Source organism: Melospiza georgiana, chromosome 1, assembly GCF_028018845.1.
Source record: "Melospiza georgiana isolate bMelGeo1 chromosome 1, bMelGeo1.pri, whole genome shotgun sequence".
Taxonomy (NCBI): Eukaryota; Metazoa; Chordata; class Aves; order Passeriformes; family Passerellidae; genus Melospiza; species Melospiza georgiana.
Genome location: NC_080430.1, coordinates 120,015,441 through 120,078,323, shown reverse-complemented (window position 1 = coordinate 120,078,323; position 62,883 = coordinate 120,015,441). Strand labels below are relative to the sequence as shown.

At 44.2% G+C, this 62,883-nt stretch overlaps 1 protein-coding gene and 15 non-coding genes across 16 annotated transcripts; 13 read left to right on the top strand and 3 right to left on the bottom strand.

The window, feature by feature from the left end:
• Positions 1-12,341: 12,341 nt before the first annotated feature.
• TRNAR-ACG (transfer RNA arginine (anticodon ACG)) lies at positions 12,342-12,414 on the top strand. Its single transcript has one exon. It is a non-coding gene; the product is annotated as a tRNA-Arg (tRNA).
• Positions 12,415-15,962: 3,548 nt separating this feature from the next.
• Positions 15,963-16,053, bottom strand: TRNAY-GUA (transfer RNA tyrosine (anticodon GUA)). Its single transcript is given in 2 exon segments — positions 15,963-15,998; positions 16,017-16,053. It is a non-coding gene; the product is annotated as a tRNA-Tyr (tRNA).
• A 1,788-nt stretch (positions 16,054-17,841) lies between these two features.
• TRNAR-ACG (transfer RNA arginine (anticodon ACG)) lies at positions 17,842-17,914 on the bottom strand. The gene has a single exon. It is a non-coding gene; the product is annotated as a tRNA-Arg (tRNA).
• Positions 17,915-18,160: 246 nt separating this feature from the next.
• TRNAY-GUA (transfer RNA tyrosine (anticodon GUA)) lies at positions 18,161-18,251 on the top strand. Its single transcript is given in 2 exon segments — positions 18,161-18,197; positions 18,216-18,251. It is a non-coding gene; the product is annotated as a tRNA-Tyr (tRNA).
• A 4,872-nt stretch (positions 18,252-23,123) lies between these two features.
• DNAJC5B (DnaJ heat shock protein family (Hsp40) member C5 beta) lies at positions 23,124-55,084 on the bottom strand. Its single transcript, XM_058034954.1, has 4 exons — positions 54,978-55,084; positions 33,227-33,440; positions 28,790-28,964; positions 23,124-23,218 (listed from the first exon to the last, which is right to left on the bottom strand). Exons 1-4 carry the CDS (start codon positions 55,082-55,084, stop codon positions 23,124-23,126), a joined length of 591 nt encoding a protein of 196 aa, XP_057890937.1.
• On the top strand, positions 38,574-38,662 carry TRNAY-GUA (transfer RNA tyrosine (anticodon GUA)). The gene is given in 2 exon segments: positions 38,574-38,610; positions 38,627-38,662. It is a non-coding gene; the product is annotated as a tRNA-Tyr (tRNA).
• On the top strand, positions 39,378-39,450 carry TRNAA-AGC (transfer RNA alanine (anticodon AGC)). Its single transcript has one exon. It is a non-coding gene; the product is annotated as a tRNA-Ala (tRNA).
• On the top strand, positions 40,133-40,221 carry TRNAY-GUA (transfer RNA tyrosine (anticodon GUA)). Its single transcript is given in 2 exon segments — positions 40,133-40,169; positions 40,186-40,221. It is a non-coding gene; the product is annotated as a tRNA-Tyr (tRNA).
• Positions 40,558-40,630, top strand: TRNAA-AGC (transfer RNA alanine (anticodon AGC)). Its single transcript has one exon. It is a non-coding gene; the product is annotated as a tRNA-Ala (tRNA).
• On the top strand, positions 43,823-43,911 carry TRNAY-GUA (transfer RNA tyrosine (anticodon GUA)). The gene is given in 2 exon segments: positions 43,823-43,859; positions 43,876-43,911. It is a non-coding gene; the product is annotated as a tRNA-Tyr (tRNA).
• Positions 48,344-48,432, top strand: TRNAY-GUA (transfer RNA tyrosine (anticodon GUA)). Its single transcript is given in 2 exon segments — positions 48,344-48,380; positions 48,397-48,432. It is a non-coding gene; the product is annotated as a tRNA-Tyr (tRNA).
• TRNAA-AGC (transfer RNA alanine (anticodon AGC)) lies at positions 48,748-48,820 on the top strand. Its single transcript has one exon. It is a non-coding gene; the product is annotated as a tRNA-Ala (tRNA).
• TRNAY-GUA (transfer RNA tyrosine (anticodon GUA)) lies at positions 50,574-50,662 on the top strand. Its single transcript is given in 2 exon segments — positions 50,574-50,610; positions 50,627-50,662. It is a non-coding gene; the product is annotated as a tRNA-Tyr (tRNA).
• On the top strand, positions 50,992-51,064 carry TRNAA-AGC (transfer RNA alanine (anticodon AGC)). The gene has a single exon. It is a non-coding gene; the product is annotated as a tRNA-Ala (tRNA).
• Positions 51,752-51,840, top strand: TRNAY-GUA (transfer RNA tyrosine (anticodon GUA)). The gene is given in 2 exon segments: positions 51,752-51,788; positions 51,805-51,840. It is a non-coding gene; the product is annotated as a tRNA-Tyr (tRNA).
• TRNAA-UGC (transfer RNA alanine (anticodon UGC)) lies at positions 52,156-52,228 on the top strand. Its single transcript has one exon. It is a non-coding gene; the product is annotated as a tRNA-Ala (tRNA).
• Positions 55,085-62,883: the final 7,799 nt, after the last annotated feature.

Below are 62,883 nucleotides of genomic sequence, written 5' to 3'. Positions count from 1 at the left end.
TTTATGCACAAAAATGAATATTATCCTCTGCATGCAATTGTAATAAATAACATTCAATTAAATGTATTATTGACTATTTTATTTTCAGTGCCTCACATGCTTCTTAAGTGTTTGAGTGAACACCTGTATTCATTTGCAGCTCACCAAGCTGAAAATTCCCCTGTGTAAACTTACACACATTTGTCAGCAGTCCCAGAGAAACAAATCGATTTTTCGAAGTCTTGCATTCATGGGAAATTAGTCACAGCTTAGTTAAACCCACCTGAAATCACACCCTTGCTTCGACTGCCTGGTGTGGACAAGAGCCTGGAGTCCAGTGGGAGAAGCTGCTCTGGCAGCTGAGCTGTGGACAGCTGGGGCTTTTGGCAGGGCTGGCAGGGAGCCCTCCCTGGCAGCAGCAAGAATATATTTCTCTTCTTTCCCCGCCCTCATAGCTGGGTCAGAGGTGACTTTTGCATCTGGAGGAATCTGAATGCCTCATTCTTGCCCTCCTCCTCTGAGTCAGCTGCCCCTTGCACAGCAAAACCTGCTTCAATAAGGGGCTCTGAATTAGATGAGGAAAGCCATCCTCATCTGGCAGGGCAGGAACTTCCACCTTACTGCACAGGCAGAAACAGAGAAATTCTGGAGGGAAAAGCTAAAGGCTAGAAATGTCAGCACACAAAAACACCTGCATATGCTGATGTAGGGAAGGGGGTGTTCATGGCATGCAAAAAAAGCCATGCTGGCCCTCTGGAGAATGAACTGAGGCACCTCTCAGGGTGTAACATGCCTCTGGGATGTGATTCTGGTGATTTTATACCTACCCATGGTAACCCCCAGAAGCCTTCTGTTGTGTGGCTGAGCAGGACGTCTGATGCATCTGCAGAGGACATCTGGTGACAACAAGGTGAGGGACAGAGTGCTGCTGGTTTTCCCCTTTCTGTGTGCTGAAGCATGCTGACATGGAACAGGTAACAAACAGCACAACCAAAAGGAGCAGTCAATAAAACAAAGATAAACCCATCTTTTGCAACCAGGCCCGAGCTGAAATATTTTTCTGGCAGGAACATGTAGTACAGACATGTGAAAAATTAGTACAGGCTTTTCCAACAAGGTATTGTGAACCACAGCAATAAATTACAGGTAAAGAAATGCAGAGGTTTGACCACACTAGCAAAGGCAGGAGGAGAAGTGCCAGGAAAGCCACATATTGTATGACCACTCTGCAAGAAGGAGGAAGAGAAGAGCCAAGTCCAAGACACTGAGGAGAAACAGGAAGATCCTGCAGCTGGTCTTCAGCAGGGACCACTTAGGATAAGCTTCAAAGAACTCGCACTGAGGAAGAGCCTGGCACTCTCCTGGCTCCCCCTGGCATCCTTGGCCCCCTCCTCTTCCTCTCCTCCCACTTCTGCAGGGGAAGGCCACCAGTACACACTGTTGTCCACCTCTGAAGAGCCATCAAGTCAAGCCATCTCTCAAGGGACAAACAAAGGGCAAGAGGAATTGCTTTAACACTCCTCCTGGACAGAAAATGTGGATGTCTGCCAGCCATCACCAAGAAGAAATAATTTTTTTTTTCAATATTGCTTTTCTGGGAGTGTTACCTGACTTTGTTGACATGACCAGAACACTAATTCCTAAATATAGGCTTGCTTTTACAGACATTCCTTCTAATTCCTCTATTTTGCAGCCAAATAACATCTTGTGGTCTGTGGACTAATGGTTGGAACCTGGAAAGCTGGCTGCAAAGCAGTGGGCTTAGGAGAGGGATTTGGAGGAGGAAAGAGAGGTTGAGTGATGTCCAGGTTCAGGTTTCAATGCCATAATGACATCTCTGGGTTTTGCATTCACAGAATTCCCCTCTGCAACCTCTTATCTTGCACCAGAGTTGTGAAGCTCTTGTGTGTCACTCAGAAAATCAGCCCTGTGGCTCTCTCGCATGACTGGAAAACAAAGAGAAAAATCATATTTTGGCCAGAGGATGCTGTCAAAAACATGCTCCCACATGAGTTGTTTCTCCAAGGAGCCTGCAGAGACAAGGTGCTCTCTGCAAGGAGCAGACTCCTTGTCCAGGCATCCTGTCCTGGACATGGTGGGTGGTGAGAAGCATCCTGGTCCCTGTGGTGACAGTTCCTTGGCCTGCTGCCACCCCACCTTCTGCCTGTCCTGGGGCATGAGCGAGCACCCTGCCACCCAGCCCAGGAGCTGGCACACCTCTACACTGGCAGCTGCCTAAAACAGCTGGGAGCTGCCCATCATTCTCTGGGCATGGATCAACACCCACCCCCACCCCAGCAGCTGCCTCCAGCAGCTCCCCACACTGCTGAGGCTGGTGGGACTCACCTGCAGGCTTCCCACAACAGCCCAGCTGCTGGAAGAGGACAGAGCTGGTGGGTGCCTGAGCATTACAACATCCTAACAAAAATCAGGTGGCCGTCTCCAATTCTGCCTACCTAAATGTGAATCTTAAGGCAAAATTATGATGCATCCTTCCCCTCTTGCCATACTGCTACATCTGCTTGTTGTTCTGGCTGAAAAGATTTGCATTTTTAGCCAAGCATGCCTCGGGGAGGCTAGGGGAGGTTCTCCATCAACCTCACCTTTTGTCTGTGCCCATTTACCCTGCCTGAACAGTCCCAAGCACCGGCATTCCCACCTACAAGCGAGCATGCTGCAGAGGCTCAGATTTCACTTACATTGGCAACAACTTCATGAGCCGACAAGGCAGCTATAAGATGAAGCCCTCCTACCTGTACAAGTGCAAACTGCAAATTCTATTTTGCATTTCATGATTTTATTGTGATCGATATACACGCCATGATAAATACCAAGACTACCCTTGTGTGTGACTCAATTTATGCAGCCAAAGAAAGCCCCTGCAACAGAGACAAGTGCTTTCAAAAACACTTGCCTTTGAGACTGACATTTTTTCCATTCAACACACACACACACATATATATACATATATATATATATTTATATATATCTGTCTTTGTGTACCTCATATGTGATGACAGGCCATATGCGGTCAGTATTTGGAGACCTTCTAAAAACAGTCTGAGGGCTGTTTGCAGATCTCCTGGAAAACAAAGACCAGCACAGGAGATAATGACATCTTTAGAAAGTTTCTTTTGCACATATGAAATCACAGCAGAAGAGGAAAGCTCAAAGCATTTCCAAGGGTGAGTCACTGGGAACACATCAAATGTATGGGGCATGAGGCTTCAGGAACCAGCTACAAAGACCAGACAGAGGGAGGATGTCTGCTCTTTTCTTTTTAATAGAGGATGGACACTGCCCTGAGCTGAACTGTGCTCAAAAGCAGCCCTCTCTGGGTATATCCATGCTCAAGAATCTTCTATAGGTTGTAGCAAACCAGGAGAAACATGGGATAAAAGGGTGTATGAATTAGATAATAACTTCTGTTCCAAATGAATCAGTGGTACCAACATCAATTATAGCAGATAAACCTCAGAGATTTGGATTAAAAGACCCTGAAACAGTGAGAATCTGTGGACAAACTGCATCAAGGACTCTTTTCTGCATGCTGCCATTGTTGTGACACCAAGACATGAGGTCACTGCCCCACCTGTCTGCCTGGGAGAAGGAAGATCCTTTGGCTTCCTTCTGCCCTCCAGCAGTGCCAGCAAGCCAGAATGAACTTGCCACCCAGCTTTAGGGGACACAGGGAAACAAAGCCCTCCTGAAAGAAAGTCCTGGTTTCCTCAGAATCCTCAATATCAGGATGAGAAATGGTGCTCAGGCCATACCCTTCAGACAGGCAGGGTGACCCTGTGAGGTGATTAACATGAGGCATTTACCATGTTCCTTGCAGTTATCAGCATTGTTTAAATTCTCAAAATCAGTGAGCCTGGAAAGACCAGATGTAGGATAACAAACATGAGATGAACAGTTCAGCACCTCCCCAAACCACATGCAACTTTACAAACCTGGAGGTTCCCAAACTCTTTTCCCCTCCACACATCACTGCAAGAAAGAGATCCATATTTCACAGCCAAGGGATAAAAGTATGTCTAAAGGACTGGGGGAAGTATTGCATGTGGGAAATGATAGCACTGCACTACTGCCTACCTAAAAATAGGTCCTTTCCAGGACTAGGGACAAGTTTCACAGATAACAGGAACAGGCTTGCTTTTCCACACCCCCAAACCTACCCTGCAGTGAAAATGAGACGTGAAGAAAGAAAGGGTATAAGTAAAACAAAAGCAGTTAGAAAAAGGGGAGAGCATACCAGTTAGAAAAGTGGGAAAATCCCATTTCCTTTTGAAGAGCAAGGAAGCAAGTACTTTACTGTTTTAACACAACCCTCTGCTTTTCAAATGCACCCCTGACCCTTTCCCTGCTACTTTGTCATTGCAGCATCCCTCGGGAGCCTGTTTGTAAATCATGGCTCGATGTCTCCCCTACTAGCAGAGAAGTGGGAATGGTGAATCCTCCCCAGGTACCTGCATTTTGTGGAATAACAGGGATGTTTGATTCTGGAATGCAGGAGGTGGCACAGCAGGGGCAGTGCTAGGGGGCCTCCTAAGCATACCAGAATTTAAGGAAAAGGGAATTGCAGAGCTTTAACAACAGGAATTTTGACTGGATGACAGATTTGTGTTCTGCTCTGGACTTCACAGGCCATAGCACTCCAAAGCCCACTGCTGCAGCCCCAGCTCTGTTAGTAGGAAAGGAGAGTGATGTTCAGTAGAGAGGGATTTGTGTTTCACGGCACAGATCCAGCTCAGGCTTCCCAGCTGGCACCAGCTCATCACTTCACAGGGATACAGCCCTGTCCCAGTGTCAGGTTTCTCCCTAGCCTTGGCCTGCTTGACATAAGCCACTCTTGATGCTATTTCAGTATGCTCTCCATTGCTCAGCTGGCAGAGAAGAGGACTGCAGACATTTTTTTTCCAGGACAATGCTCAGGTCCATAGTTCAAAGGAGAGACTGATTTTAAGTTTGTACTCAGAACAAACTTTATACCACATCAGAGACCTGCTGAGACTCTGTCCCAGTTCCCCAGGATGGTCTAGGTTATGTTCTCATCCAACCCCATCTTGAGGGTCATTCTTTCAGGACAGAATAAATATGCAGTGCTTGAAGATAAAGGGTCAAATATTTCCATATTACAGCTAAAGAAAAATATTGTGTGGGGGGGCAGAAAAGTTTTCACACAGCAAGTTGCTACCAGAACCAGGAAAGTGTCTGTTTATCAGGTGGCTGGTGTTAGAGGTAACAAATATTCTTAGGGTATTTGGGGCTTTCTAAAATTCTTTTGTTTTCCTTTTATTTCCTTTTGCTATATTCCCTGCAAATGTTTTCAAGGCATATAGCAAAACCAGCATGACTCTTCATTCCTGAGAACCAATGCCTTTTTTTCCCTTTTGAAAGTCAGATAAGAAGAGAAAGTTTTCATTTTGGCCATTTTCCAGTCAAGTTCTTTCACCCACTCCTTTACATGAGATTTTTGTGAGCATAGGGGAGCACAGCAGTTGAGAGAGAGATGCAGGCATTTGCAAGGAAAACAACAGGAAAAGCCTTCAAGCCAGGCACTTTTAGCTATGATCAGAAATGCCATCCACTGTGACATTGTGTTCATTGTACCAAGCAGCAGTTTATTGCATTAATGTCCTTTTGAATTATCACTTCAGAAAGCATCTCAAGCACGCCGGCCCATGTGCACACACGTGGCATTGCATCACCCTCTCCCCACTCCAGGCTGTTCCCTGGGAGTCAGCCCTTCTGATTCTGGCAGAGTTTAGGGAATGCAAGGGAAGAAAGGGTGCATAGCAAATCCTTTCACCATAGCATAACTCAGATTTTGTGTGTCTTCTAAAAGGCCTTGACAGAGGTGGCAGCTTTGCAGTAAGATTTGTGTTTTGCCTGCTGACTGAGGATGCACATCTCTCACTGCACAGTTCTACCCTCTGCAGTCAGGATTGGGCAATATGAACTAATAGTTCATGGCAACAGACAGCACCATAATTGTCTGATACGATGATCTGGGTGGAAGACAAAGAGCTGGGGCTGGCTGTCTTCCTCTCCTTCCGAAATTCCCCCCCTGATGCAGCCAACAGAGCTTGTCATCAGCCTGGAGGGTGACCCCCCTGTGACCTCAGCCATCAGCACTGGGGGAGGCTGCCCCAGCACTGAATGTAAGGGAAGGTGTGCTGCTGGGAGCTGAACGTGCTCCTTTGTCCCACCACTGTGGTCACAAAGCTGGGAAAACAGGGCCCACCCCACATTCCCTGTCACTGCACCCTTTGGATCAGGAAAAGACAAGTGGGGGAGAGAACAGGCATATGCAGGACACAGGGAGGGCTGGGATGTGGTGGCAAAGCAGAGCACAGGATGAGTGCCAGAGCTGCTGTGCATTTCCACTGTCACAGCATTTAGAGCTGCACTGCTAATGGAGCCTGCAAACAAGGAGAGGTAGTGTAAAGACAGAGCCTCTGATGGATCTGCTTATTGCAAGTTTTGCTTCCTCATATCACTTGTGTTGTTTTTTTTATAATGCTGTGGGGTCAGCTCCCTTCATCTCTATCCTGTTGTAGATGTGCAGAAAATCTTACTTCAGATAATCCTCAGGTAAGAGGTGACAAGCTGGAGCAGTACCTGGCCTTGTTCTGATGCTTCTGATAATTCCAAAACCTGTAATGCAAACATGAGAGTGGTGATAATAGATTTATGTAAGAGTAGACTACAAATCACATCTCTTCCAGTTACCCACGTAGTATGGCCTTGGTGCTATTTCCATCCCTAATCAGTGCTATGAAGCACTTCACAACAAGCTGACAGCTTTGCAGCAGCACTGTTTTGTGCACAAAATTTGTATTCAAGGCGCCTTCTGGGCCTTGGTTCCCCATATCCCACAGTGATACAGCTGCTACTTGCCATCATGCTGCTGGGACTGGGGCTGCTGTGAGATCCTGCTGGGAGTTTCTCTCTGGACTGCATCTCTCATCTTTTGATAGCTCAGCTCCCGGGTAGAGGGCTGCACTGTTTTCAGAGGAAGCCTTAAGTCACTAGCTCTAATTACAGCTCAAAGGAGAGGGGATCTGGACAGGGGAGGAAGATTTCTACTCATCACTGAACTTCTTGTTGTACCCCTGACAGACACATTGAGGAACATCAGGAGTTATACCCAGAGCCTTTGTCCCATTCCACCCCAGCGTCCACAGCTGCCTTTGCCAGCCGAGGATGCCTCTGCCATCCCTGACCTTCATCAGAGATATTCACCAGGGACCTCATTTCTGCAGCCAAAATGGGGCAGGCATGGCTGTTGCTAACCTTTAGCATTCCAGAGAACATGGCAAGGAGCCTGACATGTGCTAGGGGGTCACAGAGTAACAGTTCACTGTCCCCTTCAGCTAGCAATGTCAGCAGGCAATCAGTAACACTGAAATCCCACTTAATCCAGAAGAGATTAATTAAGAATGGAAATAAAATAATTCACCCATGACAAAACTATTAATATCCATCCAAAATAGATTATATTAATGGAATACTTAAAAAACTATATAGGCTCTTATCCTTGTTTATCTTAATTGGCAAGACCTCTCACCCATCATCAGATGTTCAGGTGATATTCCTGAGAAGAGGCGATGCTTCCTCAGAAGCCTTCTCTGCATGTAACATCTCAGGTTGCATTCAGTGGGGTACTCCTGGTATGTCAGGTCTCACAACTAGTCCCTTGGGCTCCTGAATGTGTCCAGACAAGATGCTTATTCCCAGAACTGAAGCCATGCATTGTTCCCTTTCAGGGAAGTATTTCTCTTTAACAAGCCAGGTGTCATCCAGTCAGGCAGGAAAAAGGTGCCAACTCTCTCATCCTTTCTCTGGTGACTTGTTTACATGTTTCCATGTGAAATGTTTTTTATACCTGACCTCACAAGGTACATGGAGATGGAAATTGAAAAACAGAGCTTCTCAAGGAGCCAATGGGGAGAGCAGGAAACTCCACTTTTCTTCATCTTGGTGTTCTCAATTTTAGCCCTTCCCTCACTTTACAGCTTTCTTAGGGAAGCATGTCCAGCATGTGGGAGGCAGAAAGAGCCTCTGACCCAAGCCTGGTGTTTTCCCCACTCCTCCCTCCACCCCAAATGCTGTAGGAGCCATGCAGGAGGGCAGAAAAATGCTGAACCTTTTCTTTCCAGTTTAGGGAGCAAACTGTGCTGCCAGCTGGCTAATGGGTATCTCTGCAAGGTCTCTGTGTGAGGCCACTTTGTAAGACTGGCAAGAGAATGTTTGAGGGAAGTGGAAGATGCAAAGGGAAAAAGACACAAGGGGATAGGAAGGAGACTGTGTGCATGCACAGCTGTAAGTCCTAGGCTCTTGTCTGCATTGAACAGGTCCTTTAAAGGTGATTTCTCATGCCTAGCACAATGCCTCCACCTCCTCTGCTACTTTGCAGCACCACAGCATCCTGCTTCTCATCCTTGCCACATCAACCTTCATCTCCTTTATCCTCTCCCATGAAGGGGTGAACTGTCTGACCCTGTCCCTGAAAAGACGAGTCCCATCAACCAGGGAGCAGCCTCTGCTTGAGCAGGCAAGGACTGCTCCCCTTGCTTCTGTTCCCAGCACTAGCTTGAAGCAACACATCCCCTCCAAACCAAGGCTCACTAGGCTCATACACTTTGCTGTATTCTGGTTTTGCCCACCAGAATAATGACAGCAGGCAGGGCAGAGAAGACATGTTTACATTATTCCAGAAGAAAAAAAAAAAAGAGAGAGAAAGAAAATAGTGGCATTGAGATATCAAACCAGTGCTTTTCCCATGACAGCACTCAGGCTTAGCATTGGAGCCAAGGTATTGTTAGCTGGCCAGGTAATGCTAAAGGAATGAAATCATTCTTGTTTTTGCCAAGAAGAAAGACCATCCTGTCTCTTGAATAGGGAAGAAGTAGGAAGAATTCTATACCAAATTAGTGAAATTCTCAGGACTAGAAGAATTTGGGGTTTTAGCACAAAAATTTTTAGAATGTGAGAAGTGCTTTGTTCCCCCACAAGGAAAAGTTTCTTGGTCAACACAGCCTGAGGTGTGAGGTGTGGAGGAAAGTAGGTTGTCTGCTCCTTACTGTGTCAGGAGGGCCTGCAGCAAAATGCCTGGATATGAGGGAATAGCCACGCTGATTTAATCTTCAAAGCCAGTAAATGGAGCCTGGTTTTCTCTCATTTCCCCACCTACCTCTTTTATAAGTTTATCTCTCTTGGCAACTGAGTATATGTTTTTATTTTCTTTTTGTCTTAACCTGTCTTGCATTAAGTATGATTTCAGTGTAATTGGAGACTAATGACTTGTTCCTTGCCAAAGGATGTGGTAAAACTCCACGTAGACCTTGGGGCACCTTACCAGCACTCTGAGTTGCCAGCTTGTTCTCCATGATATCCAGAGCATTGTGAAGCAGATATCACAGCATTGTGTGCAAACATCCACAGCAATGTCCCGTCCTTCAGCTGCAGCCCCCATGCTCTCCCCTGGACAAGAGTCAGGCAAGGAGAAGTACGGAAGCATTTTAGAAATGTATTGCCCCTTCTCATTTCTAGCTCTTACATGTATTCACTCCCTTATTGGTCCACCAGCCTGATTTCCCAGCTCTGATTTCCAGCTTTCTTTAGGCATTTGGAGTGTTTGTTATGACCAAGGCTTTGTCTCAAACCATTCGTTTCGGCTGCAGCCCTCTCTATGGCTCAAGCAGGGCCCATCTCACTGGGTCCTGCTTTCAGAATTGCCAGACACCAATTGCAGCTGTTTTGGAATGCAGGACATGCTGCATTAGGCAAAATGGAGCAGCCTTGTTTGCTCAGAGAAATTCTGTTGGAACGACATGGAAATCCATGAGACTGCCCTTCTCTAACATCATTCTCCATCCCATCACTGCAGGAGGGGTAGCATCCCTGGGATCTCTGAGCTCATGGAAGCCCTCTATCCTGCCTGGCCTGGGCGTGCAGTGGATCATCTCTCTGGCTGCCAACTGCAGGAATAGGTGTGAGTCCAAGATGCCCGAGTAGAAAAAGGCAACACCTCCACCCCTGCAAACTCTTGTTTGCAATTACACCCTTCCTGTTGTTATACACCCACCACCCATTTGTACACACTCACCCCCATTCATTCACTTTGTGGTTTTCCTGGTTAATTCAGGGGAAAATAAAACACATTTGCAAGAGAGAAACTATTTGCAAGTCTTTTCTTATGAAGGATATGCTCCTTCCAGTTTATCACCCTAGCACTAGTCTGCACTAGCCTGAGGCAGTCTGGAAGAATTTGACCTCATCTTCACTACCCACCTTACTTGCACCTCCCAAAGTAAAGTGAGAAAGGACAAAAATGAAGAGAGATGGGACTGAATAACAGGTCTGAAGTGAGCTGTCTGTGGACATAGACAGTGGCTCTACCTCTCACCTACTGAATACACTCCCCACTTCACTCCTTGCTCCCACTCCATGCTTTTTTCTTCATTAGCTCAGCACAACCCTCCTCCTCCAGGCTGCAGTTTGGCAAACTTCTGCAAGAGGCTGAGCTGCCCTGGCCAGCAGGATAGAGCAGTCTGGGCTTCTCACACAAGGTCTGGTCCCCTCATTAGCACCATCTGAGCTGATTCATTTCACTGACCATTGGAAAATTACCCACTTTGTTGGATTGTCATGGTGACTCAGGTGCCTGGAGTGCCCACACACAACTATAGCTAGATCAAAGCAAGCTCTATACTTCAGAGCAGTGGAGAACAGGGGAGCAGAAGTGGGACCTCTTTACTTTGGACTAAAGAGCTGCCAGACTGGCTCATCCTCCTTTAAAACTTCATCCTCAACTTCCTTATTGTTATCCAGAACATAATTAATACCTTCAGTATCCCAGAAGACAATCCATTACTTGAAGGAGCACTCACAAGCAAGTTAAGCCAAAAGCCATCACTTATCACAGTAGTCAGGCAAAATCACTGCTGCCAGGAAGGTACAGTAGCAGTGCATGTTCAAATAGGGTTGTGGTAATTAACATCTGACTCCAACAGCTCCCAGCATTTTCTGTGGCAGCAGGTTGCATGAATCCCATCATGCTTCTAAGGAATGGGAAAAAATGCCATTCATGTTCTTTCCCAAGCTCCCTAACGTACAACACTGGTTAACTGTTTTGGTTTGGTTTTCATTGGCCTAATAAAACTAAGGCTGAATATGCAGAGCTTTTTTTCCAGTATCCTGGCTCTCTCTGGTACAAACCTGTTCATAAAAGCCTGAATGGACAACTGTCATGCCAGAACTCAAACATCAAACAAAGGCTACCATGGGAAAGAAGCTGGCAGCTCACTGACATCAAGTTATTATCAGTAGTGGATCAACACATTTGACTGCCACAAGGTAAGCAAAGGGCTCAGAAAAGCAGGCAGCAAGAGTCAACCAGAGGTCCTGAAGCTGAATCCAAAATGTCATAAATCGCCGTCTCTTCTTGGAAAAGCAAAATCTATTTTGCATGTGATTGATGAGTAAAAGCTGGAAAACAAGTTCTGTGACCTCGTGGCCTTTGTGGAGCATATCAAGTGACCAAGACCACACAGCCACCTCTGTGAAGGTGTGTGAAGCACCAATGTGATGCTCTGTAGGAATTCAGAGGCAAAGCCTGTTCAGACAGTTCAAAGAGCATCACCTCTGGCAGCTGAGCTGCAGGAAAAATTTATGGGGTAGAGACCAAGAGTACAGGGCAGGAACCAACGTGTGGACGTGAGTCAGGTGTGTTGTAACAGGAGAGGTACTGATGTGACAGTGGCGTGAGGGCTGCCTGGAAGATGGGGTGCTGGTGCTGGCTGCCGGCTGCCTTCAGAGATGCCCTTATCCCTCGGGGCAGATCAGCTCTGTGTCAGTCCCAGCCCTCTAGGCTCTGTCTGTCTGACCTGGGCTCCTTTCCGGAGGCAGGACCATGGGTGGAGTGAAGGCTGGTCTGCTACACAGCTATGGAGGCAGCAGATTCCTGCTCCTCCCACCAGCTGGGATTCCTCCTCCAGACACCAGGGGAACAGGCAGGCTCTGCTGGCCCAAATGGCTGCTGGGGGCAGGCAGACAACAAGGGCATGACACAATTGCCAGAATTTGGGAATTGGATGACATTATGATGTTTTTCCTGCTTTCCTTTGAGCATAGATATTGCAGCAGGTGACGCAATGGGACTTATTCTCAGCTTGCACTTTCAAAGTTTCTCCTCACAGTGAATCAATATCAGGTATGGAGCTTGGACACGGCTATTGGGATTTCCACTGTGCAACCTCTGCATTTTGATGGTGCTGGGCATCAGAAAGGGCGTCCCCCCTGTGTCCCTTTGGGAGATTATAGCACCACCCTCATGTGAGACCAGGAACAGCTGGGGGCCAGTGGCGCAATGGATAACGCGTCTGACTACGGATCAGAAGATTGTAGGTTCGACTCCTACCTGGCTCGTTCTTTTCAGTTTTACATTCTTTGTCGCCCTCCTAACCCCGGTCTTACCCTAGCTTCCCACACATCGCCTCTGTGCATAAGTGCAGGGAAAACGGCAAAACTTGAGTAATTAAAAACAAACCAAAACAATCTCAACAACCAAGCAGTTCGAAAGCTAGAGATGTGATTTTGTGTTCATTTACTTTGATACCCACACATCCTGCTCATTCTGCTTGGGAATTTTTGATTGGGTCAACTCCACCTCCAAACAGATTTATTTTTGAAAAGATAATTTATTACATGGAACTTTCCCAACCCCAATGGGAACTTTCAATATTTACATCTATTCCCAGCATCTTCCAGTTTTCCACTGTCACACTCCAGCCTGGCTGACCCTGGCAGATGCTCATTTATCCAACTCCTCCTGCTGAAACAGGGCAGAGGAATGTGCCAAGGAGATAAAAATAATGTCTAAGTGCCCAGGATGTGAGCTGGGAGAGCTGCTGATAGCTGGGTAACCCTGAAATCCCACTTAGATCAGGCGAAGACTACCTGAGGGAGTGTTCTTGTACTTAAGGTACAAAACAAAGTATGTGTTTACAATATTCAAAATACATACACTGACAAAGAGCTCCTCAATAAAGGAATAATAAAGTTTCAAGTACTAACAAAATCAGGAAAGTGCTCTCTTATTTCCAGTGCTTTCCTACCTTTGCAATCAGCAGAACATCTTCTCTATGCGTGTGCCACATATCTCAAACTGCATCCATCAGGAAGCACCTTGTTACGGAGGAACATTTTCACCAACTCTCCTTTGAAGTCCTTCAGGCAGACTGAAACTTTTTACCCTCATACTCCTATGAGATTTATTATGTTTTCCCTTTCTCCAGTAAAAGTGACAACTTTTGTTTGAAATACAAACAAACCTTTTCCTACAAGACAGGTCCTGAAAATTTCCTTTCTGTAGCAGCAGGTGTCCCCCCTGTACCCATCAGGCTATTTAAAATCCCCTCATCCCTTGACTGCCTGAAGTGCCCTACTCTGGTAACCAACCCAGTGTATCAGAGTGAAATGTTGTATGATTGGGGTTCTTATAATCTCTGGCATCTTCCATTATTAAGTGATAGAAATAATTGAATAGACTGTACACACAGAGCTCATTATAGGCCCTTGCTGGAGGCCAGATACAAAAATATTTATACACTTGCAGGTGACTGTCAGTATTAACTTGCACCTAAATAAGTATTTCACAAGTTACACTATTAAGCAAGCACTGAATAGTTTGCTACTGTAGTGAAAAGCATTTAGTACCTTTAGATCCATGAGCGTGTCCTAGAAGAATGGAAAGCTGAGCCAAACAGTCTCATGAATGTAACAGGCTGTAGCTCAAGAGACAGAATAGGTGCTTAGCATAAAGGAAGTTCTGAGACCAGGACATTTTGTCAGGATTTTTGGTTTTGTTCTTTTTCTTTCCTGGCTTTCATTATCCCTCAGGAGTATTACACTCTTACACAGAAATGCATGTCAATACTTTCTGAGTGGGTGGGAGAGAAAAAAATATCTTAGAGGTGGAGACAGAGGGAGAAAGGAGATGATCCCTTTTCTTGAAGAAAGTATGTGTGTGCTTTTATTTTGGAAGCGATCCTTTAGAAGTGAAAAGAGTTGCCACTGAATCAGTGAAAAGGAACAAAGGAGTTTAGAGATGTATATACAGGAAGGGGTGAAACTTGGGAAGAAAATAAATCTCTGGCCCTAAATAGAGTCTGTCCCACACCAGGGAACTGCACAGGGATGTGCTTTTGGACTGTGGATTCAGATTTGACTGCTAGTGAGTATGAAGTTGTGGGGATAACAGACAGCTAAGGAAATAGACGTGTTTCCTCAATTTGTGCTCACTGAGATGCCTCTGCTCCCTTAAAGGCAAGTTTTCATGCCTGGGTTCCTCATGGGACAGCTCCTGAGAGGGATACACTGCACCATGCTGGAGAAGAAGGGAAGAAAAGGTTGTTGTTGGTGTCTGTGTGCATGTCCACACACATGCACAAAAGCACACTAATTAATGAAGGGGTATCTGGGGCCAGGGATGTAAAGCACAAAGAGAAGCAGCGTGCAGGTCTGACTCTTCCTGAGCTTCACAAATCTGTTTCCCTGCTGATAATCTTGCTGGTACTATATTCCCACAGAGAGTGGGTCCTCCTTGCTCTCATATCTGAAATCTACCCCAGAGAAACACTCCCACTCAGAGAGAAGACTCACCCAGGCTTCTGTTGAAGGAGAAAACTTCACTTCCATTCTCCCCCTGCTATGCAGACAGATTTGGACACTTTCAGACACGTTTACTCTCTCCAAGCCAGGAGCTGCTGCCAAGCATGTTTTTCTGCACCCCACGTAGCACCTGCAATGGAAAAGAAGACTTGAAGGAAAAGGAACAATAGAATACAGGAGAGAAAAAAGCAGAGTATGAGTGCTGGCTTTCTTATTAACTATGTCCAAAGCAAGCCCATGTCTGTCTGCATTAACCCCCTTCTGTGTAAGGACCTCTATGACTCCTCTCCCTCTGCTCCACATTCTGCTGGAACATCTCATGTCACCCTTTTTGGCACATCCAAAGGACCAAACATCACATCTGTCACCCTAAGTCAAGAGACAGTGGAGGACTTTCACCCACTCCTATCAGCTGGGGTGCTCACAGCCCTGCTTTGTAAGGATTATCTGGCACCACAGAAAGCCCAATCAGGACAGATTGTTTGGCATCACATAAAGCAACATGCAACATGAGGAGAGACTGTCCAGAGTGGAACACAAAGGATCACCAGGGGAAAGAAGACCTAACAAAACTAGCTAAGACTGAACTAAGTTATTTTATTAATTATTTTTTGCTTCATATACAAGCATCCTAAATAGATATTATTAAACTGAGATGGAATCTCATTAAGTCATTCATATAAGTATCTCAGAGGTGGGTGCCATGACTCTTTTCAGCCAGACTCTTTTCAGCAGTGCCCAGCGACAGGACAAGGAGCAATGTCCATAAACTAAAATTCCAGCTCCATAAAGAGAAATTCCAGCTCAACATGAGGGAGAACTTCCTTACACTGAGGGTGGCAGAGCACTGGAACAGGCTATTGAGGGAGGTAATGGACTCTCCTTCTCTGGAGACATTCCTGTGGATGCATTCCTGTGTAAACTGCTCTAAGGTGACTCTACTTCAGCAAGGGGGGGGGTCTCCAGAGGTCCGTCCAATCCTAACAATTCTGTGGTTATGATAATATATTATTTATTAAATCTCATTAAATAATAATTAATAATAGTTTTAGCAAACATAATAATAACTAATATTTTTATGGAAAACAACAAAGCACTTCCAAAAGCATCGCAGCAAGACGTATATCAGTATTTACTGCAGGGCTGCTATGTCTTTGGAGTGTTTTCTCTTTTTTGCTTCCCCTCAGGAGAGAATAAAAAAAGGTGAATTGCTTGAATCACACGTGTTTGTAAACGGCTCTAGGAGCGCCTTCCTGAGCGGGAGTGAAGCCGTGCTCCGGTCTCAGAAAAGAAAATTTGCTGTCTCCTTCGAGCCGGAATCGAACCAGCGACCTAAGGATTCCCGTGGGGCGCGGCCTCTACAGTCCTCCGCTCTACCAGCTGAGCTATCGAAGGGACACGGCTGCAGCCCCCCAGCGGCCGCACAAGGCACCGCCCAGCCCCGCCCCGCGCACAGTTCTGCGCATGCTCCCGGCAGCCTCGGCCCTCACGGGGGCGAGAGGCGGGAAGGGCGTTCGGTGACTGGGCCGCGGCCGGAGCTGGGTGTAGGGGTCAGCTAGTGGCGTAATGGCGCCACGAACTCTCCACTTCTAACTGCGAATGTGGAGAGTGGAGGTTGGACTCTGCCTGGGCCGTGTGGTTTTTTGCATAGCCGTGCGTCGAGAAGCAAAAGCAGGGCCCTTCACAGAAACACACACACATCACTTCCAGGTGTTGGCAGCACTCATGAGCTACCACAGTTATTTATTCATATTCCTGTGAACCACTTCTTCTGGGACATGTGAATCCACACGCTGCTTTGTCCAGTTCTGTGGGATTCAGCACAGGACAGACATGGAGCGAGTCCAGAGGAGGGACACCCAAGTGATCAGAGGGTAGAAGCAACTCTCCTGCAAAGTCAGGCTGAGAGAATTTTGGTCGTTCAGCCTGGAGATGGCACCCAGGAGACCTCAGACCACCTTCCAGTACCTAAAGGGGTTCCAGCAGAGCTGGAAAGGACTTTTTCCATGGGCATGTAGTAACAGGACAAGGAGTAATGGCTTTGAACTGCAAGAGGGTGGGCTCAGAGTGGATAGAAGGAAAAATTTTTTTACAGCGGGTTTCATGAAAACACTGGAAGAGGTTGCCTGGAAAGGTGGCGAATGTCCCCTCCCTGAAAACATCCAAGGTCTGGGGCTCTCAGCAACCTGATTGAGCTGAAGATAGCTAGTGCCCCTGCTCATTGTGGAAGCAGGTAACCTTTAAAGGTCCCTTGCAACCCAAACCATTCCGTGATTTGATAACTGGCTACTCTGAAGCTATGGTGTGCTCTTCAGTCTAAACATTGGGAATGCCTTCTTTGCCTCTCGTGCTTGCAAGCTCTTCTTCATACACTGCATAGCCTTTATGTAAATGAAAAATGTTTGGGTTTTGTTGCAAAATCACACACTTTTCATGCAACTGCGCAACACGGATCTTCTTGCACTTCTGAAGACTAAGGGATAATTAGAATGTAAACAGCATTCCTGATCACAGCAGGGTTGCTTGCTGCCTCCAGAGACCTCCTGGTTGTTTTCTTTGATGTCACCTGTGGCAGTAACCGCAGAATGTCAGGCCAATGTGGAGTATACTGCTCTGCTCCTCTCCCAGGGCCAGGTTTCTCCCCCATGTAATGTAATGGTGTGTTAATTGGGGTAATTTGAAAAAAAAAAGAGAAAAATTTAAGCCTACAGTAGTGTTTTGCTTTGGAAAACACAGCACTACCAGGCAGACAAATGGGGTTAAATCACAGAATTTTAAGGGTTGGAAGGGACCTTACAGATCATTTGGTCCTTACCTGCCTGTCAGGGACAGGGACGCCTCTCACCAAGACACACTTGCCTTGTTCAGGCTTTATCAGGCGTTGCTCAAGGCCTGATCCTGATCCTGAACACTACCAGAGCTGGGAGCCCCACAGCCTCCCTGGGAAACCTACTGCAGTGCCTCACCAGCCTGACAGCAGAGAATTTCTTCCTGATCTCTAATCTAAATTTCCCCTCTCATTTTGTACCTGTTGCTTGTCCTGTCACTTCCGTTCCTGACGAAGTCAGGATGATGAGATCAGATAGAGAAAGAAAAGAGAACTCTAAGAAGCCACGATGATGAGATCAGAATGAAAACCATAGCCCCCTCAACGCGCGATCACGGCTAGGAAAAAAAACAATGCGAGCCAGGCAGGAGTCGAACCTACAATCTTCTGATCCGTAGTCAGACGCGTTATCCATTGCGCCACTGGCCCCACACGGACATGGGCTTTCCGCGCCGTTATCTAGAGTCGAGAGCAGGGGCGCCGGGCGTCCCCCGCACCTCCGGGCACCCCTCACGGCCCGGGGCCCGCCCCGCCCTTGTGGCAGGGGGAGCTCCCGGCGTTCCCGCCCTGCCCCGCGACCGGCCATCGGGCCCGCCCGAAGGCGCTGCGTGCTGCGCATGCGCGGGGCGGGCCGGCTGCGGTCTTGGTGCGCGGCGGCGGCGTGACTGGCAGGTCCCTTCGATAGCTCAGCTGGTAGAGCGGAGGACTGTAGCGGCTACGCCCCACGGGAATCCTTAGGTCGCTGGTTCGATTCCGGCTCGAAGGAGACGCAAAATTTTTTGTTTTCCCCCTTCCATCCTAAGATCCATCCTTAGCAATTGGCACTTTAGTCTTTTGCAGATACAGCTGCTTTTCTAGAAGAGTTCCAGCCGCATCGTAAACCGAGCCTGTGCGCTGTGTCTCACTCTCAGGAGCGACTGTTCCTGCGGAAGCAGAGAATGCTGGGCCTAATGCAGGACTGCCAACACTCCTGAATTTCCAAAGGAAAACGACATGTGTGCTCATACTCCAACGTGCCACAAAGCAAGTCAGTGCAGGAGGATACCGGCTGAGATCCCTTTGTCTCATCGCAGTTAATTAGGATGTTGAAATTCTGAAGGTCATTTTTCCAAGTCTCCTCTCTTCCAAATGTCTAGACACTGTTTTTACAGCATAAGGCTGTATCTGTACATGCTGCCACAAAATGAACACATTTTCTTATCCAGCCAAATGAAGTGTTCAAGTCTAGGCTGGACAGGACACATCCCTGCCCATGGCTGGGGGTTGGAACTGAATGATATTTAAGGCCCTTTCCTACCCAACCCATTCTAAGATTAGCATGTACTGACTCTCTCCTTTAGCTGAAAATTGTGTGTCATTACTGGGTCTATCTATTATAGGAGTCAGCTACCACACCTACAAGTTGTCTTGTCTTACTGCCTTCCCAACCTGGGATGGGTGAAACCGGCACAAAGGACTGAGCCCTCTTGTACAAAACCCTCTACCTATTCATCTCTCCAAATGAAAGGAGAAGCCAGATGTGATGAGGGAGCTGACTTCAGTTTGTGGAGGGAAGGAAGGGGGTTATGGTCATCTGCGGTCTTTCTCCCTGGTTCATAACAGCACACTCTTTTCTACAGGAAATTCTAACATAGGAAAAAATCAATAATTTTAACTGCACTCAGTTTAGCGTTCTTCTTCAATTCTTTTTAGTGATTTTATTCTACAAAGACTCAGAGATACAATTCTTTTTGACTGAAATCATATCGGTATTCATTCTTATACAAGGTAGGCAATCAAACTAAGTGACATGCAATTATGTTTGAAGTTTTTTGTATTAAGCATTGTGGCTTATCCCACAAACTTGTTGTGGACAGTAAAAGTGCACAATCTGCCTAAATGACTAGTTACATGGTGGTGCACCTAAATTGTCTATGCTGCCTCTTCTGTTTGGTGTTTTGAGTGAATCTGGGTATGTGATAATATCTAAGCACACAAAGGAACAGATCTCTGGGGATACATACAGCCAAAACAGCGGCCCCTTGTCCATTTTTCAAATGCTTGGGCTTTTGTGGTCACGGAGGCTGGATACCAACCTAGTGACAAATATTCCTGTCTTGTACCATGCCCAGATATTCTGGCACTCTGTGCTGGCTCTTGAACAGATGCAGAGTGTGCTGCTGGATGTCTCAGGGTGTCTGCTGCTGTCCTCAGCAGCACCATGGTTCCCCCCTCTGCACACACCTTTTGCTGGGGGAAATTGTTCCATATGGGCACTGATTCCAGTGAAACTACTGTGTTACATCAGTTTGTCGCACTGATGATTTCTTTTACAAGCATTCTGCATTAAGTAAAGAATTTAAAATGTGAGGCCATGGGTCTGTCTGCTTTGCATGGGTGGGCACATCTGCTGCAATCCAAGAGCTAGTTCCTCTTTGGGGAAAGCCTGAGCTGCCATTTGACACTTGCCAAGGAGCAAAGCCATAACTTGGGCCAGCTGTCTCAACAGCTTCTCTAGCTCTTACTGGAATGAAGTTGTTGGTGGTGTGGCAAGGTAAAGGGAGTGCTACAATTCATACATACAACTTTTATTAGTCAGAATGATTGACAGCCAAGGTAGATTTGAATACATGGGAAGTTTATATATAAATAAATGTTGCAAAACAGAGGAAAAAAATTGAGAATCTGTACATTTTGAGAAGATTTCTGGGTGTGCAACTGAACTGTACACAAAAGCAGATAATGCTAGCATGTGTTCATGTTAGGAACTTTTCTGAAAAGCAAACAAAGGAGTAAAATCACATTGAAGAGGTAAGTCCTGAAATCCTTTATCATTCTATCTTCACATGTCCTCAGAATACTGATCTTCACATCAATGAGAGACACAAATGCTCTGTTACTTTAAAAACTAAGTTACCCATTTGAAATTAAACCATGAGTTCAGACACTCAGATCTTTAAGCTGCAGGTCCTGGACAACTCCCTCAGAGGCTTGGTCACTGGTTTCTTCTAAGATTTTTTGCTAACTGACATGCTAACAAATGTGTTGTGGCTCTTCTGTACAGAACCCTGTGTCTGTAAAACATGCAGCAGCTTGTCCATCTTTGCTTCACACTGTGAGATCCAGCCATAAATCTTTCCCAAGAAAAGACTCTTATTTAGAAAGTGTAAATAAGAACCACATAACTTGTGGTACATCTCAAGACCATGGAGAAAATTTCCTTGGTTTTGGTGAACTTTGGGTCTGGCCCTATAGACCCATCAGAGATGTTGCATGTGAAAAAATTCCCCAATTTCTTTTGCTATTATGGGATTTACTTCTTCCTCCCTGGCTTTAGGCCTGCTCTGTAGCTGTTGTTGAAATCAAGGGTGCAATTCCCAATGACTTCCATGGGAAAAGTAGGATGGATTTCACATGGGAAAGGATTCCACGTATAAAACATAGCTTTACACCAGACTTTTCTCCCAGTGTCTCTTTCAGCTCTCTGCTGGAAATAGTCACTAGGTAACATTTAGACATTTTCACACTAAATTTCTCTACCAGACAGTGAAACTTAGCAAATTACTTCACCTGCAGATTTGTTATGTACTATGTGCTCTCCCTACTCCTTCATTGGGGATAACAATGTCCCCAGAGTGTTTGTCCTATGCTAGAACAAACACTCTGGAAAGGGGAGAAAGGCAAAAGAGGAGCGCCAGTCTCTGGGCTCTGCCCATCTCACAGCACCCCAGTGCTGTCTGATCCATCCCCCTGACGGAAGATGTACAGCACTCGGCTGCCACTGGAAAGACAAGCCTCTGGGGTCATGTCTCCTCAGTGGCAGGATGGTGGCATCTGCCCCCTCCCCTGGCACCGATGGGTTGGATGGGCACATCCTCAGTGGGCAGGTAGGATGGTGGTCTGGAATTACGTACACACGAGTGGTTTCCAAAACCATTGCAACTGAGGGCAAAGAGGAGCCTGTGGGTAGGAGGGAAATGAGTGCCTGTGCACTCTGGTCATGTCAGCATCTTCCCTCTTTTCTGAAGCAGAAAAACAGGGCCATTTGTGAAGGCAATGTGCATGTTGGCTGTCCCCAGTGCCTGCATCCAGAGAACAGATATGTAACTTGAACAGGAAGTAATGGTCTTGAAAATATCCTTGTGTTATGGAACTTTTAAAGAAACACTGAAAGTAGTATGTCTTGACTTTGGACTTACAGCTGGTTCTATAAAACACATTCTTTTCCCAATATATTTAGCTGAATGACATTTGATGTCAAAGGCGAGAATAGAAGGAAGATAATAATGTTTCACAACTGCAGGATCCACTTTCAAGCAAGGGAACAACAGTTTCAGCTTGTTATATATTCACATCTGTATAATTCAGTGGAACACTGTGACCCCCCTTTAGACCACAGCATGCAAAAATAGCAAATACACAAAACTGACAATGATTAATGTAAAATGATCAATAAGAAGAAATTCTACTGCCTCAGGCTTAAACTACTATGTCAAATCAGTGAAGTGCTAAGCTTAAGATTTAAGAGGTATTCCTTTAGCTCTTACAAATTAGTGGCCTAAGTTCTTCATGCTCCCTTTAGCCATGGCCACATGTATGTCCGCTCATTTGTGCAGTGGTGCACCTGAACACACACCTTATTCCTGCCTCTTTATTTAAAATCATGCCATGTGCTCTTAAAGCCCCTGTGCCTGGTGCAGAAGGGAGGTTTCAGTCTTACCCCAATGAGCTGCTGAGGAGGACGGTCACTCCTTTGCTGCTTGTTTCCCTGCCAAGTCCTTGGTGCTCCCACAGCCCCAGTGCCTGTGCTGGCGTGGTGGCTCCCAGCCCAGTGCCAGCAGGGCAGCAGGGCCCCGAGCCAAGGGCACGGCGCAGGGAGCCAGCTGGCAGAACGCTGTTGGCTGGGAACCAAAAGGAGGAGCTTTGCCACAGGCCCCTGGGAGGAGGAAAGAGGCTCTGGGACAGCCCAGGGTTTGTCTCATGGGTTCGCAGCTTTTGCTGGGGAAGACAACAGAGCCTATGTGTGCTTCTGGATGAGGCTCCTGGATTTGGAGTGACCTGCACTGTAACAACCATCAGAAAAATCTCCTAGCACTTTGTCTTGGTTCAGGATTTATAATTACCAGAGCTGGGTCCCAGCAAGCCACTCGCTGCCCTCAAAGAGCACTTCTTCTCTGGGAAGGACAGCGCCATCTGTCTTGCTAACAACTTTCTCTCTGAGACCTGCTACAGAGCACTTCTGGGGCTCCCTCACCGGAATGTTTCCCATCCAGCAAAACTGCTGCGTCCAGGGAAGGTTCCTGGGGCAGGGAGGTACAGCCAGGGTGTCCATAAAGGGACTCAGGACTGTGGCTGGGAGGTGAAACTACCGATGCAGGCAGGGAGAAGACCAGCTATCTCAAAGGGAATATTATTAGAGGGAAAGACAATTTGAAGCTGTGAGAGACCAGCATGCTCTGTACAGGCCATGGGTATCTCCATACACCGTGCAGGTATCGACCTGTTGGAAGTAGCATAGAGCAAGATTCTGCCTTGGTAGGAAATTACTCTCATGTTACTTTTTATTAGCTTAAAAACTATGAACACAGGCTGCAGGACTTATCTCATGTTTTTCTCACTGTGAGACTCAGTGAGAAGTCCAGCAGGTCCCTGGCCTGCCCTAGGACTCAGTGTGGTAGCTCCGGTGGCTGTCCCCAATCAGTTGTGTCTTCTCAGTGACGTTAGTCGGCTGAAGCGTAATAGGAGTTTCTCCATCTAAATTGGAGAGGAATACAAAGATTACTTTAAGAACCCTTCACTTGCTACCAAAGTCAGATTTCTTGTTAGCACCACAACATTTCATTTGCTTTTCTGGTTACGGCTTAATTTGGTTTCACAGACGGCTGTGTGGGTACCAACAAGGTGACATTGCTCACACCAAGCCTACAAATGTTCTTCCTCCTAGTCCTCATACAATGGCAGGTTTCTGGGTGTTGCTGCTGCTGTTAGACTGGACATTTGCTCTGCCTGGTGCTTTGCAGAGCTTGCAGGCTAAAGGTTCCTGCCTGTTCTAATAGCAAGTGCTTGTTCCTACAAATGGCAGAATATAATCAGAGCTGCTGTGAGTCAGCGAGCACTAACCTTGATAGTGTTTGTGAAAATGGGACAGAAATGAGTCTTGAAGAAGGCAGAGTTAACAGTAAAGAAGGAGGAGGGTTAAAAGGAAAAAATATGTGAGCAGTAATAATAATACACTTGAGAGGAGAGAAATCATATCTATCCTGAAAGCCAGCTAGTTAAATAAAAATGTTAAATTGAATTTGAAGTCTTATGTAATGTATATGCAATAGGACTCTAGGAATTACTATTTTAATGAATTTGGAACTGCCAAAACTTCATATTATCACTCTATAAATCCCTACTGCTGTGTACTTTCTCACTCCGTGCAATTTTGTGTTTGCTTTTCCAATATATCTATAAAATTCATTTGTTGTAGAGTGGAGGAAAGTAGAAGTGAAGTCTTTACAGAGTTCCTTGATGGCTACTGTGTTCCATCTGATAAAGAACAAGGTTTAGTAAGTGCAGTAAGCCAGCTTCTTCTGGGCCTTTTTCCAACCCACATGTTTTTTGGAGGGAGGGAAGTACTCAAGTCTCAGAGACTGACTTTTACAAGTTCAGCCATCTTAGTGAAATGTTTCATGTATGAAAACTTTGGACTGTCTATATCCTGATACTAACAGAGTCTTCACAGTAATCGAATACAAATTATTACTTTTTTTGCCAAATGACCAACTGTTCAGGGAAAAAAATCTCGTCTGACATTTCCTTCTGTTTACATGACAGTTGATGGGATGAATCATGGGCAAAAGATGTAATGTACAGGAGTAACTTAACCCAGAGCAGGAATCTAATTGCATGCCATACGGCTTCCACTCAGTGGGGGTAGAACAACTTTGACTCTGTCAAGGTGAGAGGCAAGAATGATTAAATGCCAAGCAGCTTCTCTGTATGGGCAATTCCATATTTAGACACAAGGTCAAAGACAGACGTGTTTCATAACTTCTAAAAGTATATGAGTAATTAATGCTTTGAGCTCAGCTCAGGCTCATATTAGTTTGGCAGTTCCAATCCATTTTTAAGCTGCTGTGTGTTTTCTAGATTTCTGAGCAGCATTCTCTCCCGCCCACTTCTGCCTCCAAGTTGTTCATTTTCGGGAAGATTGTTGATGGAGGGCAGAGATTAGCAGTTCATTTTGCTGTGATACCCAGGTGTGCAACAGGAGAGCAGGACCCACTGCAAATCTGTCGCGTTGCCTCCAGCCGATCTGCAGACAGCTCTTAGCTGACACCCTCACCAAGCATTTTGCTGCTTGCACCCTTCTAAGACTTATTATAGGGTTTTTTAGCAGAACAGGGACCCATAGAATAATAAACTGTACAAATATAGTCTGCTAATGGCAAGCTGCAGAATGGAGGTGAGGCAGAATTCACAGTTTAAACTGCCTTCTATAGATAGCTCCTGCTCACTGTTCGCCTACATTTGTATCATATGGAGTGTGGAGGAGACAATGAAGTGATAAAAACTTTTTGCTTCTGAGTTGGGAAAGTATTTTTTCTACTCAGGTTCTTTTATTCTTGTCCTTTTTTTTCTCTCCCAGAATTCATTTTCTGTAAAATAAAAGTTGGTCTAGAAATGCCTTGCTTTGTTCTTACAACGATAACCGAACAGGGGAGAACAGACCTGCCAAACTGCTTTGAGTGCATCATTACAGCCTGAAGTACAAAGGCAATCCAAATTCCAATGTCACCTCCTCCGGGAACACAAAAGTTAACAAAAATTTTACCATCAACTTCAGTGGAAGCAAAATCTGTCAACCTGCCCCATGTGTGTGGGAAAGTGTTGAAGTGTTGCACGTGTCTGTGCTGCAGGCAAGCGAGTGATACTTCCCTCTGCCAGTGCATTTTGACAGGTTACCTGTAACATCATGGCAGGATACCACAGATTACCTTATTTTGCACCTTTCTAATGTCATGTTTGATCTGAAACACCAAAAAATGTCATCTTTAAAATGTAATAGCCCAAACATAACATTTAAGTTTTGGTTTTCTGCTCTGTATTAGGTCAGAGTCTTCTGGTTCAAATCAATAATTATGAGGAGAAATCCTTGTAAGCTAAGTATGTGCCAGAGCTTGCAAGCCCCTAATTTCCTTTAGTTCTGATGGTCATCTTACCCCTGGAAATACATGCTGTAATACATGCTCTCAAGGGAGACCTTGAACTATCTGAGCACTAGATCTAGTGACATTTATTTGACTTAACCCTTCTTCTAGGGGAATATAAATGCCCCTAGAAATTCTCTTTTTCTGGAGAAATAGCAAATCAACAGAATTGAAGCCTTTGGCATGATTATGTTGATTTCAGTGGCAACTCACTTTGCTCTTACATTTTAGGGAATGGATCGCTGAACCTTTGGCCTCACACCTCTTTCTTTTTCAATAATAATTATGTTTTATGCTATGTTCGTTTGATGAATGAAATCAACCATGTAAAACCTTAATTTTGTTATTGAGAGTTGTGAGGAACTGAAAAATTATTATAGTCATGCCAGTTTGACATGGCAGTTTGACATTTTAGTTGAGGTCTAAATCTCAACTCCTTTGGGCAGTGCAGCCAGCAGCAGGGAGTTAGTTCCCACTGAGCACAACTGCTAAGGGCTCAGTCTCAGAGCTGTGTAGCATCAGGAATTTTGATGCTTTATCAATGATGCATTCCTCAGAAAACAATGGCTGATTAAAAAATATTTGGATAGTTTTAGTGGAGCCTTAGCTTGAAAACTCTACGTTTGACCTCAGTGAGAAGTTCTGGTTAGCAATACTGTAGATGCTGGGGACAGCAGGAAGCAGAGAAATTAATTACTGGCTGGAATGCTCATTCTGTGCTCAGAGGGCATGCAAAGAACTTGGATCCTAATAGAATCTCCTCTTCCAAAATTAAATCTGCTGCACAAGTGATTCTGAATTACACAGTTTGTTTCTGAATTACATGCAGGAACATTTCTATTATTTACCTAAAGGAAGGCATGAGTATTAATTTCTATGTCTTAACATTCAAAAAAGCACAGTCTTTGCTATTCTAAAAGTCAGCTGTGTCTTTCTGGCCAGTATTCCTGAAGTTGGGATGACAAAGGAAGAAGGAAGAGAGGAAGCACACTTTGATCTGGTTGTCATTCTTTTTATTTCCTAAATGCATAACCTGTTTTCCTTTCAGCTGCAGGAAAGATGCTCATGTTACTCTTTGTCATAAAGCTTTTATTTTATTCCTTATATGTTGATCTCTTTTAAAATAAAGAGAATTCTGCTTTACTGAGACTTGCTGGTTTTGATTAGGAGGAAAATGTAGCCAGACTGAAGAGGAGGGTAGGAAAGGTATAAAAATCTAGTTTCCTTCAGACCCTACCTATGTATTTAATACTGTCTTCCAAATACTTAAAACATGAAATTCCATATTATGTTATTTTTTCAGACTAGTACTTTGCTAAGCATTTAAAATTAATTTTTAATTTGGTCTCAGTGGGACTTGGTGGGAGTAAAGGGATGTCAAGGGGGCCTAAAATTAAAGCACACCAATATGTTCTGGTACCTGTGCCAGAAGGAAAGAGCACTGGGGAATTTTGTTCCGGATTTTTAGGGAGAATTAAAATGAATATAAACCAAATTAAAAATAAACAAATTAAGAAAACAGGCAGAAAATAAGCATTCTGATTCTTCAAAAGTCCATCCTTCTACTTTAGACTTGGCTTTGGTATCAGAGACTCATGGAGAACAAGACCCACTTTAGATTTGCACTGTTCGGGTGCCTAATGTAAAGTTTATTAGTTTTGTCTCAAGGTACTGTGGTTATAAAGTTTTCACAAGTAGTTTTTATTGCCTTTGCAGAGACTGATTAAGTATGATCAGTTTTTAAGCTGACTGTGTTTACCTTGATATGCCTCAAGGCAAAATCAGCTTAAAAACACCACCACACATTGGCATAGCGGTTATAAAAATAGCATTTGTTTCAACCACTACAAGTGTTTTGTTACATATTTATGGAAGGGTAAATTTGTGTGAAAAGTTGGGGGGAAAAAAATTCTTACTGCTATGGGAACATGACATTTGCAATCTGGCAGTGCTATTTTAAGCATAATAAACATAAGAATATAACAGTATAAGATCTTCTATAACAATGGAAGAGAAAATGAGTGAGCTGACTTAGGTCCTTCCTCATAAAAAACCCATAATCTTAATCATAGTTTATATACATTTGCAACTGAAAAGCGTCTTCAGTCCTTCCCTGGTACCTTGGGTTCTTATTGCTGGAGCACCTGTACATATCTATCCAGTTTGAGATGTTTCTGCTTCCCCTGAATGTGAAGACAAAACTGCCCCTCTTTGGCACACTGGGACAGGACTCTTTGTTCAGAGCATGCATCCCATACTAGTGCCAAATTAGGAAATCACCTCCATCATCCCCTGGCATAGCCAAAACCTGAACGTGCAGCTGGGGGAATGCAGCAAAGGCAAAAAAAAGAGGCTGACCTGCTGTGGAGGTCATTCTGCTGCCACAGGCCCATGTTCCTGGCTCCTAAATTCCCTGTTCCTCTTGCCCCTAAGTTAGCACTTGCCTGCTCCACCATGAAGCACACCAGAGAATTAAATGGGCCAGGAACTACAGACATTTTTGAGAGGATTAGTTTACACCTGGATTTTATCCAAGGCCTGAATAAGGTAGAATTGCTACTGCAGAGAAGCTTAGGGGCTGTATGGGAGAGGAACAGGATCATGGTACCTCCCATGCATGCTCTCCTGGGTTACTGTACAACCTTACTGTTGGAAACTTGGCATATTTTCTTGAAGCCTTCTCTTGAATGGGTACAATATCCACCACAAGCAGGGATAAATTTTACACAACTAAAGTCTGAATGACAGCTTATTCAGGTCAATCAGATGTGACAGGCACCAGTCCAGCTGAGCCTAATGTAGGAATATAGGATCTAGGATATGAAGGAACGTGGGCATGGAGGCTAGAGGGTGAACATTATCTCTTAAAAAGAGCCCTAAGATATTTATTTTGTAAGTGTCTCATAAGAGATACAGGAGATGTTTAGTTGTAAGTGCCGTAAGTTTGGTTTTGCATTAATGCATAATTTGGGAGGTTCACTGTGTTGTGGTCTTTGCTAGAGTGAATTGGCACATCTCCACTGAAGTCTGGAAGCAGCCTCAGCATTGTGAGCAGAACATCTGGACTACAGGCTTTAAAGGTTGTTTTGAACAGCTTTGCCACACAGTAAGCCCCTACAATACACACCTCTTTCCATGTCGTTCTTAATTTGCTCTTCCAAATCTTCTGGAGACACACAGAACTCCTGCTGTTCCCCCTCAGGTGCCTTTGGTTTGCACTTTCCACAGCAGCAGTTGAAGCAGCAGCAGAGGCAGCAGCAGAGGTAGCAGCCAGTCAGCAAACCACAGACTGCAAACAGGCCCTGGGTTAAACACAGCAGGATGAAAGTCCTGTTAGCAGTGACCTTCCCCAAACTTGTGGCTGCCTCTTACAGCTGAAGGCAGAACTCTGGTTCCTAAGTGCTTGACATTCAGAGGAGTCCACCTGTTGTCCCCGTGCCTGAACAAGGGCCAGGTCTTCCAAATCCCTTCTCACCCACAACCTCCTATTTGTCACTAAGGACCAAATCCACAAAGAAGACACCAACCAACAGGCCCCCACACGCTCAAGGTTTCAAAGTCTGCTGTTCTGCTGATGGCCCCCAGAAAAACTCTCCAGGCAGTATGCAAAACCCTACCCACCTTAACATGACTCATTTCCATCTTTAAAATGACTCATTTGCCCAAGATCATTTTTGCAAACACTTATTTACTGGCAAGCTCTTGTCAATAACAAAGCTGAGAGAAAAAGAAGCAAAGACCCAGATGCATCCCACATAACTTTGGCCACTGAAATAAGGCATCCAGTTTAGGACTGGATGTGGCTGCTATGGACTCCCCACACAGTCAAAGAGAAGTTAAAAGCCCTTCCAGGGGAAGGTTCAGCCATAAGAGTATGTGAATTGCCCATTATGGGTGCCTCTCTCTCGCCCCATTAGCTTGTGCAGGACCACACAGGTGACACCTCCTAAATTATAGTCCTCAGACTATGCATCCTTGATCTGGGGACTCAGGTAGCAAGAAGTTCCCACCTTTGATCGCTCTTGTCTGCATGGCACAAAGCATAGAGGATTCAGGAGACCCAACACAATTGCCTGGGGCCAAGACCAGAGATCTTGGAAAGAGTCAAGAGCCAGAAAATTTATATTTACAGAGCTTTCTTCCTTCAGATGAAGTCAGTGCCTGGGTTCACAGCACAGCTCCCCAGATGTTCAAGTGTGTGCTGCATCGCAGCAATGGACATGTAGGAGGGGAGCTTTTAGGCTGGCATTGCCAGTCTGTGCTCCATGGGGATGTGACAGCAGCCTGGCTCCTGACCTAGGGTAGATCCAGGACTACATGGAGATGTTTGTGACAGAAGAAATCTCCATGGACACCTCTTCATGGACATAATGGTATAAGAGCAAAGGAAAACAAGTGACATTCCTGGAAAGCAAATCAGAGCTGATATGTAGAAATACATGGAAAGAGAGTAGATTTAGATTAGGTATTTGGGAGGAATTCTTCATTGTGAGGGTGATGAGGCAGTGGAACAGGTTGTCCTGAGGAGTTATGAGCATCCCATTGATGGAGGTGTTGAAGACCAGGTTGAATCAATCTCTGAGCTGCCTGCTCTAGTGGGGGGTCTCTCTGCACATGGCAGCGGCTTGGAACTGGATGATCTTTAGGGTCCCTTCCAAACCAAACCATTCCATGATTCTCTGAAGGTGTGGGTAAAAGCAGCACAGCTTTGTGGTACCAGCTATATATGGATTGGAGGTACAGCCTGGCTTTAGCATGACAGTTTTCCAGTCTGCCAAGTATTTGTTGTGTTCCTAAGACAATATGCTGCTTGAGGAAGAAAGTAAGCACAAATGTCAGGATATTGTCAAACTCAGACAATGGAGCTATGCAAATAAAATTATGTATGCATGTCTGAGCTAACATTAGTGGGGGCTGGCTGGGGCATCTTTGAAGGTAATAAGACTATTTATATGCCTAATATTAATATGAGCATGTATCTAGAGTGAGCAAGGTGCTTTTAATGAAAAGAAGGACTCAGACTTTTTGTCATAAAATGCATTCCTTCTAATGGACACCTGAAACAGTGCCATAATTCCCAGAATAACTTATCTGACTGTTTATCGTTTATGCCATAATGAAGAATAAATCACCACAATGTATAGAATGAAAAAAAAAAAAAAATGGAAGTGCGTAGAGGGGAAAACACATTGAGTTTATTCATGATACCTTTAATGTTTCAACATTTCTTGTGCTTATATTATCATAGTTGTTAAATCAAAAATCAGATTATATATGTTATCAATGAACTGTCTTCATGGTAGAGGGTGAATTGGTTTTTGCTAAAACAGTTAAACAAACAGCCTCTATGCCTGCCAGTGGAGAAGCAATTTGTGCTCCCATTACCCATGTCTTTATACTCCCAGTTTAATATGCCTGCTAAAAAGTCTAGCACTCTCAAAAAGAAGAGTAATTTTCATTTTTCATTCCTCCTTTCATTTGAGTTTCTTTACTGCTAATGATAAACTCCTTGCAACTGTCAGATTTTCCCAGTATGACTGTGCTGAGGAGAGGAATGTGTGCAGTCAATGAGGAATCTAACAAGCCAAGGCTGTGGTCCCTACTGTCCTCCACCAGGATGGAGGAAATCAGGAGTCCAGAGGTCATCTGCAGATGATGCCTCAGACTCACCTACTATTATGATGACCAATATAAAAATTTCAAATTGATCCAGCATTTGTGCATGAGTTAAAAACAAATGAGAAATACTAAGAGCTCATCTTGCAAATAAAAAAAATTTTAAAAAAACCCGCAACCAAACTAACTAACAAAACCACTTGGTGGCCCCTTTATGCTTTGGGGGTGAGTGGCAAGATTTTGGGTTGGGGGAGGCACAGAGAGACTATCTGTGATAATCCTCAAATGACTCTGTATACATATTTTAAATTATTTTGTGAAAAATTCTTGAAAACCAGGAAGCAGTGATTACTTTGCTCTTCATGTCTTGTCTCACCTCTGGGATACAGCTTGCTTGGAGCAATCCTCACATTTCTCCTTTAATTGTTAGGGACTTATGAGCTTCTCTCTACTCCCCACTGCTCCCTTTATGAGTCAAAGCCACAGTGGTTATTTCTGTACCTGATTTTATGACCCCAGAGGATTTTATACTCCATAAAATCTCCATTAAAGATCACCAAATAAAAGAAAAATAGAAGTTAAAAAAAAAAAAAAAAAAGAAACAGTGAAGGAAATCTTTTTTTCCAAAAACTGTTAAAGGAGTCCACACTGTTGCCCTCTCAGTGCTGAGACCACCTAACTATGACAGAGGCAGAAGGAGAGGGTGGGCAGCAAAGACAAGAGGGAATGATCCATCAGGAGATGACAGCAGCTACGGTGGGGTGTCCAGCCTGCAGCAGGAGGCAGCTACAGCAGCTGCAAGCAGGCAGCCTCCAACCAGCCTCTGAGGGGCAGCACCTTTGCAAATTTGATTTAAACACCAGTACTTTATTCATTGGTTTCATGCACTGTTCTGCTTTTGAGCAGCTTCTGCCTCATCCTGATCCAGAAGTCAAATTATGGCCTCTCAGACCCCCAAAGTGCCCAAGTGACTTCCCAGCTTCAAAGGGGAATGTGGGGCAATGCAGCACTGGCCTGTTCCTTGCTGAACAGAGAATTCTGTGTTCCACAGTTCTCAGATAAAAACTGTCATGACATTGCTTCAAGCAGCACAGATCATCTTCCTGGCTATTCTGTCACAGCCCAGCAGAGAGCTTTCCTAGGCTGCTGTGGCTGGAGACAGGTGGGATGGAAACTGCATGGATTTTGCACATTTGCAATTCTGTGTGTTGCATATCTGTAACATTTCATTATTTGCAGAAACACTTGAATTTGATATACGCAAACATCAGAGGACACCAGTGTGATAAGGGAACAAATGAACCCAACTCCTTCATGAGTGGAACAGCCCATTTTGTGTTTTTTCTTGAGCAATATGCAGGGTTTTGTTGTATCATTCTCTTCCTGTCCTACTCTCTTCTTCCATTCCATTCTTCTAACCTTTTCTTTGAGTTCCTTTCTCTCACTCCATCACCAAGGCACATATATCATGCCATAATCATAGTGTTATGTATTATTATTGCTTACTTACATTGTGTGCTATATATAGCAAAAAAGCTAAATTTGTACCTTAATAATTAATTAATTGGTTGTCACATAAATGGGACTTCTTGTGCTTGAATAATGAGTCATTTTTATTTAGTCATTACAGAAAAGAAAGTCAAAATTAACCTGGAGCACTAGATTCAAATCTAATTAATGTCTGAAAGTGTTACAAAACATGTACTATAATTATAGACCAGGTTAAAAAAAGAGAAAACTTTCTATATTAGTGCTAGTCTGAGCTTATGTTACATTCTGCCACTGTCAATTTTCCAGATAATTTTGTTTCATTAAGTTTTTAGTTTAGAGTCAGATCATACTATTTTTTAAGCCTGTAGAGAGATCATGTTTTTCAGGGGCTTCCTTGTGTATGCAATTGTCAGTGTGCATTGTAGCATTTGATTTCCAAAAGAGAATAACAGCTTACCTTTGCCCACCAGCTGGAGAGCATGAAGTAGGTGTTAACATTTTCCTCACCAAACTGTTCTGCCACGTAGAGCCCTAATGATCCATACTTGTCATATATGTTTCGCTTGGACACATCAGTCAGGGTTGCATGAGCATTGTTGATCTCTTTAAATTTTTCTGCAGCCTCTGGATTGTCTGGATTCTTGTCAGGATGATATTTCAGAGCCAATTTTCTTAAATATGAGACACAAACACAAAAAAAATAAAACCAGAAAGAAAATAAGTCATCTGCATATGTGCATGTATACATACACAAAACATTGCAAAAAATATTTTCATAGAGTGATAATAATTTTGAACTGTGTGTTCAGCCTTCTTTTTTCCAGCTCTGATGTACTCAGTGGAAGAAAAGTGGCACAAAGGAACCAAACATGAAAGTTTTGATGAAAGAGGTGTGCCTATTACACTGAGAATGAACTTTGTGTATTGATACCTAGTCAGCTACTGTGTTAGACAGTGATATATGATGAAAGCACAGATTGCAACATGATAATAAATCACAGGCATTTGTTGCATTATGATTGCCAACTCGTTTGCATCATTTAACAGGTTTTAGCAAAGATAAAGATTTTTTTAAAGGTTGTTTAAAAACACGATGATCACACTGCTTATCCAGGCAACATTATTTTCTTTATAGCAAAGGAAATTCTGTGTTCAATTGCCTATCAATAGTAGCTACATTAAAATGTTGTAAACAGTGTCTGTGTTTGCAGAAGCCCAGACAGTGATGATGGAGAGCACAGTTAGGAATTACAATAGAAGGGAAGCATCTTTTTGAAGCACAAGGTGGCAAAGCATAATGAGTTAATCCTGGTTTCAAGAGCCTGTCTTTTGGCCTAGTTCCCCACTGCTGCACTTCTGAGACAATCCTTAAAGGAGTAAGAGGGGATTGTCATAGGATCATCATAGGAACCATCACAGAATGGTTATTTTCACAGGATCATGGAGTGATTAGGGTTGGAAGGAACCTTAAAGATCATCTAGGTCTGGGCCCCCATCATGGGCATGGACAGCTTCCACTAAACCAAGTTTTCACAGCCCCATCCATCTTGGCCTTGAAGACTTCCAGGGATGGAGCATCCACAGCTTTCCTGAGCAAGCTGTTTCAGTGCCTTGTGACCCTCACAGTAAAGAATTTCTTCCTAAAATCTAATGTAAACATACTCCTTTTTTGTTTAAAGCCATTGCCCCTTGTCCTATCGCTTCAAGCCCTGGTAAAAAGTTCCTTTCCAGCTCTCTTGTAGGACTGCTTGAGGTACTGGAAGGTGCTCTAAGGTCTTCCTTGAGCCTTCTCTTGTCCAGGCCAAACAACACCAATTCTCTCAGCCTGTCTCCATCTCTCTGGTTGTCCTTGTGTCCCTTCTCTGGACTTGCTGCAGCAGGTCCATGTCCTTCTTATTTTGGGGTGCCCAGAACTAAACCCCTGTGTGGTGTGAGAGTGGAGTAATGCCAGCTAGTTTGGGCTGCCTTTACTAGGTCAGGGTTTGTCACTGCCTTTTGCCCCTGACTGTACTCAGCACTGTGACATTTGAGGGGAGGCACAGCTTGAAAAGTGCAGTGTGTGACTCTTGGCTCACAGCACTGGGGAAGCACGGCACCGAGAAGAAGGGGTGTGCTTCCAAACATCGTGAAGCACTGGTAGTGTCAAATCACACACACTTGCAAAACAAGCATAGACAGAAGCAGATATTTTCAAAAATCGCCACTCCCAGTAAAGAGCTTGCAAAGTCTCCAGGACATTTATTTAATGACTAGTGCTGACCTCTAGTGGCATCAAAAGTGACTTAGCTGTGTTTTGAGCTGATTCAATCACAGCCAAGCTACGTTTCTTTTTGTGAATATTCTCTCCAAATGTTTTGAGAGCTAGCCATAACTGCTGTGACCAAAATAGTATTTGTAGTGTGAAGGCAGTGTGCCTACACTTCCTCTAACAAAGTTAACCTCAGAGTAGTCCTACCTACCTGATTTCCTTCTGAAGTCCTACTATAGATTACTCCTCCAATAAAAAGGAACTGCTTTGTTCCTGAGGACAGTTCCTGCCTGGAAGACATTCTGCCAATATCAAGACTGAAATCAGCCTGGGAACAGCTTCTGCCAATGATCTCTTCAATTCCCTTGCACTCAAGTCACAGAATCACAGGTCATAAATAACTCCTTAAGCATGTGTCTAATAGCATGAATAGGATTGTGTTCAGTCATATTTAATACGCTGTGCATATTGCACCTTAAACACAAAGTTTTGGTCATGTTTAACATGTGCCCTAAACACAATAAAAAATTAAATATAGGAACTGAAAAAAAAAGCTAAGTCTTGCATGACTAATGATATTATGTGTCATCCAAATGTTTAAATGAATTATGCAATCTATCCCTTTTCTTACCTGAAAACAGGCCCCAACAATTAAAAAACAAAAGAAAAAAAGGAAAAAAGAGAGAAGTATTACTTTCAGAACCCCCTGAATATTTGCAGGGATCGGACAATCAATTTCCAGCCTTTCTTTCTTTCTTTTCCCAGAGACCCAAAGACATCTTCTGGCTGACCTACATCCCAAACAATCTTATAAAAAATAAGAATTTCAACAGAATGATCTTTGAAAAGATGAAACTCATTAGCTGCATTCTCACTTTACCTAGTGTTGTTTTAGACTACTAACAGGATTACTTTCAGCAATTAACAAAAGATAATCTATGTTCTTACTTTAATTTTGGGACAAATGTTCTCACTAAAAAGAGTACACTGCCAAAACAACTCTCTGCACACTGAGATGACATATACTAACTGAAGATGATTTAGCAATGGGAACAAGATCTAGATATTAGCAGTGCAATTCATACAAGTAAGACAAAGGACTCTGTTAGGTCCAAGGACAAAAACTATGTGAGATAACACAAAATACTAGGTATATGGTACTGTGGGTACCTGTGGGTCCCTGGAAGAGTGACATTCCCAGTTAGATAATAAATATGATTCATTATGACAAAAAAGAAGAAGAAAAAAAGTAGAGTGTGAAATGAACAAAGGAGTTTGTAGGCTACATCCTATACCAAAACCATGGGTTTATGTCCATTCATATTTTTCTCATGGTGAATGATTTTCTCCTTCACTGCCTTAGGATCACTGCCCACTGCAGCCCTCCACAACAGCAAGCAAGTTTGGGAGAGAAAAGTCACAGCAAACAGAGAAACAGCTATCCCTCAAGATGGATAAGTGTGTCAAGATGGATAAATGCTCTTATGAAAATGAAGTCAGTGAAATAAACTCCAGACCTCTGTCAGCGGTGGCTTAGGTTAAAAAGCAAGATCAGGCCATGCTCAGACACAGGGGTGAGTATGATGAGGTGTTGTAATGTGTTGTTTTTTGTGTTGCTTCCCCATTTTATGTGTTGTTTCCCCCCTTTCCAATGTAAAATGGTTCTGCCCTCCCCAGTTTTCCCGCCATAGCCCTCCTGACAGTTTTGTTGCTATGGTTACCCCTGCCCCTGGGTTTGTCAGTCAGTTAAGTTATGTAATTTCCCCTCCCTCATTCCTCCTTATAAGTAAACTTTTTCTCCTCCCTGGGCCCAGTCAATCACCCCCCACTCCTCCTGGTTTTCGAGAACCTTCTTCTCTCTGGGGGTTGTGGTTGGCTGTGGTCCCGGGGCCCCTCCTTTACTTTGTATTTATTGGATATTTCTGTATGCCCATTATGTTAAGTTCCTCCCTATACCCTTCCCTATTGGTCTGCTGTGAATCCCTCCCTTATCCACCCCCTATCTTTAAAACCCTACTTCTCCCGCCCCTCGGGGCCATTTTGCTGGTTGGCTGTCCTTCGGTTGGTGCTCCTGTATCATCGACTAAACCGACCTTCACCCCCAGCAAAGTGTGCGGCTCCTTCTTCTCGTCCTTTAGCAGTGAGTCCAGTCCGCGATCCAGCCCAGCCTGAGGCCAAGACGCCAAAGGGGGTTGGCACTTTATGCAGTTGGGGTGTCGGCCACCCCAGCTAGCCGGACTTCGCCTTAGTGGCCACATACACACCGCTGCAATGAGGGGGCTTCTGAATGAAGATAGCAATACTTTGAAGACAGGAAAGAATGCTCTATAGGGTCAGATATGACAACACTATGAAGTATCAGAGGATGTGAGCAGGATTAACCCATGCTTCCTTTGATAGCTCAGCTGGTAGAGCGGAGGACTGTAGGCTCCCTGGCACGGCCATCCTTAGGTCACTGGTTCAGCTCTGCCTCAAAGGAGTCACCTTTTGCCTCTCACATACATCCCACACTGGCACCATTGCCTTTTTCTGATCTTGCTCAGGAGGCTTCCCTTCAAAGGGCTGTCCAGCCATGAGCTCTTGTCTGAGGCTGGGGAAATGACCAGGCAAGGCATTTTCTGGTGAACCCTTGGGCAGGGGATGGTGATTCTGACCATGAATGCTGTCTGCAGTCACCTCCAGCAGGACTGTGAGTGGGTGGGTTGGTGGAGGGACAGTGATATGAATGGGAGGCACAGGGCACACTGGGTCAGGGCTGGGTGCCTGGGAGGGGAGAGGAGCTGGGTGAGAGGCTGCAGGGAGGGGAATTAGCTCAAGTGGCAGAGCGCTCGCTTAGCATGTGAGAGGTAGCGGGATCGATGCCTGCATTCTCCAATGCTTTTCATTCCCTCTGGTGGGGATGCAGGGCCCTTTGCCAGGGATCCATCTGTTCTCTGGGCGCTGTGGGAAGATTCAAGGTGTGCCCTGGACTTAAAGAGGAGAATGACATCCAGGCTTGTATCAAGACTTCCAGGGGCAGTTGGGCAGAGGAATTGGTCTTCTCCCTCTTTGCTTGCCAACTCTCAAGTATCAAGTGAAGTACAGAAAGGACATCAATGGTTTGGAACAACCTTAGTGGAGGGCCACCAAGGAACTCAAGGAATTCTCTTTAAAGACAAACTGAGGAGAGTAGGTGATTTCAGTTAACAGAAAGAGATGTTCAGAGGACTTACACATGATGTTCCAACACTCTGTTACAGAACAGAGGGATGGCTGTCATTTTGTTTTTTCTTATGCTTGAGCAGAGGGCTGAAGATAGCAGAGTGAAAGGGAATGAAGGGAAAATGCAGCAGGATACAGGTAAGCTCTATATCCTGGCTGTGAGGCTGTGAGGAAGTTACTCTGTAGAGGATGATGTCCAAAGAGGTTATGGAGCACATGAACAAGGTTCTGTGATGTCTCAGCTTGAGGCAGTTTGAAGCAAGATGCGTAATAGAAACATGATGGTGCACTGTGGCTTGGCAAAAGTGCTGGGTGAGTGTGTCCTGGGTGAGGTCTGGGGCAGGTAACTGCAATTCCTTCGATAGCTCAGCTGGTAGAGCGGAGGACTGTAGGCTCCCTGACACAGCCATCCTTAGGTCGCTGGTTCAACTCCGGCTCGAAGGAATGACATTTTGGCTCTGGCACACATTTCACACTAACACTGCCATTTGGTCCTTCCCAATGGGCTCCCCTTCAAAGGTCTGCCCAGCTTTGAGCTGCTGTCCTTGAGTTAAGGACAAGAGAAGTTGAAAAGTTGAGCAGCCAAGGCATTTTTGGTCAGGAAATTGATTTTGAGCATTAGCGTTGTCTGGAGTCACACCCAGTAGGAACATGATCAGGTGAGTTGTTGATGGTGTGACAGTGATATGAATGGGAGGCTCCATCTTTGGGTGCAGGGCACCCTGGATCGGGCTTTGGGTGCCTGGGAGGGGAGAGGAGCTGGGTGAGAGGCTGCAGGAAGGGGAATTAGCTCAAGAGGTAGAGTGCTCGCTTTGCATGTGAGAGGTAGCAGGATCGATGTCACCTTTTGCCTCTCACATACATCCCACACTGGCACTGCTTCCCCCTGGCACCCCCAGAATGAGCTGCCCAGCCATGAGCCATTGTCTGCCTTTGGGAAGATGATGAGCCAAAGAATTTTTGGATGAACGCTTGATGACAGACAATGGTTATGAGCCCTGGACTTGTCTGCAGTCACGCCTAACAGGACTGTGAGTGGTGGGTGGTAGTGTGAAGGGGGGGCTGTTGATTTGGGGAGCTCAGGCTCTGGGTGCAGGGGACGCTGGGTCAGGGCTGGGTGCCTGGGAGGGGAGAGGAGCTGGGTGAGAGGCTGCAGGGAGGGGAATTAGCTCAAGTGGTAGAGCGCTCGCTTAGCATGTGAGAGGTAGCGGGATCGATGCCCGCATTCTCCAATGCTTTTCATTCCCCTGGTGGGGACACAGGGCCCTTTGCCAGGGATCCATCTGTTCTCTGGGGGCTGTGGGAAGATTCAAGTGTGCCCTGGACTTACAGAGGAGGATGACATCCAGGCTTGTATCAAGACTTCTATGGACAGCTTGGCAGAGGAATTGATCTTCTCCCTCTTTGCTTGCCAACTCTCAAGTATCAAGTGAAGTACAGAAAGGACATCAATGGTTTGGAACAACCTTAGTGGAGGGCCACCAAGGAACTCAAGGAATTCTCTTTAAAGACAGACTGAGGAGAGTAGGTGATTTCAGTTAACAGAAAGAGATGTTCAGAGGACTTACACATGATGTTCCAACACTCTGTTATAGAACAGAGGGATGGCTGTCATTTTCTTTTTTCTTATGCTTGAGCAGAGGACTGAAGACAGCACAGTGAAAGGGAATGAAGGGAAAATGCACCAGGATACAGATAAGCTCTGTGAGGCTGTGAGGAAGTTCATCTGTAGAGGATGATGTCCAAAGAGCTTATGGAGCATTTCTGTTTCTGGTTTGCATGATTGATGGGTTGAACAAGGTTCTGTGATGTCTCAGCTGAGGCTGTTTGAAGGAAGATGTGGTAATAGAGGCATGATGGTGCACTGCAGCTTGGGAAAGTGCTGGGCAAGGTCTGGGGCACATGCCCATGCTTCCTTTGATAGCTCAGCTGGTAGAGCGGAGGACTGTAGGCTCCCTGGCATGGCCATCCTTAGGTCGCTGGTTCAACTCTGGCTTGAAGGAGTGACCTTTTGCTTCTCACACACATCCCACATTGGCACTGGCACTGCCTTTTTGTCCTTCCCAAGGGGCTCCCCTTCAAAGGTCTGTCCAGCCATAAGCTCTCGTCCAACCTTGAGAAACTGAGCAGCCAAGGCATTTTTGGGTTAACCCTGGTCAGGAAATTGTGGTTTTGAGTACAGGTGTTGTCTGGAATCACACCCAGTAGGAACATGATCAGGTGAGTTGTTGATGGTGTGAGAGTGATGAATGGGAGGCTCCGGCTTTGGGTGCAGGGCATGCTGGGTCAGGTTTTGGGTGCCTGGGAGGGGACAGAAACTCAGTCAGAGGCTGCAAGGAGGGGAATTAGCTCAAGTGGTAGAGCGCTCGCTTAGCATGCGAGAGGTAGCGGGATCAATGCCCGCATTCTCCAATGCTTTTCATTCCTCTTGCTTGGACCTGTGCTGCAAAGAGGAGCACAGCATCTAGGACTATGTCCATGGCACGTGGGCTGTGAATTGGAGGAATGGTTTCTCTCACTTTGTTCTGAGTATGATGGAAAGGATCCAGAATATTGTGCCCATCCTTGGGCCTCCATGTATAAGACAGACATTGACCAAGTGCAAACAGCTCAGAATAATGCCTCCAGGACACTTGGAAGCAGGTGCACTTGCCCTTTGAGGTGAGGCTGTTGAATGTAGCCTTGTGCAGATCTTGAAGAAGAAAGGGCTGTGTGGGAGATAAGCAAGCACTTATCAAAATGCCTATCAGGAGGTTATTGATTCAACAGTTAGATCTTTTACGGTGGTGATTAATAAAGGAAAGAAAAACAACAGGCCACAACTGAAGCAGCAGAGGTTCCATTTTTTTCTCATCTATGAGACAATGAAAACCTAAAAAGAGTTAATGTGCCAAACACTTGGTAGCAGAGGAAAGGACTGTTTCTATACTGATGAGATAAGGTGCAGTTAGAAAAGAGCATCTTTCAATGCAGTATAACATTTCCTTGGATCAGCTTCCTTATCTTGGGTAACTATCTCCAAAACCAGGTATGAGACAGAACTGCTCTTGTCTCTCTGACATCTGTGAAGGGAATTGAAACCATGAAGCCCCCAACCCCCTTCTGAAAAGTTTGAGAATAACAAAATGCACGTGCATGAGGGTTAGTCTATAAATAGCACGACAGAGATGGGTGGGGTGTACAACCACCACCCAAAGGAACCGAACCAGAGGCACCACTGGAACTCTGGCTGGTGATCCAGATCTTTTCCTCTATGTCTATCTTCTTCTCTTTCTTTCTTCTTCTCTTCTTCTTCTTAAAAGTTTAAATTACTGCTCCCATGGGCTGTACTGAAAATTTAGATCATCGCTGCCATAGACCGTTTGATTTATAATAAGATTTAAACTTATTCAACTTACAATAAAGTTTAAACTGCTGCTGCCATAAATGAAATTTTCCAATTGATTGTTTGGCATTGTTTTGCTTTAATTTAGCCCAAAGGTATCCCGAGTGTTACTTGCCTCCAGGACTGCCTTCTAGGGACCTGATGTTTTACGGCTATCCCAGAAAAAATGGTCCAAGACCACCTTCTCAGGACCTGACACCTCTTCAGGTCAGCAGGGTAGGAGAAGAATGTTGCCCTGGAGTCTCCATGCTTGGAGGTTGGTGTGATCTGACTGGCTGAAGTCTTGAGCAAAATGATGGGATCCCTCATCTAGGGCTGCTTGGAGGAGAAGATAGATATAGAGATGCCCTGAGGACTCATTCAAACTGATTGCTTTGAGAACACAATCATGGAGGCAGAGCAGAGAGAGGACCCTGATGCTCTGTTGATATCTGCTGGTGTAGTGGAGAGCTGCTGGTTCTCTCACATGGTGACCATTACATCTTGTGTGGGTAGTAAGTGCCAGAATAGGCCTGAATGGACCTCACCAGCCTCACGTGGCGTTTGCACTTCCAGCCATCAGCACAGGAGGTCTCCTTATGTCCACATCTGGGCCTTCACTTTCTTTCTGTATTAAAAAGCAGGAGTCCTGGTCCCTAGCTCAGTAATGGCCACAGCTATAGCACTGTTAAGGCACAGTGACCTTGGATCCAAACCTGATGTGCAGATGAATGTCCTGCATTGACCCAACCCCTGGCTTGTCAGTCTGGACCTGCCTGTCAGTCACTGGACATGATCATCACTCCGACCTCTGCAGTGACTTGCTTGCAGTTGTCCCTGCTTTGTCATGGTGATAGTGCCTTCTGTTCTGGATTATTGCTTCAAGTGAGCCGCCATGGCTGTGTCTATCCTGGCCAGGGTTGTAGGCTTGAGAAGCAGTGTGAAATAAGTCAAGTCTCTTATTTCCTGCAGAGGAGGGTCATGTAAATCCAAGGGAGTGGTGTGAGACTGGAATGATTGGATGACGGTGTAATATTTGAGGTATTTAATCTACATGCTTCCTTCAATAGCTCAGCTGGTGGAGTGGAGGACTGTAGGCTCTGTGGCATGGTCATCCCTGGGCTGCTGGTTCAACTCTGGCTCGAAGGAGTGAACTCTTGGCTCTGGCACACATCCTGCACTGGCACTGCTGCCTTTTGGTCCTGCCCAGGGGGTTCCCCAGAATGAGCTGCTCAGCCATGAGCTTTTGCCTGAGATTGGGAAGATAAGTGGCCAAGGTATTTTTGGGTGAACCCCTGGCCATGGGAAGTTGATTCTGTCACTGTGCTTGCCCACAGTCACCTCCAGCAGGAAAGTGAGTGGGTGGGTTGGTGGTGTGAGGGTGGGATTATTGGGAAGCCCAGGCTTTGGGTGCAGGCCATGCTGGGTGGCTGGGAAGGGAGAGGAGCTGGGTCAGAGGCTGCAGGGTGGGGAATTAGCTCAAGTGGTAGAGCGCTCGCTTTGCATGTGAGAGGTAGTGGGATCGATGCCCGCATTCTCCAATGCTTTTCATTCCCCTTGCCTGGACACAGGGCCTTTTGCCAGGACCTGTGGGTGCTCATAATATATCCAGAATGCAAAGAACAAGATGACATCTGGGTCTCCATGGGCAATTTAACAGAGGTTTCTCCCTCTTTGCTTGATAAACATCAAATGTCATGTAAAGTATTGTACCCCATTTGGAGATCTTCTAAGCAGAAAAACAGTCAAAGAGAACTGTCTCTGGAGTGCCACCAAGAATCTCAAGGAATGGAGAAGTTTCTCTGTGTGGATGGGATGAGGAGAGTGGATTTGTTTAGCCTAGAGAAAGAGAGATTCAGAGATCTTTTGACTTAGATCTTTTGACTTAGAGGAGGTTTCAAAGTAGAGTGGCCATATGTGTCATCTGCTTGGGAAGAGGGCAAAAGGCAGCACAGTGAAAGGGAATCAAGGGAAAATGCAGCAGGACATGGGTGAGCTCTCTATGGCCCTAAGGAGAGTCCATCTGCTCATGAAGAAAATGATGTCCAAGGAGATTTTGGAGCATTTCTGTTTGTGGTTTGCATGACTAATGGGCTAAAGTGTTGAGCAAGGAGGTGTGATGCAGGAGCTGAGGCTGTTTGGAGGAAGATGACGTAATAGAGGAATGATGGTGCACTGCAGCTTAGCAAAAATGCTGAGTGTGTACAGGGTGAGGTCCCCTTGGGAACAATCCCATGCTTCCTTCGATAGCTCAGCTGGTAGAGCGGAGGACTGTAGGCTCCCTGGCACGGCCATCCTTAGGTCGCTGGTTCAACTCCGGCTCGAAGGAGTCGCCTTTTGCCTCTCACACACATCCCACACTGGCACCATTGCCTTTCTCTGATCCTGCCCAGGACACTCCCCAGAATGGGCTGCCCAGTTGTGATCTCTTGCCTAAGCTGTGGGAGATAACCAGGCAAGGCATTTCTTGGTGAAACCCTTGGGCAAGCGATGGCGGTTCTGACCATGGAGCTTGTCTGCAGGACTGTGAGTGGGTGGGTTGGTGGTGTGAGAGTGATATGAATGGGAGACCCGGGCTTTGGCTGCAAGGCCCCCTGGATCAGGCTTTGGGTGCCTGGGAGGGGAGAGGAGCTGGGTGAGAGGCTGCAGGGAGGGGAATTAGCTCAAGTGGTAGAGCGCTCGCTTAGCATGTGAGAGGTAGCGGGATCAATGCCTGCATTCTCCAGTGCTTTTCATTCCTCCTTGCCTGGATACAGGGCCTTTTGGTGAGGGTCCCCCTATCCTCTGAAGGGTAAGGAAACCTGGGAAGCCAAAGTGGAGGACAGCATCCTAGACTTCGCCAGGAGCAAGGCCTCTGGATTGAGAGAAGGTATTATCTGACTTTCCTCTTCATTGGATAGATGCCATTTAGTCTGGTGTACTTGTTATATATAGGTTGATGTTGGTTTTTTGCTATAATAGAACAAATTTTCTTCCTAATATCTGTGTTTTGGATTCAGGGTGTGAATAGTGTTGGTTACGCACCACTGTTAGAGACCTTGGTAAGCAGAGTTTATGCAAAGCCAAGGACTTTTCTGCTTCTTGCATCATCCAGTCAGCAAGGAGACTGGGGGGCACAAGAAACTGGGAGGAGACACAGATGGGACAGGTGGCCCCAGCTGACCAAAGGAATGTTCCATACCACATGACATCAGGCTCAGTATATACTAGGGAGAAAGATGACTGGGCCAGTACTTATAAACTGTCTGTCTGGCCATTGTTCTGCAGGTGTTGAGCAATTGTGTTGTATGTCACTTATTTTGTGTAATCTCATTCTATTATTGTTATTATTATTGATATTTCCCCCTTCCTTTTCTGTCCTTTTGAACTGTGTTTTTCTGAATCCACAAATTTTGCTTTTTTCTCTCAGTTCCCTCCAAAAACCCTCTTGGGGATGGGGTGTGTGAGCAGTTGTGTAGGGTTTAACTGTCTGCTGGGTTAAACCACAACACCCCTTTTTGGTGCCCAACATAATTTTTGGGCTTGAAGGGTTGAGATAATGACAAATCTGACTAGAGTACATTAAAACAAATTTCTTTTAAGCATTCATTATATTACAGTAATAATAGCTAATCCTGATGTTGATTTATTTATTCTCAGAGTTGAGAGTAAATAAATTTCTATTCTCAGGGTTGGGTTACATGACATCTTACTTGCTCTGAATGTTTCTTGTTGTGCTGTTTATCACCTCTGGGGGCTGGGCTAAGGTTATCATGTTGTCGAATTTTGTAACACTGGTTTAGGATATGATAAAACTGATGGTCATGAGCCTAATTTATTTGTAATCAAGTATTGTTATCTTCTCCATACTTCTAGGGCCATCTATTGGCAACTATTCCTAATTACATCCTTTATCTTTCCTCCTAGAGGAAATCTGTGGGGCATACACTTCCCACATCTTCCCCTTCTCTTCCAGGGTAATTACAATAGCTCTTGAGAATTCTGAATATAGTCAGGATGTTTAAAGGAGAATGTTCTTATTACTATGTCTCCTGATTGTATTTCAGGCTTTTTTTAGTATTAAACAACTATTTGAGGGTACCACCCAGATAACAGCCCTGAGCCTGAGCATATATAGTGGCAGGATGTGTGGGATAGTACAGGCAAGTATGTACGACAATGGGCATCTCAAATATTCTGGAATTTCACCCCTGAATAAGTTCAGAATCCTAAAAAACTAGTGAAATATTTGGAAGAAGTATGCTGCCAGCCTGGTAATTCCAGAGAGAAAGATATCGCTGCAACATGCTGGGGCCTGGCCCATGCCTAGCAAGTCCTATTCAACACTATTCAGTATCCTCAAGGGGATAAGGTCTTTGGATCTGATGACAAAATGTCAGGCACTTTGGCTGTCCCAGTCCCAATGACAGACACTGCATCTGGACCAAAGGACCCATCTGTACTGACGCCATCTTCACTGGAAGAAATACTGGAAGTAGAAGTCAGCTCCTTTAGTAAGGGATGAAGGAGCCTCTTCTAAGAGTCAGCAGCAGGAAGAAGACTGATCCAAAGCAGGGCCAGAGAAGAAGAGGAGGAAGAGAGGTGGCTGCAGACTGAGGAGGAAGAAGAGAAAGAACTTATAAATGAGGTGTTAACCATCTCATCCCTATATTATATAGGTGGTCTTGGTCACACCAACCAAGATCCCCTGATTCCATGTAAATGCTGATTGGTCAGCTGGGAAGCCCTGGAGGGATCAGCAGGACTCACTCACCCTGTAACAGTTTCACATGGCCACTATGAAAATCTGATTGAGAGTGGAGACCAACAGTAGATTATAGTACCTTGAACAAAGCCATGCTGCTGCTAAGTGATGCCATGCCAGACAGGCCAGAACTTCAATTTAAACTGGAGGCAGTTTGTATCAAAGGCAGCCAGATTATGGCCTGGCACAATCAATATCACTAGCATGTTTTTCTCAATCCCTTTGGCAACAGAGTCAGGTCACAATTTGCTTTCACTTGGAGGGGCATCCAGTACACCTGCCGTAGAACTGGAAATCCAGCCCTACCATTTTCCATGGACTTAACCAGACTGCACTAGAGCAGGAACACCTGCAATACATTGATGACTTCATCATATGGGGAAATGCAGCAGACAAAGTTTGTGAGAAGGGAAAGAAAAAAAGGAGTTGGGAGGAGTTGGGAGGAGACAGCCAGAACAGTTGACCCCAGGTGGCCAAGTATTCCCTACCATATGGTGTCATGCTCAGTATATACATGAGGGGAAAAGATGGCTGGGAGCTGCTGCTCAAGAACTCACCGGGCATCATTCATTGAGTGTAAAGCAACAGTGTTGTGCATCATGTGATTTGTATACTTTAGTTCTATTAATATTAGAGTTGTTATTATTGTTGTTGTTCTTGTTATTTCACTTTCCATTTCTTTTCTGTCCTAATAAACCATCTTTTTCTCACCCTGTGAATTTTACTCCCACTTTGGGGAAGGGCATGAGTGATCAGCTGTGCGATATTTAATGGCCTGCAAAATAAAGCCATGACAGAGCCCAACTTTATGCCTCTGTGTAGAAGACACATGTGGACCATGTGCAGTGACCTCAGAAAAAGGCCATCAGGATGCTTGGGAGCAGGTGATTCCACACACAATAAAGGACATCAATGGAATGGAGGAATCTCAGTGGAGGGACACCAAGAACCTCACTGAGTGGAGGGACTGCTCTACATGGATGAGCAAGAACAGTGAGAATGTTGAGACTGTCAAAGGAGAGAATCAAAGGACTTAGGCATGATCTTCATGCTTGTAGAAGATTACAGAGTAGAGGAAATGCTGTCCTTTATCTGATACTTGAGCAGAGAGCTGAAGACAGCACAGTGAAAGGGAATAGTGGGAAAATGGAGCAGGATCTGTGTGGCCATGAGAAGAGTCTATCTGTAGAAGATGATGTCCAGGAGCTTTTGTGTGGGATCTCAGCACATCAGTCCTGATGTGCAGAGTCACCGAGATAACCCTTGGGGGGCTCGAGGTCCTGGAATGTCGCCAGAAGTGTCTGGTGGCTGGACTTTGATCCTACATGGGAGACAACACCTGTATGAGGATGGGAGGATCTCACAGGGATAAATGGTGAAGGGATAGGTTAATTATAGTGTGAAACACAGGTTTTAGAATTTTGGTACTGGGGGGTCTAGAGAAGCAAGATGGAGGAATTGGGGCGTGTCCTGTCCTCCTTCTTCTTCTTCTTGGCCTCCATCTTCTGTGGTGGTGGTAGCACTTTTGGATTGGTTCTTACTAAAAGTGCACTTGTCAATAAGGGTGAAAGGTATTGGGGAAAATAGGTAAGTATCTTATATGTAGTTTTGGGTATAAAGATAAGTGACCGCCCCGAGGGCTTGCAGTGTGCTCATGGCTGACATGCTGTGCAGACCTCTGTCGGGCCGAGAGAAAATCTTGTAGATAAAAACTAATAAACACTGAAGACCGAGAAAAAACCTGAAGACTCTTTTTATCCTTTGGAGTGCGGGTTGTCCAAGGCCATCCCGAGCCTTTCCAGGCCATCAAAAACAGCCGAGAACGGGACACTTTTGGAGCATTTCTGTTTGTGGTTTGCATGAGTGATGGGCTAAAGTGTTGAGCAAGGAGGTGTGATGCAGGAGCTGAGGCTGTTTGAAGGAAGATGAAGTAATAGAGGAATGATGGTGCACTGCGGCTTAGCAAAAATGCTGAGTGTGTACAGGGTGAGGTCCCCTTGGGGATGTGGTCATGCTTCCTTTGATAGCTCAGCTGGTAGAGCGGAGGACTGTAGGCTCCCTGGCATGGCCATCCTTAGGTCGCTGGTTCAACTCTGGCTCAAAGAAGTCACCTTTTGCCTCTCACAGACATCCCACACCATTGCCTTTTGCTGATCCTGCCCAGGGCACTCCCCAGAATGGGCTGCCCAGTTGTGATCTCTTGCCTAAGCTGTGGGAGATAACCAGGCAAGGCATTTCTTGGTGAATCCTTGGGCAAGTGATGGTGGTTCTGACCATGGAGCTTGTCTGCAGGACTGTGAGTGGGTGGGTTGGTGATGTGAGAGTGATATGAATGGGAGACGCAGACTTTGGGTGCAGGGGACGCTGGGTCAGGGCTGGGTGCCTGGGAGGGGAGAGGAGCTGGGTGAGAGGCTGCAGGGAGGGGAATTAGCTCAAGTGGTAGAGCGCTCGCTTAGCATGTGAGAGGTAGTGGGATCGATGCCCACATTCTCCAATGCTTTTTCGTTCCCCTTGCCTGGATACAGGGCCCTTTGTCAGGGATGTATCTGCCGTCTGGGGAGGCTGTGGAGAAATATATGGTGTGCCCTGGGTTTGCAGAGAAGGATGACATCAAGAGCACTATGGGCAGTTTAATGGATGAATTGCTCTTCTCCCTACTTGCTTGTGTCCTAGGTAACCCAAAATGTTACCGCATTCCATATCCATCTGTGCCCAGAATTGTTACTCTCTCTGGAAAGCCTTGTGGCTGGAAATGGAACTGCAGGGCTATGGCATTGCCAGGTCTTCCAAAAGCCTGGATCTCTCAGGTATATCTCTCTGTTGCCTCTTGGTTTTTGCTCTTTCCTTTTCGTTCTTGCGGGGAGAGAGCTGAGGCAGAGTGGGTGGAAGTTCCCCTTGGTTTTCTTTCCTGAGAGGGTTGCTTCAGACTTCCAAGGAGCCACATTTTGTGGTCCTAGACTGCTTCAAAGCAAATTTCACCTGTCTACAGTCACAACGTCGCACCAAGAAAAGCTCAACAGCCCCACTCGGCATGGCTGTTCCAACCTGCCAGCAGTGTCCAGTGGAAGTGGGAAAGCACGGAGTCTGAGTCGCCCCTGCCAAATGCCTGCTGTTTCTCCTCATGAAAAGGTGAAGTCCCTATGTGAGTTCTAGCTGGATTGAGTTTCAGCTGCTGGAGTGCCTTTTTTGACAGAGCTGCTGCCACCAGAGAGATAGGAAGGGCATTTGTCTGGTTTTGGAATCTAGATTTTCTTTTTGTTTTGCCCATGTTCTCAGCTGCTTGTTGTTTAGGGGGAGTTTTTTGTAATCATGGATGTTTGGTATCTGTATTGTTTTGGGCTTTTTTTTCTCTCTTTTTGTTCTCTCTGTCCACAAGCAGTCAAAAGAGGGGGAGGGTTGCCGCTGTCTTTGTCTCTCCATATGCAATCCTTCATGGAGGGTGCCATCTTGGGCAGAGGGTTTTCTCTGCCACTTTTAATTTCTCCTTGTTTGCAGGGAGTCTGTGAGATTTAGAAACTTTGCAACTAGTGATTATTATTGTTATTTTTCTTGTCTGTTGCTATTTCACATTTTTAGTAAAATTATTTTTCATTTAGATCTACTCATGTTCCTCTCTACTTATTGATGGAAGGGGATTGGCTAAAAATAAATGGGAAGTCACTAGTTTTAAAGTGTCTACCCCCTTAGCTTGACTAAAACCCAGACAGTTTGGCAGTTCTCAAGGATCAAGCCCAGTATGGAAAAGGACGTTAATGAAATGGGACAACCTCAGTGGTGGGCCACCAAGAATCACAAGGAATCACTTGATTTCTCTTTAAGAATGGGCTGAGGAGAGTGGGCGTGTTCAGTTTAAGGAAAGAGAGGTTCTGAGGACTTGCAGATGACCTTGTGGTACTTCAATGTAGGTCACAAAATTGAGAAATGGCTATAATTGTTTTCTCTTATGCTTGAGCAGAGAGAAAAAGACAGCAGAGTAAAAGGGAATAAGGAAAAATGGAGCAGGACATGGATGAGCTCTGTATGGCCATGAGAAGAGTCCATGTGTAGAAGATGACTTCCAAGGAACTTAAGGACATTTCTGTGGTTTGCATGAGTGATGGGCTAAAGTGTTGAGCAAGGAGGTGTGATGCAGGAGCTGAGGCTGTTTGGAGGAAGATGAGGTAATAGAGGAATGATGGTGCACTGCAGCTTAGCAGAAATGCTGAGTGTGTACAGGGTGAGGTCCCCTTGGGAATGAGGCCATGCTTCCTTCGATAGCTCAGCTGGTAGAGCGGAGGACTGTAGGCTCCCTGGCATGGCCATCCTTAGGTCGCTGGTTCAACTCCGGCTCGAAGGAGTCACCTTTTGCCGCTCACACACATCCCACACTGGCACCATTGCCTTTCTCTGATCCTGCCCAGGGCATTCCCCAGAATGAGTGCCCAGCCATGAGCTCCTGCCTAAGCTGTGATAACCAGGCAAGGCATTTTCTGGTGAACCCTTGGGCATGGGGATGGTGATTCTGACTATGGGGCTGTCTGCAGTCACCTCCTGCAGGACCATGAGTGGATGAGTTCGTGGTGTGAGAGTGATATGAATGGGAGGCCTAGGCTTTGGGTACAGGGTACCCTGGGTCAGGGCTGTGTGCCTGGGAGGGGAGAGGAGCTGGGCCAGAAGCTGCAGGGAGGGGAATTAGCTCAAGTGGTAGAGCGCTCGCTTAGCATGTGAGAGGTAGTGGGATCGATGCCCACATTCTCCAATGCTTTTCATTCCCCCTGGTGGGGACACAGGGCCCTTTGCCAGGGATCCATCTGTCCCCTGTGGAGATTTGTGGCATGCCCTGAATTTACAGATAAGGCAGACCTCTAGGGTTGTATCAGGATTACTATGGGCAGTTTAACAGAAGAAATTATGCTCTCTCTTTGCTTGACATTCTCAAGGATCAAGTGAAGTACAGAAAAGGACATCAATGGAATGGAACAACCTCAGTGGAGGACTGCTAAGAATCTTAAGTAACTGATAGATTTGTCTTTCAGGATCAGTTGAGGAGAGTGGGCATGTTCAGTTTGAAGAAAGAAGTTTGGAGGACTTGTTGCAGTGCTTGGGCATAGGCTACAGAACAGAGCAATGGCTTTAATTTTGTTTTGTCTTATGCTTGAGCAGAGAGCAAAACACAGCACAGTGAAAATGAATCAAGGGAAAATGCAGCAGGATATAGATAAGGTCTGTGTGGCTGTGAACAGAGTCCATGTGTAGAAGATGATGTCCAAAGAGCTTATGGAGCATTTATGTTTGTGGTTTGCTTGAGTGATGGACTAAGGTGTTGAGCAAGGACGTGTGATGTAGGAGCTGAGGCTGTTTGAAGGAAGATGTGGTAATGGAGGCATGATGGTGCACTGCAGCTTGAGAAAGCACTGGGCGAGGCCCTGAGAACAATCCCATGTTTCCTTCGATAGCTCAGCTGGTAGAGCGGAGGACTGTAGGCTCCCTGGCACGGCCATCCTTAGGTCGCTGGTTCAACTCCGGCTCGAAGGAATCACCTTTTGCCTCTCACACACATCCCACACTGGCACTGGCACTGCCTTTTGGTCCTGCCCAGGGGCCTCCCCAGAATGAGTGCCAATTTGTGAGCTCTTGTCTGAGTTTGGGAATACTACTGCCCCAGCAGTTTTGAGTGAGCCCTTGGGCAGGGGATGGTGATTCTGAGCTCTGAAGTTGGCCAAAGTCTTCTCCAGTTGGGATGTGATTGGGTGAGTTGGTGGTATGAGAGTGATGAATGGGAGACTCCGTCTTTGGGTACAGGGCTGGGTGCCTGGGAGGGGAGAGGAGCTGGGTGAGAGGCTGCAGGGAGGGGAATTAGCTCAAGTGGTAGAGCGCTCGCTTTGCATGTGAGAGGTAGCGGGATCGATGCCCGCATTCTCCAATGCTTTTCATTCCCTTTCATGGACCATAGGTACTGTGGTCCTTGTGGCGGTGGGGAGCCTTGGGTGCACCCAGAGGCTGTATCAGGAGTAGAACAGGCCATTGGCATAGGCATGATTAAGCCATTATCCCTCCTTGCTTCACAGTAATTAAAAGGCATTAAGAGTGCTGTACACATATTCTAATAAATTTCTTAATCACCAATATAGCATCACAGAGGTGTTGACCTTTTGGAGCAAGTCTAGAGGAGGCACACCATGATTAGATTAGAAGGATGGTGCTCCTTTCCTGGGCAGGAAGGCCAGAAGAATTTGGACTATTCAGACTGGGAAAGATAAATCTTTAGTGTGACATAATTGGAGCTTCTCAGTACTTAGGCAGGGTCTACAAGAAAGCTGGAGCAGGGCTTTCGACATGGGGGTGTAGTGATAGGACAAGGGGTAATGGCTAGAAATTGAAAGAGGCAAAGTTTAGATTAGACATTACAAAGAAGTTCTTCACTGTGAGGTTGGTGATGCACTGGAATTGGCTGCTCAGAGAAGCTGTGGATGACTTATCCCTGGAAGTGCTCAAGGCCAGACTGGATGAGGCTTTGAGCAGCTTGGTCTAGTCTGAGCAACCCTGGGCAGAGGATTGGAACTAAATGATCTTTAAGGTCCCTTCCAACACAAACCATTCTATGAGTCTATGATTTTCTTGTAAGTAGTCTATAAAACAGGATCTTTTGAAACTTCTGAAGAAAAGAAATCCAGTATCTATCTCTCTGCATATTACTTCACTGTCAGACAGGAAGCATAAGACAAAGTACAGTTTCATTTATTATGCCAAAAAAAAGATTCTAAAATCATTTTTGTATTATATTGAAGATAAACAGATCTCCTTTGAAATTCTGCTGATTAAAAGCCCATTAGCTTTACTCCCTGATAAATTAGATTGTGCCAAACTCCAAATAAAATCACAGAGTCATGTCTGACATGTTTATTAAAAAGCAAATTTTGCCCTGGGCTGTGGCGTATAATTAACAGTGACTTAATTAATAATGGCAGGAAACTCAGAATCAGGTATGGCTGGTTTTCTACCTTGTACTAAAGAATACCATTTCAGCAGCAGATTTTTGGATTAACATAAATTAAATTATAATTAAAGCAAATCTATGAGACTGACTCATCATTTTATCTTGCAAATATTTACAGCTACTCTATTAAAATTGAATCCCTCTGACATTTCCACTTTAGTCAGAAGCTGCCTTTTTTTTTTCTCTAATTACTAATAAAGATGGAGAAAGCACCACTGTCAGTTTTGCCATAGATCACTGTGTAAATCATCCATATTCATGCTCAGCATTAAATAGAGTTTATTGCATTCTACATTCTTCCATGACAACTTTCTCCTTTGGGGATTTCCAGAAAATTAAATGTAAAAGCAACTGGAAAACATGAGGTTTGAGACTGAAGATGATTTCTATAGACAGGCTGTACTACAGGAACACAGAAGGTGCAAATCATAAGTGAATTTGATATCATAGTATCCTTTTTTTCCAGTGATATAATTATGCAAGACAACAGAACCGTGGGATGTCAACAGTTCTCCTTCCATTGTATGAAGAGTTTGGACATTCACTAGTTTTGCCTTCATTGAATATGTGCCTTTAGGAGCAGAAAGCAGGAGAAATGCTATTTGTTCAAAAACATGGAGGACAGAGTCTTGCCAAAGTTCAAGCTAAATGATGCAAGTAGATCTATTTAATAAACCTTTTTTAGTTCAGATATATTCTTACATTTGATAGGAAAAGTAAGTTGTGTTAAGTTTGCCTGGTAATACGATGTAACCAACAACAGCCAAAATTACGCTGTAATAAAAATTTTACAATATTTATTAAAAGTGCAAGTACATGTCTGACATATTTCAGTGTCAAGAACATCTACTTCACGGGTGACATTAAAATTTTTTTGTCTTTCAACAGCAGCTGAGCAAATTTAAGGGCAAAATTACCCATAAACTCTTCTGGTCTTACTTCTAGGTCTTGTTACATTTCAACAATAAAATATTTGACACCATTTTGATAACTTGTGTTTGCCTCAAGCTATTCTTAATGTCCTCTCTTCTTTTTCAATAGAGAAACTAGCATTCCTGTGCCAGTATTTTTCAGTAGCTGGTTACACTCACAGTTAAAACCATGTACCTCTTTTTCAGCTCAAATAATTTTCAGATCCTGAGCTCTGCTTTTGGTTATGTCTGCCTTCATAAAGTGAACAACTATCTCACACCTAGCAATTTTCCCCTTCAAGGACATTACACACTCTAATCAAATAATCTTTTTCTTTTCTTCTAAATAATCTTCTTTTTCTTTTCTGACAAGATAAACTGATTGAACTCATGTCTCTTACTCTAGTTCTCAAATTGTCATTACAGCACTTGCATTAGCTTTACTTTTCAATAGACTTCAGGAAAAATATTAACACAAGAACTGGGTGCAGTATTCAAATAGCCCAGGTTAGTTTATCCCAACAGTCTGACCTCTCATTCATTTAGATTAAAATATTTCAGATTATTCACAGACTACTTGTGGGATGAAATCAGTAGATTCACATTGCTTCGTCTCTAATCCTTTTCAGGCTCACAAATTTGAAAAGAAGAAAGGATTGCGACAATGAATGTCTACTGTGCAGGTAACTCAAAACGTTTTGCCATCATAATCATGCCAGACAAATAAGCACTTTTAGACCTGTTGCAAAGCACATTTTACATACCTGTAGGACTTCTTAATCTCATCGTGTGTTGCTCCCTTCTGTAGTGCCAGGATTTCATATAAAGCTTCACCTGATGTTGACAAAGCACGTTGCCTTTGTTCAGCCATGACAGCAGAGCATTACCAAAGCTGCTAATGTAGAACATCATTTAAAATACCAGGGATTGCAAGTATACAGAGATAGTATTTCTTACCATTCATTTTAATAGATTATTTCAGGCAGCAAAAGGTTAAAAATACATGAAAATGAATCTAGAATAAAATCTCCTCTATATTATCTTCTGTCTTTTAATATATTTTACAATTAGGAAAAAATGAGAAAATGGACAAGCAGAAACTAAAGAACAGAAGCTTTTGTGTTAGGTAGCACTGTTCATATTAAAGACTTGATGTTGCTGTCACTGAAATGAATAGATAAATTTGCTATAGCATTAATATCCAAACATTATATTTCCACCTTGTTTTATTTGTGTTTGTTTACATTTTCCTTTACTAAGTCTTCGGAGAATTATTCCACTATATGTTGAGGTTATTGACTTTTTACAGCGAGGTAAGAGCACTGTACCTCTGAGTATTACCTAATGCAACGAAGTGAAGAATTTTTGCTTTCTTAACACAAGGGCTCAGGTTCAGTCTAACCAATCTTAGGTGCTTAAATTGTGATTAAATTTGAATCTGAATCAAACTAGACTCCTTATATTGTCAACAGACATACAGACTCCAAGAACAACTGGCCAAGCACTTTCTCCCCATTATCTCCACAGTGTGCTCAGGATGACTTGAGTATTGTGTCTAGTTCCAGGCCCCTCAATTCAGGGAGAACATTGAGGTGCCAAAGCAAGTTCAGAAAAGAGCAATGGAACTGGTGAAGGCTCTGGAGCACAAGTCTGATGAGGAGCAGCTGAGGCAGCTGGGGGTGTTTTGCCTTTGGCCTGGAGAAAAGGAGGCTCAAGGGTGAGCTTACCACTCCCTACAACCCGTGAAAGGAGATTGTAGCCAGGTGGGGGTTGGTGTCTTCTCCCAGGCAGCCAGTGACAGGACAAGAGGACATAGCCTTAAGGTACACTAGGGGAAGTCTAAGTCAGACATAAGAAGAATTTATTCACAGAAAGAATGATTAGATATTGGAATGGGGAGGTGCTGGAGCCACTGTCCCTGGAGGTGTTTAAGGAAAAGACTGGATTTGGCACTTTGTGCCATGGTTTAGTTGACATGGTGGTGTTCAGTCATAGATTGGACTTGATGATCTTTTCCAACCTGACTGATTCTGTGACTCCCAACCATGGCCCTGAGAACCAGTGGAGTGAATCTGGACCGACATGATGAGAGTAGATACCAAGAATTGACCCAGGTATTATAAAAGTAACTTTATAAAAAATTGTTCATGGGAAATACTGATATCTATCAGGGTCCTATATTACTTGAAATACAAGAGTTAGGATTGAATTAATGATAAATTTAACATGGTACCCTTAAGTATAGTGCAAGCACAGACTGACAGATTTAGTCCACTTCAGATCTAATATTTTTTCCTTCCTTTTTTGCAGAAGAGAAGCAGACAAACCAGTGATTCTTCACTGAGTGATTTGACTACTTCTTTACAGTGTGAAGTTCATCCTTTTGGATTTGAAGAATGAAACATTTTTAAACCGGACCTTGCTAATGCTAGGCAATGACATAAAGAAACTCAAAGAGCAAAAACTCCTTCTAGCAGCTTTCCAATATTTAGAGAGGGCCTATAAGAGATGTGGAAAGGGACTTTTTACAAGTACATGCAGTAATAGGACAAGTGGGAATGGCTTTAAGCTGAAGGAGGCTAAATTTAGATTGGATATTAGGAATAAATTCTTCACTGTGAGGCTGGTGAAGCACTGGAATATGTTGGCCAGAGATGCTGCCCCATCCCTGGAGGTTTTCAAGGCCAGCCTGGATGAGGCTCTGAGCAACTTGATCTAGTGGAAGGTGTCCCAGCCCAGGGTAGGGAGTTGGAACTAGATGACCTTTAAGGTCCCTTCTAACTCAAACCATTCCAGGATTCTACATAAACCACAATTTAAACCACAAGATATAGATACCTATGATTCATAAGAGAAAGCTACAGCTCATTGATGGCAGACTTGCCACAACAAAACTTTCATCACAACTTTCTTTCTTTGAATGTTGGCCCCCTCTCCAAATGTTGAAAAGTGATCACAGAAAAAGCCTAAAAGTGAGCTGTAACCCCAGTCATAAGAAGAATTTCTGTAAACCAGCTTTGTTAGGTAAGATTACCCTCCCTTTTATTACACCCTTCTCATTGCTGAGCTAGAGACACTATCATGACATTATTCATATATTATTTACTAAGCCACATTTTGGTTCAGAACCAATCATGTAACACTCTTAAGTTCTTTGGTATTATTCAATATGAAAAAGAAATTAAAATATCATGTAAGTACACAGAGAAACATAATCCACGTAGTAATTCTGGCACATAGTATTTACTTTGATGTTTTCTTTTTCTGATCAACCAACTCACAATTAAGGGTCCTTTGACCTGCTGAAAAAAAATACCTTTCTACTTTTAAGTGTGGTAAACAATCCCTCAATTAAATGTATTGAACTTTCGGTTTTAAGTTAACAATTAGAAAATGAAATTGCACATGAGTATCTAGATATTACTTTACCACCCGCAGTGGTAAAATAAAACACATGCTTTTTGTTCATGATGGCATGCCTAGAGGATATTTAGCATGATCCTGGGATCTATCCTGGCACTGGAATAATGCAAAGCACATGAAGCCTGTTAATGCACAAGGTAATGGTGGTAATCATGTGGAGTCACAGATATGCAGCATTAGTTAAAAATCTGTGACATAATGCTGATCAGCTACCTGACAGCCCTGAAGCATAAACCAAAATTAAAGTCATGGTGGATTTAATTTTGAAGAACTACAAGGTCATGTAATTTGTACTTTCTCATAAAATAATTTTAATAACCTAGTCAGCTATGGAAATTTAGACTCAATAGCTGATTCAGTCTTCTAGTGATTAATCAACTTGAAGCTTTAACTTTAGCTATTCAAAATTATTTCTTACTTATTTAAAGGAGTCCTATAAAAATACTAGAAGTGCAATGAGACAATACTTTTCTAGAAAAAGTTAAACTCTCCTTATTAAGGAAGATGTAACAGTCACAATTTTAGTACTAGATACATTCCTCATGGCTGAAATTACGTTAGAATCCTATTTTTGAGCTACTTATTTTTGTTCCAGTAGAAAAAAGTCAAGAAGATGTTGTTTTCTTCCTTGAATGACAATAAAACTATTGTCATTATTAAACTAACTCCTTCTGTGCCGATTTTACAGTACCCAGCATTAAGCATCTAACACAGAGGTTGTAATAATATGCCTTTTTTTCTTGCAATACCCATAGTTCATTTGGATTGGTGCTGAAAAATAAGGCAAAGTTATTCAAAGAACATACCTGCTCCAAAAAGTGGTGGCACACAGGCTGGCATGTATAAACTCACAACATTATGAGTTCAATAGCTTGATGTCCTTATGCCAATATCATCCCAAAGGAAAGAAGCGAGTGCCACCAGAAGTGCTGTTCCACAGGAAGCAGCTGCTGCTTTTCATCCTTCACAATCAGGGTTAAACAGGTCAGTGGAGTCTGATTACGTCTTTTGTTGTCCAGTATCCAGCTGGTTATCTCTCAGGAAGATCTATGAAAGAGCAAATAAAACATTCATGAGTCTAAAAGCTGATATATCCAAGAGTTAATGACACCAAAAAATTTGGGACAACTGCGTATTGAGTTAGTTCTTCTGTGCTTTACTCCTGATAGGGTATTGAGTTTGTCTTTTTTTTTTTTTTTCCCATGCAGATATATTAAATTGTTTTAAACATAAAACAGTCTCTTGCCCTAAATTACACTTAAAAACCAGCCATGGCTTACATTTACTACACAATTTATTCCAAAACAGGATTCATTGAAGAAGTCCCTTTAGGTCTTAGTCCTGAGTTCTTGTAAATTTTTATATCAAAACAGAAAGTGTAGGATGTTGACTTTTATTCTGATGGAGTTTCTCCTCTTACACCATGAAAACCTGGAGAGCCACTCCTTTCCATTTGAAACAGAGAAGACTATAAATGCTAGAGACTTAAAAACCTCCATTTTTCTTGGTATATCATCCTTGGAACCAAATAGTTCATCCTTTGCACTCAAAAATTTCCTAGATCACCCAATTCCAAACCATATCCTTTGTCCTGTGTTGACTTTGGCTGGATGCTGGACCTCTACCCACCTCACACCATCCACCATCCCCCCTTCAACAGAATGGGAAAAGAGGATAAAGTGAAAAGCTCAAAGATCAAGATAAAGATAAGGTGATCCCTTACCCATTACTGTCATGGGCAAAACAGACATAACTTGGGGAAAATTAATTTCATTTATAACTAATTAAAAGAGATTTGCGTGGTAAGAAAGCAAGACAAAAATTGAAACACCTTCCCCTTGCCAACCTGTTTCCAGGCTCAAATTTGCTCCTTCATTCACATCTATCCCCCACCATCCATGAGCAGAGCCAGGAGGACAGGAATCATGGGTTGTATAGTTAAGATCACATGAAGTATATATCTATAAAGTATATTTATAATGTTATATATATATTTATATATTTATATATATATAACATATATGATACAATTATGGTCAAATACAGAAGAAGTATGTTATGATCACATATATATAAAGTATATTTATGATTATAGAATTATGACCATATAAAAACAAGACAACAACAGGATAGCTGATAAAAAAAATTGTAAACTGGATGCTTTTCAATGTGAAGCATATGATTTAAACATTTCTCTGGTTTTTAGGTATATTCTTAATTTCAAAATTTCCCTCTAATTTCAGCTTCCTATGGGGACAAGGCAAAGGATATTTCAATCTAAAATGTGAGTGATTTTCATAGTTATGAGAAGTAAAAATAGCATAGTCGAAGTACCTTTCCCAGGACAATAACAACAGAGTAGGTATAGCTAATTTTATTGCATTGCATGAACACAATAAACCAGATTATTCAATCAACATGCCTGATCGCTATCTTTGAAATGATTTTATAATTCTTGCAATACAAACCAAAACAAAACGTACTCTTTCTAACGGTGAGAAGAAATTTAGGGAAAAGAAATAAAACCAGGCAGAAAATAAAATCACTTCCAGGTTATCCAAATCCCTTGTATTTATATTCATCCTATTACAAGATCCCTGCTCTGCATTCCTGGCACACACTGGGATTTGCAGTTCCGTGTGGATGCAGCTCCCTCTGGCGCGCAGAGCCGGGACCACTCCGCAATCTGCCTTGCTTTTCCTGCTAGCACTCCTGATTTCTTTGAAGGAAACGAACACAATCCCAGTAAATCTAAGGAGTTTTGTCCCTTTTGGTGTTCTGTATCCTTAACATATTCTAAAGAATCTTTAAAAGACTCAAAATTTGCTGAATTGTCATAAATCTTTTTGCCAGATCAGCCATGCAATTTAGAAGAATAACCAGATAATTTATTACCTGTTCACTCTTCTCATTAATTTTTATGGTTTTTGTATTGCAACACCTGATGATGCACCACAAGACCAGTGTGGCAGGCAATGCAAAACTAAAACACAGTTCTCGTCCCAAAGGCTCTTCTGTCTAAAAAATCTGGCTTATACTTTACATTTCATGTATACATTGCATGTATTTTCAAACCAGGCAAATCAGAACATGCCTGGAAATTCAAAGTTGAATATCAGACATAAAAAATTTGAAACATGGCCCAGACAGAACAGGAGGTCTGGGGTTGCTTCAGAAGCCTCCAGTTACACATAACCAGAGCTAAGGACTGAAGGACTCTGAGTCATTCCAGTCCTTCCTCCTAACACTCCCTCTTTTTCCAGGCTCATAGTGAGTTCAAGAACTTAAAGCCTGGAGCTGAGATACACATGCATGAAGGTACTGGCGTCATTGCTTAACACTGGTGTGAATTTTAACTTCCAAGGCAAGGAAAGCCAATTTTAAAAAGCTGAATTACCTTCTTAGTTTGTTGAATCTGATAGGGTTAATACTGACAACATCAAAGCATGTAGGAGATACAAGTGATCAGATAAAGCACTCCTGACCTTTATGGAGAATCTACAGCTTTTGACTCTTTCTTCCAGTTGTGGCAGGAAAAGAAAATCTCAGATTTTACTTTGAGGAACTTGGCAACTGAAATAAACTGTCTTGACATGCTTCAGTGAAGCCAGCAGGTTAAGGGAGACAATCCTTATCATCTACTCAGCACTGGTGGGGTCACATCTGGAGAGCTGGGTCCAGATAAGGGCCTCCAAGTACAAAAGAGCTGTGGACATACTGAAGGGAGTCCAAAAAATGGCCACAAGGATGATGAAGAGACTGGAGCATCTGTCCTGTGAGAAAAGGCTGAGGGAGCTGGGACTGTCCAGGATGGAGAAGGCTCTGTGGGGGGAACTCATCAATGTGTACAAAAGTCTGAAAGGACAGTGCAGTGAGGACAGAGCCAGGCTCTTCTCAGTGGTGCCCAGTGCCACAACCAGAGGCAATGGGCCCAGACTCCAGATTCCCAAACATAGGAGGTAGTCTCTGAACATCAGGACACACTTCCTCACTGTAAGGATGACTGAGCACCACCACAAGTTGCTCAGAGAGGTTTGGAGTCTGCATCCTTGGAGATAGCCAAAAGTCATCTGGACATGGATCTGGGCAACTGGTTCTGGGCATCCCTGCTTGCTTTCCCGAAACCTCCCTGCTGTAATTACTATTATGGCTAATTGCTGTGCCTTGTTCAACAAAAAGGTGGTCCACAAGGAGGTTGGAATTTATATTGGTGACTGAGCAGACATGCCAAGAGAAAGAAGGCAGGTGAGGATACTGGAACAAGAACTCTTGCTGGCTGATGACTTTTCACTGGTGAATGAATGACAGTCTGGAAAAAAAAAAGACCCAACACAAGTAGAGCATGAGGATATAAGTGAAGTATGGTAGGCTGATAATATGTGAATTCAGAAAGGGTGTATACAGGGGTAGTGTGTTCTAGTTTTGCAGGATTTTTCCTTTGCTCTGGTGATACCAATATTTGTAACATCCAGCTAAGAAAGATGGTCAAAGAGTAAATGATGGAGACAGTTAAAAAAAGAAAAAGAATGTTTCTGCCAAGATGTGCTGGGCCTCTGGTTAAGGCATGGGGATTGATTTTTGTTAAGAAGGAAGAGTACTTCTGAATTGCTATATCCCCAGATGCTCTTCTTATAATCTCTTTTTATCCAGACCTGTTTCATATACTCCTGGACATCTAGTGCCCTGTCTGAACTTTATTGCATGCTGTTAGACTTTCCAACAATTTTCCAAAGAAAAGAGCATTGGATTAAGGTCCTTTCTTCAGAAAAAGACTTTTTAGATGTCAGTCAAGCCCAACAATTTTACAGCAAGAAGTTACATTCCTCTTGCCACATTTCTCTGTTACAGAATAGTTACTGTCATTATGGCTTCAAAAGCAATAACAGAATTGATTTAAATAATATGATTGCATAGCATCCATTTTTAAATACATGGAACTATATTTGAAGGAAGGTATTCCATCTGGTAACCCATCTGCAACTCCATCTATACATGAAGTAAGTATTCATAAGAGAACATTCATATATTTGAATTCTCTGAACATATTGTGACCTTCTGTTACTATTCACATAGAATATCTCAATTTAAATATATCTTGGGTTTTTAATATCTTTAACTGAAGCACTGGTAAAAAGTAGCAAACTCAAGAAGCAGGAGCCTTAAATGAACAGTCAGTTACATATTTAAATTTCTCATGCCTTTCCATGGTCAGTTTGACACAAAGAAGCAATCCAGACCTATAACTTC

Excerpts from the sequence above, each read along its gene's own strand:
- DNAJC5B (XM_058034954.1), bottom strand. The coding sequence starts at position 55,084 with ATGGCTGAACAAAGGCAACGTGCTTTGTCAACATCAGGTGAAGCTTTA. Across the intron at positions 28,965-33,226 it reads TCTCCAGCTGGTGGGCAAAG|GGCCTGTTTGCAGTCTGTGG; the intron begins GTAAGCTGTTAT and ends TGTTTAACCCAG. Across the intron at positions 23,219-28,789 it reads TAAGAACGACATGGAAAGAG|ATGGAGAAACTCCTATTACG; the intron begins GTGTGTATTGTA and ends TCTCCAATTTAG.